Source organism: Nicotiana sylvestris, chromosome 1, assembly GCF_000393655.2.
Source record: "Nicotiana sylvestris chromosome 1, ASM39365v2, whole genome shotgun sequence".
Taxonomy (NCBI): Eukaryota; Viridiplantae; Streptophyta; class Magnoliopsida; order Solanales; family Solanaceae; genus Nicotiana; species Nicotiana sylvestris.
This window is the reverse complement of record NC_091057.1, coordinates 144,044,587-144,116,675: the sequence shown is the minus strand read 5'-3', so window position 1 is coordinate 144,116,675 and position 72,089 is coordinate 144,044,587. Positions and strand designations below refer to the sequence as shown.

General features: G+C 36.9%; 3 protein-coding genes across 5 annotated transcripts; 2 read left to right on the top strand and 1 right to left on the bottom strand.

The window, feature by feature from the left end:
* The first annotated feature begins 29,141 nt into the window (after positions 1 to 29,141).
* Positions 29,142 to 40,080, top strand: LOC104226275 (uncharacterized). Of its 2 annotated transcripts, none has more exons than XM_009778226.2 (19): positions 29,142 to 29,436; positions 29,938 to 30,047; positions 32,877 to 33,035; positions 33,373 to 33,438; positions 33,555 to 33,644; positions 33,773 to 34,075; positions 34,178 to 34,275; positions 34,729 to 34,764; positions 35,006 to 35,126; positions 35,307 to 35,543; positions 36,190 to 36,285; positions 36,400 to 36,465; positions 36,642 to 36,680; positions 36,750 to 36,884; positions 37,028 to 37,389; positions 37,628 to 37,721; positions 37,901 to 38,077; positions 38,331 to 38,447; positions 39,401 to 40,080. In XM_009778226.2, exons 2-18 carry the CDS (start codon positions 29,949 to 29,951, stop codon positions 38,427 to 38,429), a joined length of 2,277 nt encoding a protein of 758 aa, XP_009776528.1. In that variant the 5' UTR covers positions 29,142 to 29,436; positions 29,938 to 29,948; the 3' UTR covers positions 38,430 to 38,447; positions 39,401 to 40,080. The 2 variants fall into 2 exon arrangements, with proteins under 2 accessions (XP_009776528.1, XP_009776527.1); XM_009778225.2 differs by having other exon boundaries at positions 29,142 to 29,440.
* Positions 40,081 to 44,609: 4,529 nt separating this feature from the next.
* LOC104226276 (uncharacterized) lies at positions 44,610 to 44,993 on the bottom strand. The gene has a single exon (XM_009778227.2). The coding sequence runs from the start codon at positions 44,991 to 44,993 to the stop codon at positions 44,610 to 44,612; it is 384 nt and encodes a 127-aa protein (XP_009776529.1).
* A 1,383-nt stretch (positions 44,994 to 46,376) lies between these two features.
* Positions 46,377 to 57,869, top strand: LOC104226277 (phytyl ester synthase 1, chloroplastic). 2 transcript variants are annotated; one of them, XM_009778229.2, is made up of 13 exons: positions 46,377 to 46,646; positions 48,037 to 48,088; positions 48,229 to 48,284; positions 49,024 to 49,182; positions 49,277 to 49,381; positions 49,844 to 49,950; positions 50,420 to 50,541; positions 51,294 to 51,402; positions 52,411 to 52,541; positions 54,964 to 55,333; positions 56,736 to 56,849; positions 57,200 to 57,297; positions 57,423 to 57,869. In XM_009778229.2, the coding sequence occupies exons 2-13, from the start codon at positions 48,039 to 48,041 to the stop codon at positions 57,721 to 57,723; spliced, it is 1,722 nt and encodes a 573-aa protein (XP_009776531.1). In that variant the 5' UTR covers positions 46,377 to 46,646; positions 48,037 to 48,038; the 3' UTR covers positions 57,724 to 57,869. The 2 variants fall into 2 exon arrangements, with proteins under 2 accessions (XP_009776531.1, XP_009776530.1); XM_009778228.2 differs by lacking the exon at positions 46,377 to 46,646 and adding an exon at positions 46,717 to 47,710.
* The last annotated feature ends 14,220 nt before the right edge of the window (positions 57,870 to 72,089 follow it).

Below are 72,089 nucleotides of genomic sequence, written 5' to 3'. Positions count from 1 at the left end.
AGAATATTATTCTTTGAAATATTTGGCGTGAAACTACTAAATTTTTTTAATTGTGTCAACTTAATGCTCATAGGTTAGGTGAGATTGTGGGGTTCATCACGAAGGATTCCTAACGTGTAGTATTATATCCTAAAACTAATAGGATTACAAAGCTAATATCTAAAATTTCGGTTATATCCTTTTACTATAAGTTATTATGCTTAATATTATAAGATTATTTTTGTAAACCAACATTGTATTCATGCTTTTATAATAATATAGATAGATAGATAGATAGATAGATAGATAGATAGATAGATAGATAGATAGATAGATAGATAGATATAGATATAGATAATAGTAACACCCGAACTCTTTCATCATCTATCCATTATACAGATTTAACTCAATGCGTATTCGTTTTTTTTTTTTTTTTTTTTTACATTTTTCAGCAGTAATAATATTTGTTTATATATATCTTATGACTTCTTTTGTTTCAAATTATAAAAAAGTCTACAATAACGTATAATATCACTTGCCCCTTTCTCTTCTTTCTAACAATTTATTATCAATTTTGAAATTATTTTTCCTATATAAGAACATTCGCTCATTTTATTTGATATACCTCATTCCATCTGCAATACATAATCAATTTGTATGTGTCAAAGTAGGTAAGTTTATTTCTCTTTCTATTGCTCTTTGTGGCTGTTATGGTAATAAGTTGCTCCTTATCATATATAATAACTTTTGAGGGTTGTTATCATGAAATTGTACATCAAATCGATAAAATTATTTTTCACCTTGGAATTTGAAAATTGAATTGTCTAACACTATTTATGATTTACAGCTTTAGCAACAATATTGCACAAAGTTCTTGTTGTAACAAATATCAGAATGGTAATACACCAACAACATCATTTATAAAATTGTATTAGCTAGGTGAGACAAGATCATATCACATGTTTGTACCAAACAATATCAGAATTAATTTCATTGCACGTTGTACCTAAGTAACTAAATTTTTTAACTTCATATGTTCAAACGATGCCTAATTATTTTACGTTCAAGAATCAAGTCGGCCGAATTGGTTCACCGTTCATAAGTTTGAAATTGTATTTTTCCCTTCAAATTTAGTGTAACTTATCGCACATATGTTCTAATATTATTTTTATTAAGTAAAAATATCAGTATTAATTAGCATACTATACACGTGCAACGCACATATCGGAAAATTAGTATAAGAAAAAAAGGCATAAGTATCCTTTGAATTGAGGTTGGATTTTCAATTATTTTTTTTAAAACTTCGTGCTCAATCAAATACTTCAAATAAAAAAAACAGAGTAAGTATTTGGCATAAATTATTTTGTATTAGGACCAGCTTCAGTTCAGTATCTCGCGTTACAATCTAATATTTAGCAGTTTTCATAAGACAAAATCTAGAGATTATATATTTTGTATCGGGAACAACTTATGCCATCCAATCTTTAACAGTCTTCATAAAATAAATCTAGAAATTATATATTTTGTATTAGGACCAACTTCAGTTCAGTATCTCGTGTCATCATCCAATCTTTAACGATCTTCATAAAACAAAATCTAGAGATTATATATTTTGTTCTAGGACAAACTTAAGTTCAGTATCTCGTTTCACCATCTAATCTTTAACGATCTTCATAAAACAAAATCTAGAGATTATATATTTTGTTCTAGGACAAACTTAAGTTTAGTATCTCGTTTCACCATCTAATCTTTAACGGTCTTCATTAAAAAAAATCTAGAGATTATATTTGGCTAACATTTAAAATCTAAGTCAAATACAGGACTAGTTCAGATAGATGTACATAATATGATCCTATGACTTATGCAGTAAAGGCAGGACTAGCTCCCTCTGCGTTACGCTATTCTTATTGTAATTAAATTCAATCAAGCTACACTTGAAATCTTCGTTGTCGATACTTGAGAATAACTATTTGATTTTTTATTTTGTGTTATACTTAAGAATGTTAGTATTAATTAGTGTAATATATACGTGTAACGCACGTATCGAGAAAATAATACAATAATAATTGGATTTCTAGTCAAATATTTATAGATATTTAGTAAATTTTTAATACAAATACGGACTTAGAGAAAAAACTATTAAATTCACGGGAACTCATAACCTTAAAGCTGGATCTGCCGCTGATTACATGGACGTTCCAAGCAACTTTGAGTCCTTGACGAATGTACTTGGTAAAAAAAGTGGGTTAATCTCATATGGTCGCGAAATTTTATCTACTCTAATTGTAAAGTTACGTAATTACTTTTTTTTTATATTAAAATATTGCACTTAACCCACAAGAATAATAAATCACCAAAATTTTACCTACTAAAATAGTAAAGAAATGAATTCTTACTTTATCTGAGTTAGGATTAAGGACAATATTGAATAATCAATACTAATGGGTAGGATAATTAAATTTGATGATCTTCTTTCTAGGTTGTAGATGTAGAAGATATTACTTATTGGTTGAATCAATTAGAGTCGGGCCATTTGGAATTGAAGCCCAAGGCGAGTGAGTATAACCAACTATTGATTTTTGACAAATAACATAATTTTATACGAGTTATGCGTGGTTAGAGAAATAGTTTTGGTAAAACTAGCCACCCACATTTTAAGTATGAGCTTTCAATACCAACTAAGTACGAGCAATAAGTGTTGCAAATGAGATATGTCCCTTGAATATCAGTATTGACTATTGAGATTTCCCCAAGCCAAAGGGCCAAAATTGAGTTTTCAATATGAAGTACAATGTTTGAGTAGACACATACACATGTTTGTTTACCCTAAAAATTGGATAACAATTAAACTTATAATGTGATTTTAAGGATATGTGATTTCACATAATACCAATTTATAAACGTAAAGATAAGTTATGCAAATTGACAATAATATAACGCAAACCAGCGTTTAGACAAAGCCCTCGAGCTTGGGCACTTTCGAGCTAGTTATGCAAGAACAGTTTAAATGCAACGAGCTGATAAACAAGAGAATGTAAATTAAAGAGAGAATATTATATTGCTTTGAATTGTGTGAATGTAAGGTAATTACAAAATGACTAGAACCCTCTTTATATAGTAGAAGAATCTTATCTATGATACAATTCTAATTACGGAAGTAAATTCCATGATTGGCATAAATAATCGCCCTTCATTTGATCTATTCCGGAATTTTCACTGTGATCTTTGACCGATTACAAATATCTCATCTTTTTGTTATCGCGCTTTGTTCGAATTCATATTTGGTCTCGATCGTTGTTGGCCTCGACCTCGGCGAGCACCTCGATTCTCGAACCTGATAATTTATCTTCGTGCCCTGGCCTAATCCATTACGAGGCGGACCCTCGACGTGATTCCCTAATCTCGATTAACTGGCAAAATAGGGCAAGCCATTTTTTAACCGTACACAGATAGTCCCCTCGTTTCTTGAAGTGTAATGAGAAGAAACAAACTGAGCCTTTGATTTTTTACCTCGGCCAGTTATGACGTAAGCGACGAAAGCGACTGAAGCATTGCGTCAGTACAGTTCCCAAAATCATTAATGAGCGTCAGTTGATGGTCGGCCACTAGTGTCTTCAAACCGTCATAGCAAATATTATAAATAGATATTCTTCATAATTTCTCAAATTTTACTTTCAAAACTTCTCTTAATCTTCAAAGCACTCTACTTCCTTCAAGTTTTTCAATTCTGCAAGTTCTTTGAATCTCATTATCAACCTTTTCTCAAAAAAACAAATCTCATCTTCTTCTTTCTCTGAATACACATAAAAATGGCAAAAACATCAAAAATCGTTCCTCAAAAAGAGAAAGCTTCTTCATCACAGCCGACCGGCGATAAAACACCGGTGGAGCCACGCATCGATGAGTGTATTCTCGGGATGTGCGATCCTACTTCCGGCTTCAAAGTTGAAAACCCCCGTCGGTCCCTGGCCTATGTGAGTCAATGTTGAGATATATATGCTCGATAAATGAGGGCGACCTTAAGCAGGTGAAGAAAGATTGTCATTGGGAAGGTAAAGAGGTGGTGATTCTGGCCCCCGAAGAGGACATCACTATTTACGTGAAAGGGTTCTTAAGTGTTTACACTTACCCTTTTACGCTGGGTCCCGTCGATCCTGTTATCCTCGACTTTTACCGCCAATACCAGATAACCTTAGGCCAGATCCATCCTTCTTTCTAGCGCATTGTTATTTTGCTTCGTTTCTTTGTGAGCAAGGTCAAAGGGATGCCTTTTACCCTCGACCATCTCATTAGACTATACAGCCCCCATCTCTATCGAGACGGATTAATAAGGCTTCAATGTCGGGCTACTAAGGTGCTATTCTCGAGCACATACAAGGACAAGGATCGAGGATGGATGGGCCAGTTTGTCCGAGTGAGGACTTCCGACAAGATCCTCGCCGAGAAGATGTCATTCCCCGAAGAATGGAACATGAAGCCTGAGTACAAATTCACCTATAGCTTCTTTTTATTGTTTTGTTTCTTTTGCCTTTTCTTATTGACATCCTTTCTTATGATGCAGCGGTTTCTTAGGTGCCTGGTGCAATCCTGAACCTTGAAGACTGGGTTCGGAAACTGGCATCGACCTCTTCGTATGCTGAGCGCTCGTGGTGCGATTTGGCAAAGGGCCGATGGGAGGCCAAAATAATGGTAAGCCTCTTTTCTCGTGTTTTATGCTCTTCTAAAAGGTTTCTTTCTTTTTTATTTCTGCTTGATTTCCTTTCATACAAGTTTTGGAGACAATGCTGTCATGAGGTCCCCGTATGGGAAGGAGGAGGAGGTCCTGAAGCTGGCCAAGGATAAGAAGAGGAAAAGGGTCTCTCCCTCCAATACTCCAAAGCCCAAAAAGAGCAAGGCTCGCAGGTCAAAGAAAGATATCGCCTCCCTGCATATGAATGCAGTTCAGGAGCTTTGAGATGAAGAATAGGAGAATGAAGATGACGTCTTCGAGCTGGTGGCTCGAAAGAGAAGCGTCGAGGTCCCAAAGGCCACTGAGCCGGTGATGATTGAAGAGGTTCAGCCTCGGACCGAGGGGATCTCGGAAGATGGCCCGAGCAAAGTCCCCGAGTTATCAGAGGCTAAAGATGCCTCCTGTCGTGACAGTCAATCGGTGGACGTACCTGGAGGGGCCAGTTCTGAAGCCCTTCGAAACAAAGAGAACGACCCAAGTGACTCGCTTGGGGAAATAGATATTACCGATTCGTCGCCCCTCCCCACATTTTCCTAGGGGCAAATTCAGGAAGCCCAGGCCATGGGGACCCCCGATGTGGGAACGGCCCACGAAGGGGAGGACCCTTTCCGTGGTTTCTTCATGGGGATCGAAGATGCTTCCAATTTGGGTGATGCATTGAGTATCTTTGATGAGGCTCATCGACTCCTGAGTCAGGTCAGCCTTATCTCCCTTTATCAATATCACTTTTTTTTTTATTTCCTCTTGTCTGATTTTCCTTTCTTTCTTCATAGGCCCTGGCGCTTCATCAGGAAGCGTTTTCTAAATCCCGGGCAGAGCTGAACCGGTGTGAGGCCGACCTTAGAAGGATTACGGAGGAGAGGGATGCCCTTAAACTTCTTAGTGGGAAAAAAAAGAGGAGATCAAGGACCTTCGAGCTGAATTGGCAATAGCTCATAAAGGGCAAACCGACCTTATTGAGCAGGTAATGTAAATTTTTGGAAGCTCGTTATATTAATTCGGGAATGACAACTAACACTTCGGTCTTGTAGGTTCAGCAGAAGGCCGAAAAGATAGAGCAACTTCACGAGGAGGCCAAGATGAAAGAGGCGGAGACTTTAGGGTGGAAACAAAATATGGACCGCCTTGACTCTAAGAAAGATACTACTTGGGCCCAGCTGTCTTCGGCCGAATGTCAACTCCGGAGCATAAAGGAGGAAGGCTTGGCCCGAGCCAAGAAAAATTGAGGAGCTTGAGGCTCGATTGGAAGATGAGATTGCAAAGGGCATATCTGAGGCAGAAAAACAAAGACTGACGTAGAGGTGCTCGTGGCCATCTACAGAGCTGATGCTAAAGGTGCTCACGCTCGAGCAAATGAAATTTATGATGATGCTCAGGCTCGATCATTCTGTGTTGTTGAGTATGCCAAATGCCAGTCTCGGAGAGAGACTCGCGAGGAAATTCATGCTCGTGGCTTCGACCTTACTGTTGATATTGAGAACGCGAAAGTACTCGAGGCTGAGGCCAAAGCATTGCTCTTTTCCGATGATGATGATTTCGGGAGCTCGAGTGGATCCGAGAGTAGAGGGGATGAAGATGAGGCTCCCGGGAAAGATTAGGCACTTAGAATTTTCTCTTTTTCAGATTTTTCGTGTAAGACCCAAAGTGGTCTTTGTAAATATTTTTGTATATATGAAAGATCTCTTTTATTTCCGATTCGTTTTCAATTTTCGTTTTGTGAAAGTTCTGTTTTGCTTCTTGTCTTATATTTTATGCCTTGTTAGAATTTTGGCTCACTTCCTTGTCTTGCGAAAATTTCGTCGAGATCTTTATAATTGAGTGAGTATTTACTCGAACTTGGAGTAGAAAAAACTCTGAGTTTCAAATGAGTGAGGGTGGATTCTCGAACTCAAAAACATGATGGCCCTTAAGCTCTTGAATCAGGCCGATATGGCCTTAAAAGAGCAACTTTTTCCCTTTTCGGCTTACAAAAGTTTAATCATATAAAAATTGTGCCTTATCACGAGATAAATATGTACCCTTTAGGATTAAGTGTTATCGAAAACCTTTTATTTTGTTATGCCTTAGCATAATCTTGTTCAAGAGTTCGAACAATTTGGTACCCCTTGAGGTTTTTGAGTGTTGATTCTATCGAAACCCTTTGTAACTTTGCCGAGGGTAGCCTTTTTTAACCGGTTTTATGAAAATGTTTGTAGGCCTATTTTATTACGAAATTCGGATGTCTCCAAACCGTGTTAGTTTGGTCGTAGCCTTTAACTCGAGATTTGCCCTTTGGTCTTGTTTCTCAATTGTACTTCGAACTTGTTCGAGGTATCAGTTCCCGGGTGGGGTGGACGTGGCCTATAAAATCAAGGATTGCCTTTTCAAGGTCTTATGGTCTCGAAATTTTCGAACAATTCAATTTTTGGATGGCAGTCCCCGAGTACAGGGTTGATAGCTCGAGCTTTAGTTGCGATCAGCACTTGAGCCAACTTTCGCAATAGATCATGAATAAAGTAGAGATTTCATTAAGGCATGGAACATCTAGTAAAGAAAAAATACTTCTTTCCATAAATTATTCATGTGTACATGTTTTGCCATCGGGGCTCGAGTAATCTACAAGGATACGGTTCATTTGATTGTTTGGCCCTTTACAAAATTTTACTTATTGAGATGGAGTATTTTCCTTGAGACCATAACATCCGAGAGTGATTAAATCCGAGGATGATGCCCCCCAGTATTCGAGGTTGATTGTAAAGTAGCCTCGGATACTGTTGAATTGTCCCCAGGTAGCACAAATAATTGTTGCCTCGTTAAAAACCTCGCCGAAAAAATCCATTTGGGAAACAAACCGATCTAAGGGAAAAAGAGTGAAACACGTGCTTTAAAACCTGGGGTCTTTGTGTTAAAGAATTTCTCGATGTCTTCGATTGAACACCTGCAATGAGTTAGTATTAAATATAAATGAAAAAAAGGAGAGAGTCATACCTTAACAATAATATCGTTTGAGGAGTGATATGTTCCAGTTATTCGGCAATTGTTTGTCGTTTACCGTGCCAAGTTTGTAAGAACCCTTTTTCGATGACACTGAGGACCTGATATTGTACTTCCCAATTTGAGTCGATTTTCCCCTCATTTGGTTCTCAAGTGTTGGGGTAACTTTTCTCATAACTAAGTCCCTGATTTGAACGTGGCAAAGATTGGCTCTTCGGTTGTAATATCTTTCAATGTGCTGCTTCTGTGCTACCATTCTCACGATGGCGGCTTCCCGTTTTTCATCTAGCGATTCGAGGATTGTGTTCATAGCCTCGTGATTCGACTCTTCTATTGTGTATCGAAACCTGACCTCGATCGGGATCAGGGCTTCGACGCCATATACTAAGGAGAATGGCGTTGCCCCCGTACTAGATTTCGACGTTGTTCGATACGCCCAAAGGACTTCGAGCAAAATTTCTCTCCATTTTCCCTTAGCGTCGTTCAATCTTTTCTTTAAATTCTGAATAATGGTATTGTTTGTTGATTCGGCATGTCTGTTCCCACTAGGATGATACGACGTCGATAATATCCTTTTTATTTTGTGATTTTCGAGGAACTTTGTTATTTTACTACCGATGAATTGTTTTCCATTGTCGAATACTATCTCGGTAGGTATCCCGAATTGCCATATGATGTGATCCCAGATGAAGTCTATAACTTTTTTTTCTCTGACTTTCTCGAAAGCCTATGCTTCAACCCACTTAGAGAAATAGTCAGTCATAAATAAAATAAATTTAGCTTTATCTGGGGCCGATGACAGAGGGCCGACGATATCTATTCCTTATTTCATGAACGACCATGGGAATAGGACTGAATAAAGTTTCTCCCTGGGCTAGTAGATCATCAGTGCATGTCTTTGGAATTTGTCGCATTTTCGAACGAACTCCTTAGTATATTTTTCCATATTGACCCAATAGTATCCTGCTCTGATGACTTTGTGAACTAGTGATTCGGCATCAAAATGGTTCCCGCAAGTACCCTCGTAAATTTCTCGTAGTACGTAGTCAAAACATACTGCCAACGGCCCATCGAACATCCTTCTATACAATGTTTCATATTCAGTCAATATGAATCATGCAGCTTTCGTTCGTAGAGTCCTCGATTCTTTAGGATCCGATAGAAGCTTCCCGTTCTTTAGATAATCGATATATTTGTTCCTCTAATCCCAAGTTAGGCTTGTGAAGTTCATTTCGGTTTGGCCTTCTTCGACTACCGACTTTGAAAGTTGTGTGACATTCCCCGAGCTAAATTCGTTGTCTTTGACTGATGACCCCAAATTTACAAGGGCATCGGCCTCACTGTTCTACTCTCGAGGCATATGTTGTATGGTCCATTGTTTAAACCAGTGTAGGGTTACCTGCAATTTGACCAAGTACCTCTGCATTCGATCTTCTCGAACCTTGAAGGTCTTATTGACTTGGTTAACCACGAGTAGGGAATCACACTTGGCCTCGATAACCTCTGCTATCTTTTAGCCAGCTCAAGACCTGTAGTTATGGCCTTATACTCGACCTCATTGTTAGTCAACTTAGGGGTTTTGATAGATTGTCTAATCGTATTGCTTGTGGGCAGCTTCAAAATGATGCCTAGCTCGGACCCCTTCACACTTGAAGCACCATTTGTGTAAATGGTCCACATCCCCGAGGATGTACCCGATTTTAGCGATAGTTCCTTTTCAACCTCGGGTACAAGGGCTGGCATGAATTCAGCCACGAAGTTTGCCAAGATTTGAGACTTGGTGGCCGTTCGGGGTTGATACTCAATATTGTACCCGCTGATCTCGACGGCCCATTTGGCCAGTCGGCCTGAGAGTTCGGGCTTGTGCAAAATATTACGAAGGGGGTAAGTGGTTACAACATAAATTGGGTGACTTTGAAAATATGATTTTAATTTCCTAGAGGCACTTATTAGAGCAAGCGCTAATTTTTCTATGTGTGGGTACCGGGTCTCAGCTTCACCTAAAGTTCGACTAACGTAGTAAACAGGAAATTCTGTACCTTGCTCTTCCCAAACTAGGACACCACTTATCGCAACTTCCGAGACTGCTAAATATAAGTAAAATTGCTCGTCCGCTTTTGGAGTATGAAGCAATGGTGGGCTCAAAAGATGTTGCTTTAATTCTTACAATGCCTATTGGAATTCCGGAGTCCAAGTGAAATTGTTCTTCTTTTGAGTAGTGAGAAGAACCTGTGACTTCGATTCGAAGACCTCGAGATGAACCGGCCTAAAGCGACTATCTGCCCTGTTAATCTTTACACGGCCTTAACACTGTCCACGACTGTGATGTCTTTGATTGCCTTGATTTTATTGGGGTTGATCTCGATTCACCAATTTGACACCATAAAGTCGAGGAACTTGCCTGAACCGACCCCGAATGCACATTTCTCGGGGGTGAGCTTCATGTTGTATTTTCTCAATATGTTGAAGGTTTCCTACAAATGTGTCAAATGGTCCTCTGTGCGCAGGGACTTAACTAGCATGTCATCAATATAAACCTCCATTGATTTACCTATTTGCTCTTCGAACATTCGGTTTACTAGGCGTTGATAAGTAGCACCAACATGTTTTAGTCTAAACGGCAATACATTATAGCAATAAGTACCATACTTAGTAATAAACAGAGTCTTTTCCTGATCCTCCGGGTTCATCTAAATTTGATTGTACCCGGAATAGGCGTCGAGAAAGCTAAGGATCTCATGGCCGGCCATGGCATCGATCATGCAATGGATGTTCGATAGAGGAAAAGAGTCTTTGGGACATATTTTGTTTAAATCTTTATAATCTAAGCACATTCTAAGTTTGTTCCCCTTCTTGGGGACTACGACTACATTTTCTAGCCATTCAAGATATTTTACCTCCCAAATGGACCCTATTTTCAGAAGTTTGGGGACCTCGTATTTGATGAATGCATACTTAACCTCGGATTGTGGCCTTCTCTTTTTCTTTACCAGTCTAAACTTTGGGTCCAAGCTCAATTGATGAGTGGTAATCTCCGATGGCATCCTTGTCATGTCAAGGTGGGACCAAGTAAAACAATTCATATTTTTAATAAGGAATTTAATAAGTTTTTCACTGAGCTCGAGGGTTAACCCCATGCCCAAGTATACCTTTCGATCGGGTAGATGCTTGATCAGTATGACTTGTTCCAGCTCTTCAACCGTTGACTTCATGGCATCGGAATCATCGGGGATTATGAAGGTTCAAGGTATCATATAATCATCATCCTCGATAGTTTCCTGCTGCTCCAATCTGGTCGAGGTCAGCGACTGTGGTTGCTATTTGACTTCCTGCTTTTCCTTTGATTCTGGGCCCTTTGTCGATGTTAGTGCCGATACTGGTATTACCTCATCAATTGGAAACATCTCGTGGGCTACTAGTTATTCATCATACACCATTTTGACTCCTTCCGGTGTTGGGAATTTCAAGACTTGATGAAGCGTTGAAGGTACGACCCTTATATTGTGAATCCAAGGTCTTCCGAGCAGCGCGTTGTATCTCATATCACCTTCGATTACATGGAACTTTGTTTCCTGGATAGTTCTAGCTACGTTTACTGGCAAAATGATTTCCCCTTTGGTGGTTTCACTTACCATGTTGGAGTCGTTGATTAATCGAGTTGCGGGCACAATATGATCATGGAGGCCGAGTTGCTCTACGACTGTTGATCGAATAATATTCGCCGAGCTACTTGGATCAACTAACACATGTTTAACTTGAATTTTCTTCATAAGGATAGATATTACCAGTGCGTCATTGTGAGGCTGTTCGATCCCTTCTGCATCCTCATCGTTGAAAGATAAGGTATCTTCTACTAAGTAGTCCGGGTACATTTTTCCCTTGTGATTGTAACTTTGGTGCGTTTAAATATCGGGCCCTGAGGAATATCGACCCCACCAACGATCATATGAATCAACTGTTGTGGTTCCTCGTATTCGTTTTTCCTATTTGCATCCATGTCTTTGAAATGATTTTTAGCTAGGTCACTCAAGAACTCTCCAAGATGACCTTCATTGAATAAATGAGCTACCTCTTCCCTTAATTGCCTGCAGTCTTTGTTTTTGTGACCATGGGTTCCATGGTATGTGTATATTTGATTAGGGTTTCTTTGAGTCAGGTTGAGCTATAGGGGTCTGGGCCATCTGGTATCTTTGATCTGTCCAATGGCTGATACAATACCCGATGCATCAACGCTGAAGTTGTATTCTGATAACCGTGGCGCTTCCTTGGGCTCGACATGTTTATCGAAGCCACTCTTACTCATGAGAGCTCGAGATTTTTGTCCTCAATCATTTCTTCGATCATTCCAAGCGGGATTACGTTCTGATCCACTATTTCTATGATCCGCATTGTATGGTTGGTACCGATGTCTGTTTGATCGGGACTCTCTATCGATGTCCATTTGCATTCTACCTTCGAATCTATTTGGGTAAACGAAACCAGAAGGGGCTCCTAACTGATCATCCTCGACTCTGATCTTCGATTGGTACCGATTATGCACATCAGCCCAAGTTACATCTGGATATTCAATCAAATTCTATTCAAGTTGTTGTGATGTTTTCGAACTTCTTGGACAGCCCAATCAGGTGACCGGGGGTAGGTCCATGCGTTCCATCTGGAACCGAGATACGAATTCCCTTAGCATTTCATTGTCTTTTTGTCTCATTTTGAAGAGGTCTGATTTCCTAATCTCGGCCTTTAGTGCTCCGGTGTGTGCCTTTATGAACGAATTAGCAAGCATGGCGAAGGAATTGATGGAATTGGGCGGCAAATTGTGGTACCATATCATTGCCCTTTTCGATAAAATTTCTCCACATTTTTTCAACAGAACATATTCAATTTCATCATCTTCTAAGTCATTTCCTTTTATTGCGCATGTATAAGAAGTGACATGCTCATTAGGATCAATAGTTCCATTGTACTTGGGAATTTTTGGCATGCAGAATTTCTTTGGAATGAGCTTCGGAGCCGCACTTGGTGGGAAAGGATTTTGTACGAATTTCTTTAAATCCAAACCCTTTAAAATCGGTAAAAATGGCGTGGGGTAGCCACTATTTAAGGCGGTATTTATTTTTTATCTAGCAATTCTGATGTTGAGCAAAAATAGTCACTACTCTATTAAAATTAATATAAAAAGGTATTTTTACCCTTTCTTCCATTGCTTTTCTTCCCGAACCCTCGCTTCTATCTGCATCGAATACATTGGCTCTGGTTTCTTGGTATTACAACTTGCATTTTTGTTTTGGATCATAGATTTGGTGCACCAGACAAAACAAACACACACACACACACATAAGCAAAAACGAGCAATACATATCATGTTTCTTTGAAACTTAATTTTATTGTAGAATTAACATCCGATACCTACCATTTGGTGTAGAACTTGCTTTTTAACAATGCATCAAACATTGTTTATTTCTGAGTATAAACAATATTTATACTGAATTCACAAGTAGTCCTGAACTTAGAGTTCCAAGTTAAAAAAATAAGGACATGTAGTCCTGAACTTAGAGTTACAAGTTAAAAAGTTAAGGACATGTAGTCCTGAACTTAGAGTTACAAGATCAAAAACTAAGTACAGGTAGTCCTTAACTTAGACTTACAAGCTCATAAATTAAGGACAGCTAGTTATGAACTAACAAGCTCATATATTAAGGACACTTGGTCCAGAACTTAGAGTTGGAAGTTAAAAAATTAAGGACATTTGGTCCTTAACTTAGAGTTACAAGCACAGAAATTAAGAACTGGTAGTCCTGAACTTCGAGTTCCAAGTTCAAAAGTTAAGGACATATAGTCCTGAACTTAGTGTTACAAGTTCAAAAGTTAAGGACTAATAGTCCTAAACTTAGACTTACAAGCTCATAAATTAAGGACAACTAGTCTTGAACTTACAATAACAAGCTCATAAGTTAAGGACACTTGGTCCTGAACTTTATGAGTAGAAGGGTATTTTTGTCCAGGCGGGAAAAGATTATTAAAGTAGTGGCTAAAGACTAAAGATATTTTAAACAGTGGCTTAAAAGTAAATACATGTCTTATTAGTGGCTATGTTATGCCCTGCAGTATTACGTCAATGTTACGCTCCGCAATATTATATTACGACAATGTTACACACTGTAGTATTGTATGTTGAAATTATTGTAAGATAATTGACATAAGTTTATGGACAAGATTATATTGGATATTATAAGTATTATGCTATTTCAAACAAGTAATAAGTAAATTCGTGAAGGTGAGAGGGTAAGCGAATCGAAGAAAAGAGGTTTCATCGAAGTTTGTTAATTTGGAACAAAATACGGTCTAAGCTATAATACCTTATATTTATATACTAGTGCCATACAAGGTACCACATGACCATGATAATAAGGTGTATTAAAAGTGAGTATTATTTTAAGTAATTTAAGATAATTCTTAATTATGTGGGTAATTAGTTAATTATTGGATTAGTAGGGAGAGGGGGATTAACAAGTTAATTAAGGAAATGATGGATAATTATTGAGGTGGATACGCATTAACCAAGTGGCAGCAAGTAGGGACTCAAATAATGACTAGGCAAGTCATGGATTAGGTGGCACATTTAGAAGAATTTTTTGGCCAAGTCATACATAAGTGGGGCCCACACCCAAAGAATTAAGACTTCTCTAATTCACTTGGTGTCTCTACAATATAATGAAGAAAGATTTCAGTAAACTCTTAAGAGACTTTGGTCCTCTACTTTCTTTGGTTTTCAAACGTTTTCAAATGTGAAAGGTTACTTTCTTAAATAGAGTTCAATTCTTGGATCAAAAAGTAAGGAAAAAGAAAAGGAAAAATACAACAAGTAGTCTCAACGAATGAGATATCAAGTTGGAACCTTGAAATTCTAAGAGAACACAGTACAATCTTTCTCAAGAATATCATACGATTTTTTTCCTACTTCGATCCGCCGTTACATGTTTTTCGCAAAAGACGGGTGTTGGAGAGATTGTCAAGAGAATTCGATTAAGTATGTTAAGGCTATCCCTTCTTTATTTTTGGTATGATTCATATGATACAAACAAAACGATCAAATGCACAACTTCCATAAATGACTTTATTCATAGAATACTAGAGGTCTTATGTTCTTGATTCCCGATATGTCTTATTATTTTATCGTCTGTTCATGGGTCTCAAAATATACGTAAGTTGATAAAGTTTGTTTCATGATATTAATGAGATGTAAAATGGTCTTATGACGTTCCGAGAGATTTTATTGACGTACTTCTCATGCATTGCATTCATTTATATATGTACATTGAACCATGACCATATGGCATTATATACACGTATATATATATATATGGGAAAAGGTTACGGCGTTATATACACACTACCACCTGTCAGCTGGTATACGTTGATGATTTTGCCCTCAGTGGTCGAGATAATATGATGGGATGCCCTTAGAGGCTTGATGATGTTATGAACATATGTACCTATGCACGACATGACATTCATATGCATATGCATCACACTATAAGTATTTCATGATTTACAGAATTATCCGGACTTACAGGTTGAGTCATTTACTCCATGTTTCTTCCATGTCTTTTATATACTTATTTATGTACCTTACATACTCGGTACATTATTCGTACTAACGTTATTTTGTTTGGGACATTGCATTCATGACTGCAGGTATAGATAATCAGTTTGATGAGCCCTCATAGTAGACAAGGTTACCGTTTAGTGAAGTATCGGTACTCCACCTCATTCGGAGTGCAGTCGAGTCTATGAGTCATCATGTCAGAATTTTGCTATAGACTTAAGGATAGGCCGGTACCCTGTCCCATTTGACATCAAATACTCTTAGAGTCTTCGTAGATAGAGGTTCATTTTGTACAGTATATCAGAGGCATTGACGGCCCATATGTATTCATGTTTTAAGAAAGATGGTTCATTGATATATTATTTTCCCACTTATAGTTATACATTACGAATTGTGGCCATGTTGGCTCAGTTATCAATGATGGTAAGATAAGAAAGATATGTTACGTTGGTATTCCGTTGGGTAAGGCACCGGGTGCCCGTTGTAACCCTTCGATTTGGGTCGTGACAAAAGTGGTATCAGAGTAGTTCTGTCCTAGGGAGTCTACAAGTTGTGTCTAGTAGAGCCTTGTTTATGGGTGTGTCGTGCATCACACTTGTAAGCAGGAGGCTATAAGGCATTTAGGACTGTCACTCTTTCTTCTTACTCTAGATTATGTGGTAGAGCTCACTTGTAAGAATTCAAACTCTTACACTCTATTTTATTCGTAATACAACGATACCTACATCTGGAAAGACAATTGGTAAGAGATTGCATGCGGATATGGAAGAGTTGAGTTAGAGGAACTCGATTTTGCATGATGCTTATGATGAGTAAATGTAAGATCTTTAGTAGATCATGTGTGTACTAAGACGTGTAAGCTTCTTGTTAAGGCACCCTACGACATGAATATCTATACACCTATATGGTAAAAATCAACGAAAGAATCAGAAGGTACAAGTTTCAACAAGTAAAAGAAGCAAAATGAAGAAGGGTACGAGGTACCTAGTTAGTGAAGATGATCATTATCTACAATTCAGGAAAAGAGATATAACCATTTTTAGTTACTTTCGACAGTAATAGAGGTATGTACAATCGGCCACATCCATCTCAGTTATGCCCTATGGGGGCTAACAGGTGTATTTTAAGAGAAGGACGTGATATCAGGATCTGGTTAGGGTTAGAGTAACCCGAAATGATGAATGGATTGTTTCGTTAGTTGACATTTCTGAAGGATATTGCAAATGTGCTAATAGATCTCTTGTGAGACACCCAGATGGTGCACTCTAAAATAATACAGCTAGATATGAGTACTACAAAGATAGGCACTGGAATCCTGGAAAGGATAAATATTACCTTAGTGTGGCTTCCGTCCATAGTAGAAAGAGAATATGGGCAACCCGAAGAGTTAGTGGATAGATCAAGGGGAGCTAAAGGCAAAAAAATGAAGCATTATGAGTAAGATGTGACACATGGATGACAACGGTATATTAAAAAAATGACAGTATTACAGAGTCTATAGTCAAGTCAAGGAAAAGACGAGAGGTAACAGGCCCCTAGTCAAAAAAAGAGTACAGTCCGTAAAGTCATATCCTCATTTTGAGAAATAAGTTTGTGACTCTAACGTGATTATCAGAAGGAAAAGTTAGACCCCAGAGTAATAGGAATCATTATGGGCTGGTAAATAAGATAAACTAAACATGAATTAGGGACTGAGTGATTTGATAATAGTCGGCATCATGAGAAATTCAGAGATTGCGTTCCGACAATAATGGAATAGACGACAGAAGAATAGCCTTTAAAGGTCATTCAAAAATACGCTTCCCTAAAGCAAGCAATGTGAGCAAAGTTAAGCTTAAGGAACTATGTGTGCCAGTTACACTAGGTGTCACCCTCGTGAGTAAGGAATTTTGTTATCCTTGGTATAGAAGGATTACTACAAGGCGAGTAAAGGTCATCGGTGATGTGAAAAGACGCTAAAAATTAAGAGGTAAATCATCTATAGGTAGATCGTCGAAGCTCTAAATCTCATTACTCCCCTAAAGATGGGAATATAGAGTGATGTGGCACTACGTCAGAATTAAGTGGTTCTAGTAACTATAGAATGGCAAAGGAAGAATGCGATAAAAATGAGAAAGGGATGAGATTACACTTATTCAAAGCCTACAGATATGTTACGATTCCAGAACATTATGCAAACACGGCGTCAAGGAGAGGAAGTAAGGTTTCCTGCCCGAGATGTTATTGATAGATAAGGAGCCAGTGCAAGACATAAGTTAAGACAAAGGAAATAACCCAAGAAAGATTTTGCGGGTTATTGATATGAGAATGGGCCAACGAGTAGTTAGTAGTTGATTTAGGAAGAGCTTAGTTACGACTAGCTAGGAAGTTACACACAAATTAACAGATCATGCAAGATAAACATAGTAAAACTCAATATAGTGAATTCAGTCTCGCAGATATGACATCGTGACCTTGAGAAATATTCAGATAGAAGTTGGGGTAGATAAAGATATAGTATGAGTGTTACGAAAATAAAAGAGAGTACCACTAGGAAGTCAGTCAAAATAGTAGTTCAGAAGCAACCCTACAAGCACAAGGGCATGGAGATAAGTAACTACGGATAATTATAGGCGAGGACGAACATCAAAAATTCCGTCAAGCATACGATGGGGTAAGCTCGCAACTTTACAAGAGTCACAGGATCCTCCCTAAGTACTACAATGAAAGAATAGCTGAGGAAATAAGGAAGAAGGCTTCAACCTAAGCACATTGACCTAAAGAGGAAATGGTCGTGCAACAACAGTCTCACGACAAAATTGTATGCACTCCAAAAGAAAGTGGCACCTACCATGGCTAGTGAGCGGGGAGTAAAACCAAAAGTAATATTAGAGACCGTATGAGTTGCACAAAAATTCTAGCATGCACGCAACAAGGGGGCAAAAAGACTAGGAAAGGTAATAGCTTAAGTTTGAAGAAAGCTGAGAAGAAACGAAAAAGATGATTCGATCAATGATCCAGAGTTAGTTACGTGATGAATGCACTTAAGATTTCGGAGTATTCTCCATAAACCATATATGTTGACAATCATACAACCGTAGAAGACTCCGCTATAAGTTAAAAGAAAGAATTGAGCCCAGGGCATAGACAAAGGATTGGATTATTAGAAGACTGTATCGTGGATATTCCATAGCGCCCATGAAAGGCTAAAGTAATAACTAATACCATAAGCTGCAGAACGGAAGATAGTTTAAGCCTACATAAAGGTTGATCAGAGGGAAGAGAAAACTAAAGAGTTACATCAACTAAGTAAATCAGGAATCTGATTATTGGGCCTAGAAAATTATATGCCTCGTAATTGAGAACTGTCACACCTCTTTTTTCTACCCCGAAAGGGATATAAGGGAGTTTTTCCAATTAAAGTGACAATAACCAAAATGGAATTATTTATTCAAATTCAGAGTCACCACTTGGGATAATTTATGGTATCCCAAGTCACCGGTTTAAAATTCCGAATCGAGAAAGTTGACTCTTATTTATGGTCTGCGAACATAGAGATCCGTGTAAGGAATTCTGTTAACTCGGGAGAAGTGTGTTAGGCATTCCCGGGTTCCGTGGTTTTAGCACGGTCGCTCTAATCATACTTGGCTTAATTAAATTGTTTAATTACTTATTTTTAAACCTATGTGCATTTTTACCTCTTACCGCTTTTAATTACGAAATTAACCTGAAACGAATCACGCGTACGTGTACTCATTTCTTTTGGCGCGTCAAGAATCATGTCACGCGTACGTGTCCACAATTCATCACGCTTTATTATTATTAAGAAAATTTGGCCGAAGTTGCACGGACGCATACCTCGATTAATTTTTAGAAAAATCATAATTATGTTACGCGAACATATGCACAATCACGATGATTTGATTAATTAATAATGTTATAAGCATGTTGTCATGTTTATAATTATTGAAGAGGGGCTAGCTTATGAATAAATATATATCATCTGTTAACAAACAAGCAAATTAGTGAGATTCAATTACATCTGAAAGATAAAAATCAAATTGAAATAAAATAGATCTCAACTTCCATTAACAAACTTATTCACTCAAAACCATTTAATATCTCACCTTTTTTTCTTTACGTAAGCTATCAAAATTTCAAAGATACGGAATAACAATAAAATAAGACGAAGGACAATACATAATAATTAAAGCCTGGACTTCGCACACGTACACTTAAACGTCCGTTTGAAATTAAGATCAACAGAAGACTATGTAGAATCAATAAAAATCAACTCAAAATAACTAAACAAAAATCCAATAAAGCAATATAGGCTAATAATGAAAAAATCAGAGACAAAGTAAGAAGAGAACCTCAAAACATAGCCAAAGCCAAAGATTTCGATTAAACAATAAAATCTTTGCGTAAAGTTGTACGACAAATGTATTGTTTGAATGAGAGCGACATCTAAAACTTGAAAGAAACAAAGGACTTCCACCGGAGCTCGAATAGAAAACTCGATCGGCCTTGCCGATCCCATCTCGAAACTACACATACGACCTCGACACTAAACCCGGCATAAGAGTGCTACTGTTTTATGGAAAAAGGAGACTGTTTTAAAGTGTTTTTAATGGGGTTTTTCGAAGTTGGTTCAGTTGCGTTTTTGAAAATTTTCAGCTGTATTTTTGTTGGATTATAGTGAGAAATTTGAGCTGAAAGTGGCTAAGTTTTTGGAGTTTTACATGGCTGGAAATAGAGGGAAGAAGATGGTATTTGGGGTGATATTTTTTGACAATTTTTTGGACTCTAATGGCTAATTTTATGGTGGAAGAAAGATTGGTCGTTGCTGTATCTTTTTAGGATGGAGGAAAAAGAAACTAAGCTCTCCAAAAGAGAAGTTGCGGCCGCTAGAAAAACTTGGAAAAGGAAGGTTTCTAGGTCTCCTCCTCTAGGTGCTATATGGGTAAGGTGTTATATGATGTGTGTGTATTAGATGGTCTAAGGTGTGTGAATTAGGGGGCAAGAAAGGGTTAATCACGTGAGGAATCAATTGAAATTGAAAACAAATCTTATTCTTGTTACTATGCAAAATTCTTATAGTAAAATTGCTAAAATCCTTCTTGCAAGTGTGTGATTTTCCATTGGCTCTAAATTTTTCTTATTCTTTTTTGATTTTCTTTTAAAGTATAATAAATAGAATCTATTTCTATTAAATAAATAAATTAAAAAAAAAAGCAAGGTAAAATATTAATCACTTCAAATCTCTGGATTAAAAACATATATTTTTGGAAACTTTTCTTCTTCTTCTTTTCTTTTTTTTTTTAAATGAAGAAAAAATTTATTCTAAAAAAATGTGGCTCTTTTATATTATTTACAATTTTCTTAAGTATAACCTATAAAAATTTGAAACAAAAGTTAAAATATAAAGATTAAACTTAAAACTATATAAATACTAGAAAGTGGTAAGAAATTCAAGAATGGTCAAAATTTAGGTGCTCACAAGAACATTATAGGATCACTCTTAAAGGATCGCTCTTAAATATCAGAGGTACAAGAGAGATAGTACAACCGTCATATTCTGTAACGGCTCTACGATAAAGCCAGTTAAAAGAATACCAGCCCCATAAGAAGTCGGTATGAATCTCCAACCGGATTGTGTATGCACCAGAGATGCAAGTATTATGATAGAGCTTCAAGTCGTGGATGTGAATTCTACCTATGTGGAAGGAAGGTTATGAAAGAGATTGAAGATGTAATGCAAGATTTTAAGGTAAGTAAGGTGAACAACTTACGAGATACTCAAATGCGGAAGGTTGTGAATAGTCCATACTTCGCATAGAAGGCTAGAACCGCTGGGAATCAGTATCCAAGAATGATAGCAGCGTCGTCAGTGGCATATCTTCCAGCCTATAGTTTCTAGGTACTAAAAGGTCTAGTTAAGAGAGTAAAGAAGAGTTAGAGATAGTATGATGCCTCGCTTGATGTTCCAGAATAACACAAGAAAATCTATGGTACAAGCAAGATGAATGAAGGTTGCGAGTAGTATAAATGGATATATGTAGGTCGACGCTAAAGTATGGTAGAGCGACAAGGTCTTAAAAAGGCATGCGTTAGGATAAGGAAAGGCGGGTAAGAAGGTAACGAAAATGGATAAGTCCTTAGGATTAAGCCCATGAAAACAAGAAAAGCTGATTAGGCAAGTCACTTCAGATATCCACCGATAAGACGTAAGCCCTAGTGGCAATATATTACGTAAGAAGTTTCAAGTTATCAGTAGTAGATTGTAGATCAATAATGAGGTGAATCAACAATGGATGGATAAAAGTTCAACAGTATGAGATGATATTTCTTGGCCAAGTCATATATAAGTGGGGCCCACACCTAAAAACTTAAGACTTCTCTAATTCACTTGGTGTCTCTACAAGATAATGAATAAAGATTTCAGCAAACTCTTAAGAGACTTTGGTCTTCTACTTTATTTGGTTTTCTAACGTCTTCAAATGTGAAGGGCTACTTTTTTAAATGGAGTCCAATTCTTGGATCAAAAAGGAAGGAAAAAGAAAAGGAAAAATACAACTAGTAGTCTCAACGAATGAGATATCAAGTTGGAACCTTGCAATTTTAAGAGAACATGGTACAATCTTTCTCAAGAATATCATACGAATTTTTCCCTACTTTGATCTATCGCTACATGTTTTTCGTAAAAGACGTGTGTTAGAGGGATTGTCAAGAGAATCAGCTTAGGTATGTTAAGGCTATCCCTTCTTTCTTTTTGGCATGATTCATACGATACAAACGAAACGAGCAAATGCACAACTTCCATAAATGACTTTATTCATAGAATACTAGAGGTCCTATGTTCTTGATTCCCCATATGTCTTAGTATTCTATCGTTTGTTCATCGATCTCAGAAAATACGCAAGTTGATAAAGTTTGTTTCATGATATTAATCAGAGGTAAAATGGTCTTATGACGTTCCAATAGATTTTATTGACGTACTTCTCATGCATTGCATTTATTTATATATGTACATTGAACCATGACCAAATGACGTTATATACACGTATATATATATATATATATATATATATATATATATATGGGAAAAGGTTACGGCGTTATATACGCACCACCACCTGATCAGCTGGTATACGTTGATAATTTTGCCACAGTGGCCGAGATGATATGATGGGATCAGAGGCTTGATAATGTTATGAACACATGTACCTATGCACGACATGACATTCATATGCATATGCATGACACTATAAGTATTTCATAATTTATAGAGTTATCCAGACTTACAGGTTGAGTCATTTATTTCATGTTACTTCCATGTCTTTTATATACTTATTTATGTGCCTTACATACTCGGTACATTACTCGTACTGACGTCCTTTTGTTGGGGACGTTGCATTCATGCCAGCAGGTATAGACAATCAGTTTAACGAGCCCCCAAAGTAGACGAGGTTAGCATTCAGCGAAGGATCGGTAAGACTCCACCTCATTCGGAGTGCAGCTGAGTCTATGAGTTATCGTATCAGAATTTTTCTACAGACTTATGGATAGGTACCCTGCCCCATTTGATGTCAAATACTCTTAGAGGCTTTGTTGACAGAGGTTCATTTTGTACATTAAGCTAGAGGCCTTGACGGCCCATATGTATTCATGTTTTAAGAAAGATGGTTCATTGATACATTGCTTTCCCACTTATAGTTATATATTACTAATTGTGGCCATGTTGGTCTAGTTATCAATGATAATATAATAAGAAAGATATGTTACATTGGTACTCGATTGAGTAAGGCACCGCTGCCCGTCACGACCCTTCGGTTTGGGTCGTGACAGGCTAACTGTGCGCTTCTCCCTTAAAATCTGGGGTGCCCTCGATATTTGATCAACCTGTGAGTTGTATGTTTCTACCTTTTTATCGTTAGCCTCAATTTTATTTTCTCCTGATTCAATCCGTTTAGTGAGCTCCTCGAGCATCTTCATGATGAAGGGGTCAGTTCCCGATTTGTTATCGTTCGATTTTTCCGGTATAAGCTCGACCCTGTGAATAACTTCCCGTGATGCATGGAGTTCGATTCTGCTTGGTGCTTGATTCTGATTTTGAAGATGTGCTATCGCAACTTGCTAAGTCTGCAACATTTCAAATATCATTCGAAGGCTAATCTCGTCTTCTTCACCACTTTGTGCGTTCTGATCGGCTGCCCGAGCATCTCTACGGACGCTATTTTCAGGGTCATCGCCAAAATTTCCATGAATCGCAACACGAGAATTGACATCGACTGGATCTACGGCCTGTGGCCCGTTGAGGTTGATTGGAGGTACTTCGTTTCCCGGGGCAACTATGTGCTCGTTCTCGCCATGAAGACCAAGGTCGGTGTCTGTGTGAGTGGGCACTGCTTGAGAGTTTGACATGTTGATTCCTGAAATCAAAGAAACTTACGAGAACAAGTGTAAAAGCAATGTGTGTTATGAGGATTAATACTAGACAACCACTATTATCCTTAGCCCTACGGTGGGCACCAAACTGTTTACCCTAAAAATTGGATAATAATTAAACTTATAACGTGATTTTAAGAATATGTGATTTTACCTAATACCAATTGATAAACATAAATATAAGTGATGCAAATTGACAATAATATAAAGCAAACCCACGTTTGGACAGAGCCTTCGAGCTTGGGCACCCTCGAGCTAGTTATGCAAGAACAATTAAAATGCAACGAGCTGATAAACAAGAGAAAGTAAATTAAAGAGAGAATATTATATTGCTTTGATTTGTGTGAATGTAAGGTGATTACAAAATGATCAGAACCCTCTTTATATAGTCGAGGAATCCTATATATCGTACAATTCTAATTATGGAAGTAAATTCCATGTTTGGCATAAATAACTGCCTTTGATTTGATCTGTTTCGGGATTTTCGCCGTGATCTTTGACCGGTTACAGATATCTTGCCTTTCCGTTATTGTGCTTCGTTCAAAGTCATATTTGGTCTCGATCACCATTGGCCTCGACCTCGGCGAGCACCTCGATTCTCGAGCCTGATACCTTATCTTCGTGCCCTGTCCTGATCCATTACGAGGCGGACCCTCGACGTGATTCCCTAATCTCTCGGGCAACCCTATTTTAACCGTACACAATGTTAAACTATGCTCTCATTTTATTCCAGTTATGTATATATAAAAAAGAGCAATCGCATAGTATGATTTCTATCTTGCTTGTCTCATTACAACCATATATTATATCATCGTTCAATGAGTTAGTGGGCTCACATCTTACATGTCATGCATTTTAGATATAGGAGCGACAAACTAACTAAAGGCTTGAGATTAGCCATTAAGTTAGCTGCTCTAGAAAGTCCGAGTTACGTGGAGGTGTTGTCTATATTTTGTTTAAGTATTCGACATTAACAGTTATATTAGGCATTTTAGAGGTTCTTTGTGATTATATAACAGAAAAATAACACTGTATAGCCGCTCTTAAAATAATAGTCGAAAAAATATAATATTTTTTTGTCTACATTCTATATGTTATATATAAAAATTATACAATTTTATACACTTTTTTGATTATCGAATATAAATAGTTTATGACGTGAGCTAAACATGATAATGTCCCTTATATAACTGATATCATTATTTGTTGAATACGTTGGTAATGAGTTACGAATTTACGTCTATCTATACTATATTAAAAGCACGAAGGCCCTTAACGAAATGTCGTTCGCCTTTTTTACCCTTTAAAATTGGAGTTCACACTAGACAAAATAATCATTTAATTATTCTCCTAATATTTAGTTCTTGAAATTGACTAAAATATTTGTTATTAAATTATTTTCCATTGAACTAGGCAGGAAATCCTAAAATTTAGGACTTTAAAGTCAATTAAAACTTTACCTAACTTAAATATTTTCCTTATTTGAATTATATATGTCACATAATTATAATTCTTACATGTTGCTTTCATGGATATATATTATGTGAAAAAAAATAACGTATGTTTTAAATAAAATTAAAGTAAATAACTGATCCATCAATTTTATGCCTAATATTTAAAAAGGCACGTAAGAAATAGTGCATTTAAGTCATAGTTTTGATTTAAAAAAAATGAAAACATTAATGATAATTCATATTAAGGTGGCATGAATTTAGACTTTAAAAGCAATTGTGACATTCTATTTTCTTTTAACAATAAGGACGTAGAATTTGAAATATACTTACAAGTTTTGTCCATTTTTATTGTCTAAATATTAAGAAATAATCAAATGATAATCTTTTTTAAATGTGACATTATTTTAAATGGTAGAATAAGTTGATCAATATATATTTTGTACACAGAAATATGGATATAAAAAGAACATATATATGTAATTGGTCGCGAGTAAAAGTACTTTAGAAAGAAATTTTAGGTAAAATAAGATAATAATTGAGCAAAAAAAAATAATATAAAAATTGATAATAATAATCGAGTTCGGATGCCTATATGATTATTAAGTTATTAATAGAATAAGGTTACAACTTTAGCAGTACCGTAAAATGAGTAAAGATAAACAAAAATTAATTGTTGGTAAACTATCTTACATAAATTTTTTAATAAGTAACATGAAATATACATGCAATGTACGTACCCAAGTCCTCAAGTAAAGTTGAATGATTTTTTTACCTTTCAATCAAACGCTACTCCTATAATTTTTTTTGTACAATAAAGCAAGCAAGAGAAACTACTGAAGGAAGAACTATTAGACTAGATCAAACTCTTAAAGAAGAACTACTCTTAATTTTATATAATAACATAAACATATTTTTGAATATTATTTATTTTATTTATAAAATTTTATATTTTATTAACACGAGGGACACGTGCAACGCGCGTATGCTAAAACTAGTATATGTAAGTGCGTGTGAATATTAGCGTTTGAACATATCGGTTTAGTGGGTGAACCCATTAAATACTATTACAATCCTTTATTCTAAATTATGACAAAAGTAATAATCGTAAAAACTTAAAGTAAATACATATTTAAGTTTTTTTTTATCCTTACTTTTTATATATGTAAGATAAAATGGTTTCCAAGTCAAAATAAAGATTTCACTAAAATGGTTTCAGCTCGGGGTGTTAAATGGACAGGTCGGATTGATTTTGAGTAGGTTAAAATGAGTTGAATTAATAAATGGACGGGTCATTGTCCGCCCAAAAGCTATTGAGCGGGATAGGCTAGATCAAGATGGGCTAAAATTTGAGTCATATCCCAACCAGCACTAACTCTTATCAAGCATTGATTGATATGTGTTGTTTTCTTATTATTGTTTAATTATCAAGTACTTTTTTCCTTTTGTTATAGTCATATACAACTTATCAAACAAAAAAATTACTCATTGATCAATTTAGGCTAAAAAATCACTCCAATTTTAGATGAACTGAGATGAGCTAGGTTAAGATGGGCTAAACTCAATAAATAGCCGGGTCAATGACTAACTCAACCTTGAGCAAGCTGGGTGAATTAAATGGGCATGTGCTCAGATTGCCACCCCTAGTTTCAGCTTCCTCAATACATGCAAATTCTTAAAATAATGAAGAATTAACCTAAATAGTCATCTACCTAATCGCTTAAACTAAAAATAACCAGCGGATATATATAATCTACATATATCGACTAAAAAGATTAATACTTAATACGACAGGTTATTTGTGTAAAGATTCCTAAACTAATTTACATATACTACAACAACAACAAACCCAGTATATTCCTACAAGTAGGGTCTAAGTTACCTAGTGGAGGTAGAAATGTTGTTTTTTCAATAAACCCTCGGCTTAGAAAGAGTGAGAAGAAGAAGAAGAAAAAGAGAGAGAAAAAAGGGGAAGCAGAAGATGAGAGAGAAAATGGGAAAAGGGGGGGAGGGTGAGAATATGTAGTACTAAATTCTAACAACAGGAAATACGATAGCAAATGTGAACTAGATAACATAACGTAATAACGATCTACTTAAGAATATGTAGGAACATAAGTGCTACTAAAGTAACTGGTAAGAAAAGTAGAAACTTACAACCACCTACTAACCTTCTACCCTTACTTCGACCTCCACACCTTCCTATCATGGGTCATATCTTCAGCAAGCTCAAGCCGCGTCATATCCTGCCTAATCACCTCTCCCAGTACTTCCTTGGCCTACCTCGACCTCTTCTCAAATCCGCCACTGTCAACCTCTCGCATTTCCTGACAGGAGCATCAATGTTTCTCCTTTTTACGTACCCGAACCATCTCAGCCTCGACTCCCGCATCTTGTCCTCCATGGAGGTCACTCCCACTTTGTTCCGAATAGCTTCATTCCTAATCTTATCTCTCCTGGTATACCCATTCGTCCATCTCAACATCCTTATTTCTGTCACTTTTATTTTCTGCACATATGAGGTCTTGATTGGTCAATACTCCATCCCATATAGCATAGTTAGCCGGGCCACCACTTTGTAAAATTTACCTTTAAGTCTTGGCAGCGGATTCCTATTATATAAGACGCTGGATGCAAGCCTCCATTTCATCAATCTCGCTCCAATACGATGTGCAACATCCTCATCAATCTCCCGATTACCCTGGATAATAGACCTGAGATACTTGAAACTATATTTCTTGGGAATAACTTAGAGTATCAAGTTTCACATCCACATGTGTCTTGTGAGCCCCGTCAATGAATTTGTTCTCTAAGTATTCTATTTTAGTCCTGCTCAACTTGAAACCTTAAGACTCAAAGGTCTGTCTCCAAACCTCCAACCTTTCATTAACCCCGCTTCACGTCTCGTTGATCAATACTATATCATCGGCAAATAGCATGCACCATGGCACTTCCTCTTGTATGTGTCGTGTCAGCACGTCCATCGTCAAGGCAAATAAAAACAGACTAAAAGCCGATCCTTGTGCAGCCCTATCACAACTGGAAAGTGCTTTGAGCCCCCTCCCACAATCCTCACTCAAGTCTTAGCACCATCGTACATATCCTTAACCACCCTAGTGTACGCTACCGCAATGCCTCTAACCTCCAAACACCTCCACAAAACTTTCCTCGACACTTTATCATACGCTTTTTCAAGGTCGATAAACACCATATGCTAGTCCTTTTTCCTTTTCCTATACTACTCCACTAATATCCTCACCAGATGAATAGGTTCCGTAGTTGAGCGCCTCGGCATGAATTCGAACTGGTTCTCAGAAATAGACACGCTCCTTCTCATCCCGACTTCCACCACCCTCTGTCAAATCTTCATAGTGTGGCTCAACAGCTTTATAACTCTATAATTCTTGCAATTCTGGATATTACCCTTGTTCTTGTACAACTGAACCATCGTACTCCACCTCCATTCTTTCGACATCCTTTTCATCTTAAAAATGATATCAAACAACCTAGTGAGTCACTCCAAACCTGCTCGACCCACGCTCTTCTAATTCCACTGGGATTTCGTCTGGCCCCGTCGCTCTGCCCCTGCTCATCTTGCGCATAGCCCTTCCACCTCCTCCACCTTAATATGCCTACAATACCCAAAATCTTGCCGACCCTCAGAGTGCTCCAACTCACCCAGTACAATACTTGTGTCCCCTTCATTATTCAACCGTCTACTATAATTCCCTTTTTGAAATAATTTAAATATACTTAAAAAAGGAAAAAACTTCTTTTATATAATTCCCTTTTTGAAATGAAATACTAGCCTTTTAAGGTACACTATTTGTGGTGTCCCATATACGAGCGTGAAATGTAAAGTTGAAAGAATATGTTATACTCCAATGGTCTAAAAATAATAATTGGTCAACTGACCCCCCAAAATAATAAGAAAAAAAAGAAGAAAAGAAAACACAAAACATCAAGAAGAGTTCTGTAATTAGAAAAGAAGAAAAGAAAAAAAGAAAGAAAAAGGAAGCTCCAAAGGAAGATCAGTTCATCTCAAACCCCAAGCATTGAAAGCATTAAACAAACACACCTCTCTCTCTCTCTCTCGAACTCACACAGACTATACCCACACCGATATTTCCCTATAATCTTCGTCCACTCTCAACAGCGAAGAGAAAAAAAAGTGCCCTAAATAGAAATCGGAGCAACCAATTGTATCAAAAAACGTAAAAAAGGGGTTTATTTTTCACACCCAAAGCTTCAGTCTTTGTGCAGATTTTAATGAAGTAGGTTGGTTTTTTATCTCTAATACTTCACTTCTTTATTTTTTTACCAAATCCGAATAGTGACCACACCGTTGTTCTTTTTTTTTTTTTTGGGTATCTGAATTTAGATAAATATCTGATTTTTACGTGTTTGACTTGTCTATAAATGGGAAAGGTTCTTGTTGTTTGATCCGATTTTGTTCTATTTATAATTGAGTAAACAATTGCTTTCGTTATTGATCGTGATATTTCTTGAATTGGGTTCGCGGTGAATTTTTTTGGGTGTTTATGTCAATTGATAAAAGATTATCCTTTTTGGAGTTGAAAGAAATTGGAGAAATTTTGAGGTTGAGATTATAATCTGCTTAGAATAGAGTTGTTGTAAGTTGTAGGTTGGTTCTTGACGAATATTTTAGATATTTGTATGGTCTAAACTAAAGATTTCCTTTTTGGGGTTTAGAGTGATTGGAGATTTTGTCCCCCATAAACAGAATATTAATGTGTGCACATTTTTTTGGTTAGGGATTTCTGCAATGCACCGTGTAGCAAGTGCAGGCAACACATCCAATTCGGTTCGGCCTAGAAAGGAGAAGAGGTTGACATATGTTTTGAATGATGCAGATGACACTAAGGTTAGTGATTGTTTGAAAGCTGTCCTTTTTTCTGTGTAAACTACGGTGACTAACTTTTCCACTAATGTTGATTGTTTCCCTTAGTGTCCTCCGCCCCTTGTTCTCTCACTTTCGTCCTTCTCTTATGCGCATTGTGTTTTATTTATCTATTCTGGATAGCCGGGAGCTGAACTAAGCAGAGTGGAAATTGTGATTGCTTCGTTTTTGGTTCAAGCAGCACCATGTGATTGGACAGAAAAGAGAAATTATCTAGTATTGGAATGAAATTGATGTGCATAGAATGAAATGAATAAGGAGAATTCATATGCGTACCTAGACAAATTTGAGATGGAAGGTAGTTAACTTTTTTATTTTCCAAGCGTCAGTTCTAATAAAACATTCTCAAAGTGTTCCACACTCCCAAAAAGGCCGTTATTCCCTTACTTTTACTGATAATGGGGATGTACAAGTTCGTTCGCGTGCATTTTGATTAATCCACCTATTCTTGCTACTTCCCACTAGCACAATGACTTGGTAACTTTCACTAAGGCTTAGATTGATGTGAAGAATTCACCTGGCATTGCCTCGCCTGTGATTTGAAGCTTGTTCCCAAGGTTGTTACTCCATCTATTCAACTACTAAGGCGCCCTTACTCCCTGATACCATTGAACGTTCTTTGTTACCTCTCTTTTGGGTGCCTAAGATTTGTATGACTTGTCCATGTGCGGGGTCCAAAGATCATAGAGAAAGTCAGCCGCTTTTCAGGTGGTAGTTTATTTGAAGCAGCCATAAGCTGTAATTTGCTAAAAAAACGGATGTCCTTGATTTGAAAGTTCAACTGAGCAGAGATCAACCAGCCACATAAAGTGTTCACGCCATATATGCTTTTGCTGCTAGGAGTTGCTCATTTTTTTATATTTCATCTCCTTAATTTTAACATACAGCCAAAGGTACCGATAAACATATGCTAAAATGGGAAAGGATAAAACAATATGAGGTGTAGCATATGGGATTGGGCTGCATTTTAGTTGGTGTAGAGATCAGATGAGATGGTGCCTCTTTTACTATACTGATATACTCGGCTGGAGTGAATGGTGGATGGTTGTCTAGAAGCGTGGGTGAGAAAGGGCTGTAGAAGAGTATATCTCGGTTATTAAAATTACGATATAAATTCCTTCTCAGAAAAAGAAGTTAAGATATAAATTGAATGGCGAAGAAGTATGCTAGCTAGGGATGGAATCTCTCTCTCTCTCTCTCTCTCTCTCTCTCAAGGGCTGAAGGGTGTGGTTGTTTGTACATTGCTTCTACTATTAAAGACAAAAAAAGCTGAGAAGGCTTATCAGTCCAGCTCTGCCTATGTTGATAACCAAATTTTAAGTGGATGCTCAGTGTACCAGTTATACTTTGACTTGTTAAATATCTTGTACGAATGCCTTGGCATGGATTCGTAAATTATACAATGTCACTTATTTATTCGCGTTACACATCCCAAAAAAATAAAATAAAAATGGAGAGCTGTTACCGATAAAATACCATTCTGTATCAAAGTTACCATGTGTTTTGGCGATGTTAAAAATATAAAGTAGTGATTTAAAATATCAATATTAGCTACCAAAATTGTTATCCTTTTCTTTTTCTTTTCTGATGAGTTCATAGCATCAAGCGCAAATGGAGAAAAACTACAAATATGTATGTGTAGTCAAAAACTAATATCTATAAGCATGAATACCAAATATATGGAGAAAGAAATTGAAGAAATTTACGATAAAATGAATATCAATTGCTTAATGTTGCCTCTTCAAGATTACGCTTGTTAGCAAGGAAAAATATACCTTAGAGCCTTGATGAAAACAATGAAGCGCCCTCTAAGCGAGATGAATCGTTCAACATGTTTTGAGCCTCGCTTCAGGGCTTAAGCACGCCTTTGACAACACAACAGGGCTCTTAACTTGTTATCCATCCGATGCAAGCTACTTTAGCCTGTGCTTTAATTTATAAATCATCTTCCAAGGCCACTGTCCTCTTCTACCCCCTTTTAGCCATAAGTACGTTGTAGCATGAATTCTCTGTATAACATCGCATCTTTTCTAGCTTTCTAGTGCAGGACATACGTTCTCTTACAATTTAATTGTGCTTTTGTCTATAGATCAAACACAACTCAAGAGAATATGTGATTCCAACAGTATTTTCTTGTCAATTTTATTATTTCAAGTCTTTAATATTAAATACGTACTAAGTTAGAAATAGTAATTTTCCAATCAAGCTTTCTAAAATACATTGACGCCTGCTCTGAAGAAGCCTATGTATAGTCAGTAGTGTAAAACGTTTTACGTTAGGTAGCAGATTGCAAGATCACTCCCATCTACAATTCAAAGCAATGTAGCATTAGCTGACACTTTCTTCTGTATTAAGCTGAAAAGTTTCTATGCTAACTCAGATTCATTCCTGTGACTTAAGTGATTAATATTTTCCCTTTTTACATCTATATCTTTGAAAGGTTATGCTGTCTCCGTCTTCTCTGTCTATCTTTTGTTGGTTGTTATAAAATGCATTGATGTGAAGGATCCATCTCACCTCCTGTCCTGGCAACCAAAAAAGAAATGAACTCCTTGATGTAGTTTGACTTAAATTAATTTAAGTTCTATTACAAGGTGGTTATCTTGAAGATTGTTCATCTTTCTTTCACTATTTTTTGCAGGTACACTATATTAGTATATATCCATTAAATGCATCAGTTTTGCATGTATACCTTTCATTTTTTGCAGTTCAACAAATTCTGTTCAGTTACTTTGTTTTTCATCTCTGCTAAATGATTTATACCGTTGGTTCATGACATTTTTCTGTTTACAGCATTGTGCAGGTGTAAATTGTTTGGCTGTATTGAAGTCATCAGCAGCTGACGGATGTGACTACCTATTTACTGGGAGTAGAGATGGCACGTTAAAGAGATGGGCGTTGGCTGAAGATGGTGCCACTTGCTCTGCTACATTTGAGTCACATGTCGACTGGGTACTGGCCTGTCTGGCTTGCTAGTATTATTTCCCTGGGCTCCTGCTGAAGTTTAATTTCATCTAGTTTTCGATATATATACTCGAGAAGAATATGTGTTCCTCAGATGAGGATCACCAAGTATTAGTTCCAGCTTCTGCAGTGCTCCATTTTGGCGTGGAATTCAGCAGATTAGACGAGTGAATCTCGCAACCTGGTGCACATACCAGGATGTGTTGTTGACTTGTCCTTGAGATGCTTAATTTAATACTTGGTGATGCAACTATATCCTGTTATATCTTGTTTATTATGAATATCACAGACGTTGAGTTGTTCTTGGGGCTCATTAATTGTGCAGGTAAATGATGCAGTTCTTACAGGTAGTAACAGATTAGTGTCATGCTCCTCAGACACCACAGTCAAGGTTTTATTTCTCTTTTGAACTTTTTATTATATATATTTGTGTACAACTTTTACAGTTTCTATATAAAACTAATTTCGAAATTTCTTTTGCTCTGCAAAATTTATGTGGATCATTAGGTGTGGGATGGCTTATCAGAGGGCTCTTGTATTAAGACACTCCGTCAGCACTCTGATTACGTCACCAGCCTAGCTTCAGCAGAAAAAAATGTACAATTTTTCTACGAAACCTTTTAGTATTGATTAATTGTTTGATGAATCAAAGTTATGGCCGAATATTTTGGGTTTAATGTGAGTATTTTCCTGTAATTTCTGATTTGTTGTTACCATAATAACAGAGTAATGTTATTGCATCTGCTGGTCTTGGTGGTGAGGTTTTCATATGGGATCTTGAAGCTGCACTTGCTCCGACATCTAAATCAGGTGATGCAACAGAAGAAGACTGTTCAAATGGTGTCAATAGTTCAGGAAGTTCATTGCCCATGACAAGCATCCGTCCTATTAGTTCGAGCAATAACATTTCCTTGCACACCCAGTCTCAAGCATATATTCCTGTGGCTGCAAAAGGCCATAAGGAGTCAGTATATGCATTGGCAATGAATGAGAGCGGATCCCTTCTTGTTTCTGGTGGAACTGAGAAGGTATATTTCTGGTTGTTAGGTTAGTTTTTAATCTTTTGGAATGTGCAGTTAGCTTACTACCAAAGCAGCTGTGTGTATGACTGTGTTCTGATTTTCTTCTAGGTTGTGCGTGTTTGGGACCCAAGAACTGGTTCCAAGACCATGAAGCTAAAAGGTCATACAGATAATATTAGGGCACTACTGATCGATTCTACTGGCAGGTATGTTGGATAAGCGATGCTGTGAAGGCATGTGAAGGCATTTTGACTGCTTTTAGCTCAAGTTGCAATATTCTTTGTTCATCTAAATACCATTGCTTCTAGCTGCAAAAAAAGAAGCGGGAAAAGCTAATTTAATTGTCTAGGCATAATAATATGTTAAGACTCACAAAATCTTAATCGTAAAACAATATACTACTATATAAGTTATTATCAAATACATAAAATAAATGTATAAATAAACTTGTGATCTCTTAGGCGGCATTGTTCTGTCTCCCAACATGAACTTATATTATTGGTCCATGTTCCACGTAGCTTTAGAGAAGTACATTTTGTATCCATATCTAGAAGTTTTGCTCTTGGGTTAAGTTCTTACACTGGTCGAGGCATCCGTAGTGCCTTCAGAGTGCGACCCATTGAATTCTTTTGAATAATGATTTTACTCCATTTTTGTAGGTTCTGCATATCTGGGTCATCTGATTCCATGATTAGGTAAGTATTGATTGTTCCATTACCTAGTTTTCATAGACAACAGCTTCCTTTGCGTGGTAGGTGGTTTGGGATTGAATCCTTAAATTCTGGCAAGTTTATGTTAGTGTAGCAAACAGCTTGGCTATGCTATCTGCATTGTTTTGTGAAAGGAGGTCATACATATTTTCCAAATCATATTTTGTGTTCACACTACTCTGATTTTCATCTGATTAGAAACTTCACTTTGCCTTCAACTCTTCAGACTGTGGGATCTAGGTCAGCAGAGATGTGTGCATTCTTATGCTGTGCATATGGATTCTGTATGGTCACTTGCTAGCACTCCGACATTTAGTCATGTTTATAGCGGTGGAAGAGACCTCTCTGTAAGTGAACTTGATACTTATCCAATATGGCTCTAGCAAGAAAAATGGTTCTCTCTCTCTCTCTCTCTCTCTCTCTCTCTTATGTATATATGTATCTCTCTCTCTCTATCTCTAGCTCTCTCTACCCGAATTGCTTTCAGAGCCATTGTTCTCTTTGCTAAATTTTATTTGCACTTGCAGTTGTACTTGACAGATTTGGCAACAAGGGAGAGTGTATTGCTCTGCACGAAGGAACACCCTATTTCGCAGTTAGCATTGCATGATGACGGCATTTGGGTGGCCACAACTGATTCATCTGTACATAGGTGGCCTGCAGAAGTGCGTAATCCCCAGAAAGTTTTTCAAAGAGGGGGCTCATTCTTGGCTGGAAACTTGTCCTTTTCCAGGGCGAGGGCTTCTCTAGAAGGATCTACGCCTGTGAGTTTCAGCCCCTTTATATCCTTTTCTAATGTTATGGTTAAACATACTTGTAATTGCATCTGCCGGGTTCCAAAATAACTGCTAGTTCTAGATTCCTGTTGAGAAAGGATGCATTTTAAAGATGAACATGCTTATGAGAATCGCAAACTGGCTTATGTTTAACGACTGAGCACATGAAGAATATATTTGGATTTTGAGTTTTTGTTGGGTTTTCTTATTTCACATGGAGTTTACAAGGTGTACAGAAGAAATATTTCGCCTTTTTATGTTCTGTTTGCTCTGTGTTCTCCTGGGCTTAACCAAGAAAGTTTCATCAAATTCAAATGCCTATTGTCTATTGGCATGCTAACATAAGTTGCTATATGCAAGACTCTATTCGGGAACTTATTAAAGAGGAGAGTATTAGGATTTATTATTTTTTGTGAGCTCTCTATGGATCATTTGTATTTCTAAGTCAAAATCTTTTTTTCTTTTTCTTTTTCTTTTTCTTATGCGACGTAGCAATTGTAGTTGATCCTTGTTTGCTTTAAATTCCATAGTGTTTGAGGGAATAAACAAGCAATTTATTCCCAAATATTCTTTTCTTTCTTTATTTCTTCACATATTTAAATCTTGAAAAACTGACAGTTGGCCAATAATGTAGGTGCCTGTCTATAAAGAACCATCTCTTAGCATTCCTGGAACTCCAGGAATAGTGCAACACGAGATTTTGAACAACAGAAGACATGTCCTGACTAAGGTAAATTTGTCTTGCCTTTTTCCCTTGTGGCTTCTGACTTATTTTTTTTAATGGGTTAAACTATCTTTGAAAGAATATAATTATGTAACCTGATTCTGGATTGTGCTTTTAAAGGATGCTGCTGGTACAGTGAAGTTGTGGGAGATCACTAGAGGTGCTGTGATTCACAACTATGGAGAGGTTAGAATGTAATGTTTCAAGTGATGTGCTAAGTGATAATGGCATGTGTTGAGAATGCTTTTACTTAATTTCCTTTGAGTTATGATAATTGTCACCTTCTGCCTCTAAGTTTTTTTTTGTTGTGTCTTAAGTCTTAACTTCCTTTCACCGTGTTTTCTTTTCTTTTTCAAATGTAGGTTTCATTTGAGAAGAAGAAAGAAGAACTTTTTGAGATGGTAAATATCTTTGTAGAATTCTCCAACTTTCATATGCAAATTTCCTTCTGATATTGTTTGCCTCTTCAGGTGAGCATCCCTGCATGGTTCACCGTGGACACTAGGCTTGGAAGCCTGGCTGTACATCTGGATACTCCACAATGCTTTTCTGCTGAGATGTACTCTGTTGACCTCAACATTCCGGGGAAGCCTGAAGATGACAAGGTGTTTACTGATAACGCTTCATCTGAACTTTTAGATATTTCAGATCTTATTTAGCTGCCATTTTCCTTTTGAAATAGTAAGTATTACTATATATTTATGCAAGAGATGAACTAACTTTTGTGTTTGGATTTTTTAATACTTAGGTTAATTTAGCTCGAGAAACTCTTAAAGGGCTGTTGGCTCATTGGTTAACCAAACGAAAGCAGAGATTTGGATCTCAAGCTTCAGCCAATGGGGAAGCCCCACCTGGAAAGGATGTATCTACAAGGAATTCGACTGCATCAAGAGTTGAAGTAGACGGTAATGCTGACAATGATTCTGCAGTATATCCCCCCTTCGAATTTTCTGCAGCATCCCCTCCATCAATTATTACAGAGGGCTCTCAAAGTGGTCCATGGAGGAAAAAGATTACTGATTTAGATGGAATGGAGGATGAGAAGGACATGCCATGGTGGGTAATGGATTGCGTGATGAACAATCGCTTGCCTCCCAGGGAAAATACCAAGTAATATTTCAATATAACTGTTTTCTAAGTTGTTCACAGTCCTTGGCTTGCATATTGATATTATATAGTAGCATTTTTTTTACAACTAAAAGGAAGTCTTTCTGGAGGGCAGTTACATCTCCACTAACCCTCTGAGCTACAGCAATACAAGAAAAACACGTTATGATCTTTCCTTCTTGACGTGCAAAATTACTTTTTCCACTGACCAGTTTTTCCCCTTTTCTCAATGGGGTTGCAGATGTAGCTTCTACTTGCATCCATGTGAGGGTTCTACTGTCCAGATCCTTACCCAAGGAAAGCTGAGTGCACCTCGCATATTAAGAATTCACAAAGTAAGCTTTTTCCTTGAATCTTCTGGTTTGTTCAGTGTTGGCTGCTCACGTCACTTGTTATGTTCTGCATGCTACACTTGCAAATTTTTCTTTTCGTGGTTCTCTTACAAATCTATTGCAAAATAATCTACATTATGTAGAGGATGAATATGATAAAGTTGCACTGATTTGTTTTTCAGGTCATCAACTATGTCGTTGAAAAGATGGTTCTTGACAAACCCATGGATAATATAAATTCAGATGGAACTGGAGGACAGGTTACACACCCAGCTCTTGGAGGAGATGGCTTATTTCGGACTGGGTTGAAGCCTTGGCAAAAGCTTAAGCCATCTATAGAAATCTTGTGCAATAACCAGGCAAGTTCAGGTTTCTGTCTTCTAGTGTGTGGTATGCTTAACTGGTTAAGAATTAATTTCAAGCACTGTTTTGTTTTTCCATTTCATCTTTTTGTACTTTATGGAAGTTCTGAAAGTCATATTTTAGCATTAGGACTGCCAAACAATCTTTGTATATGTTGGAGGATGTGGTAGATAATTGGTCAATTGGTAATATGTAGGCTCTGCTTCACTCTGGTTTCTGGTTAAGAACTCCCTTTTGTTCTTTTACCAGGTTTTATCTCCTGATATGAGCTTAGCAACTGTCCGTGCCTATATATGGAAGAAACCTGAAGATCTTGTCCTCAACTACCGTGTGTTGACGAGCAGGTGATAGGATTATCTTTATCAGGTATATTCATCATTTTTTCTTTACCTATTTTGTTTCCTCCCCCCCCCCCCTCTCTTCCCCCACTTTTTTTTGGGCAGTTCAATTTCTTCCATCTTTTTTCTTTCGGATGGAGCTATTTTGGTGGGTTGGTTGTGATTTAGAGTTGATTAGTTGTTAAGGGATAGATGAGAAGGAGTTAGTTTGGGGTTTTGATGCAGACCAAATACCCATGCTATGTGGTGACAAATAACAATCTTTAGCGCTATTACATTAGCATGATGTAAGAGTTGTAATTGCTTTCCTGGTTGCATATCCAAACAATCTGACAGTTTCACCTCCAGCTCTGAGTTCGTGATAAAACAAACCAAAAATCTTAGTCAGGAGCACTGTTCTATATATCTCAAAGATGCAATCATATGTCCTACTTACATTTTACTTGATCTCCTGTTTGCTAGCTCACGCTTGTCTGCTTTTGCTTTGATAGCTTGCTGCATTGACTAAACTATTGAGAACTTATCTTTTCCTTGCAAATGGACATTGCTATATTCTTCCTGCTTCCCTTCAAATTGAAAATAATCAAAAACCCTGCCTTGGACTTTCAAAGGATCTGCTAACCAATTCTCTCTCTCCCTCAATCTTATGATTATTGGCTAGTTGATTACTGTTATTAGGTAATCCTTGCCTTGTATTAGAGCATGTTCCTTCTTTCCCTGCGTCCCTTTACCAAAACGTAAAACCTAGTAAACTGGAGAACTCTTTGATTTTCATTGTCCCTTGTTTTCACTATTGGTGCTGGTTGTAAAATTAAGAAAAGTTGGATTCTTCCACGGTCGTTACAACATAATATAATGTAGTTTTGAGGTATAGGTGCCATGATATTCTTTTATTTTTAGATGATATGAATAAGTGTTTTCTAAAGGCAAATAGAGAAACCACAACTATCACATGTTTTCTGTTTTTTTATTCATATACAGAGGAAGGCATGCTTGAGCAATTCATATACAAAGGTTTAGCATCAACTGGCTGCCGGCTGCTGTCATGATTTATTGCTTCCTTGTAGATCTGGGATTCAAGTGGTTGGAATAATTAGGAAAATTCACACGAGGACCACTTTGCTGTTTGCACGTCGTTAAGGTGGTAATTATTATTGAATTTTGGTGTTTGGTGCTTTTAGAAAAAATAGAAAGCTTGCATTTGCTGAAGGAAGGAATTTTGGTTTTGAGGGTACATGAGACTGAATTTCTCAAGAGAAAGAGCTCATGACAATGTCGGGAGCCTGTAGATTTATATATATGAGGCTATTGCAAATGCAAGGGTTTGGATGTTTGGATTGTCTTCCAACAACCACACCGTAGGGAAGGCGAATAATATCTCCAGAAGTAAAATTTACCTCTTCTGACCAAACTAATTTATGTATTTACTTTCTTTCCTGTTTCATTTACGTTGTAAATCTTCTTTGTTATTGGTATTCTCAGTTTTAGTGGGGAAGATTTGGTGATAGGCATTTACATAGCAGAGCAAATTGGTTTTACATTGACCTAGCCAGTTCTAACTGATGTTGCTATGGTGTTGCTCTGAATTTCGGACATGGTGAAGTTTTGTGCTTCTGTATTTAGAACTATATCTATTAATCATTCAAATTTTGAATGAAATATTCTGGAAATAATGATGGAAAATAGAAGTGCAGTCCTAAAAAAATAATGGTGTTTGCTGGGATCTGAATGCATTCAGATCAAACTTGGATTATAAGGTTCTTTGCACTCTGTATATCCTCTGAGAGGCATGGGCATGATGTAAAGAAATACGGTAGAAGTTTTCATTGCCACAATGCTAAAAGTTACAGGATCTCCAAATTTAACACTCTGTACTAAAGGTTCAATGTAGTATCTTATTAACTTCATTTTTTTCCGTTAATGATTCTACTTAAGAACTTGACTAATATTGTTTAAGAGCACAAGATTAACGATTAAGTTATGCAACTTAATGCACCATCTTTTAATGATTTTACTAGTATCTTAATTTTCAGAGATTTTCAAGACGTTATTTGGACTATAATAATTTGATGAAACACAAACTGATGAAATATTTGAAAACGTTCCATACTATCTCAATTGCCACAGTAGTTAGACTATTATTACTTCGTAATGTGGACAATTTAATGAAGAGCTTCCGTGAGCAAAACCATGGGATCGTTTGGTATGTGAGATAAGGTGGTGTAGAAATTGGGATTAAATTTATCTCATACTTAATTGTAGGGATTAGTTAATCCCGGGATAATTTTATACCACAATCTTGGATTATTTAATACCATCTCATAGCAGGATAAGATTCCAAAATTACCATGTTATCCTGTTAAGACCTTTCACTTTTCACTGTTTTTGAACTGATGAAATGTGTTTGGATTTTCATTCTAGTAGTCCTATTAATTCGAATTGAACTCCATTAACAATAACAGTACAACGAATGAACAGAGAATATGATATGGATTATAAACTTTATGTGATCAATTTTGGAACCGGCCTAGAACATTTTCTAAAAAACAAGCAGTGAACAATAATAAAGTAGTGATCCAATCTTTTGATTCTAGAATATTACAAGACAAGGATTATAACATTACAAAACTTCTATTCTATAGAGTTATATTATAGATCTCTTTTGGTTTTTGTGATATCCCCATCTTTATTCTTAAAAAAACTAAATATATCTAAGTCTCTAAAATAACTAAGGTTAAAAATTGAAACAAATGATTTGTTCAAGTTTATTTAGTTTCAAATCAAATACAAGTTTTGGGATTATACACGGTATATCCTATTTTTAATTCAATGAACCAAACAAAGCATTGGTACTTAATCCAGAGATTATTAATCCCAGGATTACAATCCATGAATTATAATCTCGAGATAACTCTGTAACCAAACGACCCCTATGGAGTTGAATATGGTTTTGTGAAGTTGTTGGCTTATCGATAATTCCTTTTGTTGTTGAGAGACTTTAATTTTTTTTTCTTCCATCAAACAAAAAACATTTGGGGGAATTACATATAAATACAACTCACACACATACATTGTAACTAAGTCGCTTATATTTAACTTCACAAAGCTGTAGCCAAAAAATAATAGGCTAAGATTCAACATTCAACTCCAAATAGGTTTTCGAAATTATTATTCAATTTTTTCAAAAAAATTCTCAAGCTTTTAATATAATTTTCGAATCTGTAATTTGGAGTGGATGTTGTTTAGACTTGTTAGAAATAATATAAGGAGGTTGTATACAAAATTTGAAGTCATTTAGTAAAGATTTAAACTGGTCCATCATTGTTAAACAAGCTTAAATAAGTTTATTTAAATTTCGAATCTGCTTTTGTGAGAAATTTGGAATGAGGGTCCTTTAGACTTGTTAGAAATAGCATAAGGAGGTTGTATACTAAATTTGAAGTCATTTAATGAAGATTTGGAATGATTTTGAACAAAAATTGCAACTGAAATGTTACATATCGCGTTTTCGTACGTTAAAATTTCGTTTTCAGTTAACCGACGTGAATTCGGGGATGATATTATCTTGATGTTAACATATTTATGCTATTTGTAACAAGCGATAAATAAGTGTCATGAAGGATAAAGGGTATACGAATTAAAGAAAACGAGTTTCGTTGAAAGTGGCCAATTTGGAGTAAAATATGGGTCGAGCGATAATACCCGATAATTACGAACTAGTACCATGCAAGGTACCATATGACCACGGTAGTATAATATATAAAGTATATATATGAAGTATATTAAAACTAAATAGATTTTTAAAGTAATTTGGGGTAATTTTTAAATTATACGGATAATTGGTTAATTACCGAATAACGAAACATTACCCAATTAACTAATAAGTGGGTAAAGATTACTAATCTTCGCCCACTCTCCACGTGGCACAAAGCCACCAATTTAAAAGGGTGACTCATAACTCTTGTAAATAGGTGTCTTACACCTAAGGAATAAGAAAAGTTTATTTTATCGAGATAACTCCTCGAAGGAATCTGACAATCCACAAATGTGATATTATCACAAATTGATATCAAATCCATTCCAAGGCTAGAAACAGAAGCAAATCAAACCAAGAACGTAGGAACAAAATAAATTCCATTTGCATTCTGTCTTTGAACCAAAAACGTGAAAAGCAGAATAATTTCGTTCAACAATTCAAAATTTTCAATTGAAATTTCAAAGAAGCCACCAAATTTCGTTTCAAAATTTCAAGGGATTCAGGCAGAATTTCATTCTAACATATTTCACGGAAGCAGAAGCTTTATTCCGTTCAAATAATTCCAGGAATATATATGTTAAGGCCCTCCATTCTTTCTTTTGGCATGGTCCAAATTATATTGAAGAAACGAACAAATACACAGTTTCCATAAATTACTCTATTCATAGAATTATTAGGGGTGTCTATATTCTTGATTCCCCATGATAATTTTCTGTTCATGAGTCTCAGAATAATACGCAGTTGGAAAAATTTATCCGGAAGAAATATTGAGATTATTACGTATTTTTCATGCATTTCACTCATGTGCATTGACCCATGACCAGATGACGTTATATACGCATATATATGTAAATATATGTATATGGGATATGTGAAAAGTTTACGGCGTTATATACGCACCACCACCTGATCAGCTGGTATATGTTGATGATATTGTCCACAGTGACCGAGATGATATGATGGGATGCCATCAGTGGCTTGATGATATGATGTACACCCATACCTATGCATGACACGATATTTATACGCACGTGCATGACATTATAAACGTTTCAGAATTTACAGAGTTATTCAGATTTAAAGATAGTGTTTCTGCATTCCATGTTTCATCTATGTCTTTTACATACTAATTTTCATGCCTTATATACTCAGTACATTTTTCGTACTGATGCCCTATTTCACGGGGGTCCCCCTTCTTAGGATCCTTGATCAGCGAGAGTTGGCGTGCTTCACTTGATCTGGAGCTGCTTTTGAATTTGGTACGATACGTTTTTGTGTGTGTGTATATATATCCCGTCTTTATACAATTATGTTTCCATTAGAGATCTGTAGACAGTATGTCTAGTTGGGTTGTATGTGGCTTTGTCGGCTTTCAATTTTGGATGTATAGTTCTCTATAGCAGCCTTGCCGGCTTTCCCACTGTATTCTGCCTGTATACGTACATATGCCTTGTTGACAGGTTTTCTTCACATATGTTATTGTCGTAATTCAGCAGATGTTATTCATATTTATATCTTAGACGTATACTTAGGGGTGGACGACAGGTAGGATTCAGGCACCCGTCGCGGCCCATCGGTTTAGGTCGTGACATGAAAATCGTGGAAGAAGTTCCTATACAGACGTTTTGTATAAAGATATATAAAAGAGTATAATAGTATATAAGAGGTATTTATATACACATATACACTATTATATAATATTATACATCATTATACAAAAACTTACTAGTCTTCTTCTTTGCGTTTTTTCTGAAATTTATCTCAAATATTGCTCAAATCTAATCCAAATCACTTCAAATTTTAATTTTGAACTCCTCTTGATATTTTCAATTAATCGGACCAACATCCGATCCAAACAACTAACAAACTTAAAAAATGCTATTTTCGAAATCGAAGTTTTGAATGTTATTCGATAGTCTATTCTTTAATTTTCTCTTCTTCAATTTTCTTACGTCCACCCGCAAACACTGCAAGTAGGTTTGCAAATCTGTAACCCAAACGATAATAGGCCAAGGTTTTAAAGAAATTAATTTTTGGCACACAATCAACTACTATTTGTAGCAGAAAATGCAAAGCAGAAGCTTCAGACAACTAAATCGGATAGCTATCAATAATTTCTTTTCAAATCATGACACATTGGGCTAAGCCGGTTAAAGATTTGAAATATGGGCCAATTTGCGTTATGTGGTCTAAGTGTAATTGTTCCAAAACATTTCAATTATCCAGCAGTTCAGAAATGACATGAACTTTTAAAATGCAAAGATGGAGAAACCGAATCCGGCAACATCAGTTGAAACAACACAAAATAGTAGGACATTAAGAAGAGGTAATAAAGAGTATTTTCATGTACTTGCACATTTTGGCACCTATTTACACGATCAGAGTCTCCAGTTCTGCCCTGTAAAATTCTTTTCCTTTGATCTGTTGTTTCTGTCACTGATCTTTCAAAACTTTGGCGAGAGCATCAAAAACACCCTGTAAAGTAACATCCTCGACAATGAGGACCTTATCCCTGGATTTCGACCCAGAACCTATAGAAACTTGTCTTCTTTTGACCCCAACAACGGAGCTTATATAATCGATTAGGGCAGCATTAGCTTCACCATCTTTAGCAGGTGCGTCAATTTGGACACCAACTGCATCGTCATCCAAGTCAGTGACGGTCGCGATTTTCGACCCTGGCTTGGCGTGGATCGTGATGGCGACGGACGACGGAGGAATGGCGCGGAAGCACGCCGGAATTTTGGGAGTTGATACAGCCGGCTGAGTTAACTCGGCTGAGTTGCTTTTACCTTTGCTTTTCTTCGAGGGAGGCATCTCTAATCTAAAGAATGGATACCTGTCAGAGACTTTAATTATCAGAACCGGGGAATATTAATATTTAACCCGACATATCTAAGAAGTATATTCATTCTTTTTTAAGAAAAAAAAAAACAATCATTAAAAACTAAAAGGCTAGACCTAATTATCAGGTTGGACAATAATGGGCCTCATTCATGACCCAATTCGATCCCAGCAGACCCAAGCCCATGCAGTATAAGAGAAGAGGAAAAGGTGGGCGAAGTGCAGCAATACCCACCCTTAAGCCCGCTGTTTAAAATATATCTATAATTTACAATGAATTTAAAGATTAACTAATTCACCCAAACTTCAGGACTAGGTATTCTGAATTTCAAATTAGCAGCTCAAAAATTTAGAATATTAAGTGTCGTGAATTTCTGAACTACTAATTTAAAATTTAGGACATAAGATTCGAACTTCTGGATACAATTTTCGAACTTTAGGACACGTCCTGAAAGTTTGAACTTTGAGATTTAAATTCTAGGATGCTTTGTCTTGAAGTTTGAGCAAAATTGACTAATCTTTGAATATATTGTAACATGTGGATATATTTTAAACAAAATACTTAAAAGTGGCTACCTGGTGTCATTTTCACATAAAAGGTAAGGAAAATGGAATTTTGAGTTATTTATGTTTTTTTTTGGGTGGTGGGGTAATTTGGCTTTACCGGGGGGGGGGGTGTTTCTCATTTCTGTAATGTAATTAAAGTCGTTGTTTACTCTACCCACAGAATTGCTCTATATGAGTTCTGATTTTGTGTTTTCACAGAACTCTACTGAATGGGATAATTGTTTAAAGAAACACAAAACTCCAAATAAGTTATACACATAATTGATATGACCTTCAGGGAGGGATTGTTTGGTTTTGAAATAAGTTATGCATGGATGAAAAAAAAAAAAAGAAGCTTAGAAACATATTATGTACGAATTATAATAGGATATTAATAATAAAGTATTTTATTTTACGTTCTATAAAAATTTTGTGGAAATAAAAGCAATTTTATGCAGTATTAGTCAACATCACTAACCAAATGTCACTTCAGATAGGGATGTCCTTAACTTTGTCAAACAAGAACACTAATGTAATGATTATTTTTATTTATTATTGCTCAATAATGACAGCAAATCTAAAGAAGATAAATGTTAATTTATTCATTATTGCTCAACAATGACAACGAATCCAGAAAAGATCAATGTCCACCTAAATTGCATATTAACTACTGTATTTGATTTTGAAATGAGACGTCACATAGAAAAAAGTCTTTACGAAAAAAATATCTACTCAAAGTCTCAAATGGATGAATTTCACATATCAAAGTATTTGAAGAGAAAGGTGCAAATTTTCCTATTGACTACGATTAAGAATTTATTATGGAAAAAAAAAAATTAGTTAAAAATATTTCAAAGGAAAAGGAAAGAGAAGAAAACAAAAAGAAGGAAACGTTTTAGGTACTTTGCAAATTATAGAATCTGCCACCAAATTCTCCACCAACAGTCACCATCAAACAATTCAAGCTACTTACGAGATTCTCCATTCTCTGAAAAAGTTCTAGCATTTTTTTACCTTTAAAATTTTCCATTAATGGAGTGTAACTCCCATAAAAAGCCACATATGGGTTCTTCTGATTTGGTAAGTAAACATCCAATCCCGCCTTCATTTACAATTTTTAATTGTTTATGAATTATGAACAGTGCATGTGCTTTTGTTATCTCGAGAAATTTCCAAGAAGTTTGTAAAATATTGTAATTGGATGGTATGTTTCACTAGTTCAAGTAAGGCCACATGTAAAAAGTGTAGTTTTGTCAGACCCCACTTGCCTTATTTTACTATATCTCCCTGCACCTTCCACTTTCACCTCACTGAGAGGGTAATTTGTCTGTTCTGGATTAGCTATGAAGTACTAGTGGTGAATTCATTGTTGTTTTTTGTGTGTTTATTTATTGTAATAGACTTTTTTTTAGACAAGAATCTAACAAAACTTTGTGTCTTTAAGCTTTCTTTAATTGGTTGGTTCAGATTTCATGTGATTAGAGAAGTCTTGAGTTTTCAAAGTTTCTTTGTTTTTGCAAATTAGGCATTCATCTTTCACTTTCACCTGCTATTCTTCTTGTCATTCCTTTTGATGGTAGTGGTGGACAAAACGGGTTAAATTTCGCTTTCTAGTGTTGTTTTCATAAACATATAGAGAGTGAGAGAGAGGGCCTATATTTTGGAGCCTATTCAGTACTTGTTCAAAAGTTTGAACTTTGCAGTTTTGTGGCCATTGGTTGCAGAAACCATGGCTTCTCTTCTGCGAAATTTCTGGGCAACCCCTCGTTTTGCTCTTAACCAAGACTATAAGCCTCAGTGTATAGCTCAAATCAGGTGCTTAGCTAGCAGGGACTCCACATTATTGTCTTCAGATACTGTTAAAGTTAATGGTGTATCTTCTATTGAGGAAAAGGAGAAAGTTATCCCAGTAGATGATGTGGAAAATAGTCATCTGACTTCAAGTATTAAGGAGAAGAGCAAAGAGGATATTCAAGACAAATTGGAACCCCTTTGGGATGACGGATATGGAACTCAAACTGTGAAGGATTTTCTTGAGATAGCATCGGACATTATTAAGCCCGATGGAGGTCCTCCGCGGTGGTTTACTCCCATATCAGCTGGCCCTCCTTTGAAAGACTCCCCTCTCCTTCTTTATCTGCCTGGTAATCTTCAAAATGAAAAGAAAAATAATGATTGAACAAAGCTTTTGTTATAATTTAGTGGTACAGATAGGGGAATTAACACCAGTATTTGTAGTCCTAAATTTTGAGGAAAAGCCTTTGAATCGGTTAGATATATGTAGCAGTTCATTTCAGCAAGTCATGCGTGCGATTTCTAGGACACAGTTTTTGTTGTTGAATTTCTGTAGGGTTTCCTTTGCATTTTTAGATGTAGCAATACATTTCACCAAGCCATGCATGCTGTTCCTAAGATACAGTTTTTATTGTTGAATTTGAATGACTAACTAGAATGCTATTCGAATGTATAGGAATGGATGGCACTGGTTTGGGTCTTGTTTTACATGAGAAGGCTCTTGGGAAGTAAGTACCGCACACTCTTCTATAACATGTAATAATATTCATCTGGTTCTGGTATTGTTCTTTCCCTATTGATGCCGAGGCAGCAATCAGTCAGCTTCATGATTCCACAATTATATGATACTGTAACTTGCTTGTTGCAGAGTTTTTCAGGTTTGGTGCTTGCATATTCCTGTGTATGATCGAACACCATTTGAAGGTATAGTATTTCTTCTCTTAATTACTGCTTTGTGCATATGTTGGTTGGTTCAATTGAGAAACCATCTATTCTGGATTTATGTTGTACTTGCAACAAGTATCACTTTTTTAGAAGCTTTACTGTACAAAATCACCAACCGAAAGAGGTCACTATTAAAAAATATCATAGGTTCCTGCATTTGCAAGGACTGATAGAAAGAATTTGGGTGACTACTTGAAGAAGAAACATTGGAGGCTGCTGGAAGGAATCAATATAGAAGGCAGTAGTTTGACATTATGTATGTCTCTCCAATTATCTCACATGTGTCTCTCTTTTAAATGATCGAATTGAGAACCAAACTACTTAATCACATGCTTAGGGAATATAAAATTGGCGAAATTGGAGTTTTATGTTTTCTTGCTTTCTACTTCTTTCTCTTTTTCATATAGTTGTCCTTGTATGGTTAACCGCCAGCCAAAAGCTTTAAGAACTGGAATAAAAGGTAAAGGTGTACTTTTTACCATTTTGGAGATTGGGGTTGGAAATTATGAATGATGCTTCTTTTGTGGGTTCAGTTATTGAGAGTTTGGCTTTTACCGTTTGCAAGTTTGGAGTTCAGCTATGACCTCAGAATATTTTCTTTGACATATGTTGATTTTATCTGAATGTGTTTTGGTTTTGGTTCATCTGTAAGTGAGATTTATCACAGCTGGAAAAGAATATAGTTTATGATAATATTCTATTTGCTTAAATCGTATAGAACTGGTGGAATATGTCGAGGAAACTGTGAAGATGAGGCATGCTTCATCTCCAAACAAGCCTATTTATTTAGTTGGAGATTCATTTGGAGGGTGCTTGGCTCTTGCTGTTGCTGCTCGTAACCCTAAGATTGACCTTGTTCTTATATTAGCTAATCCAGGTAAGCTATCAGAAAGAGAGCAACTTCTTACTGTAACTCCTTATGGCATGCTATAGTAATCCATTATCTAATTTTCAGTTTCTGTATCTTTCAGCAACTTCATTTGGCAGGACGCCTCTCCAACCTTTGCTTCCTCTTCTAGAGTCTTTGCCTGATGAATTTCATGTGACAGTCCCTTATCTTTTGAGCTTTATTATGGGTATAATTCAATCTCTTCCCCAGAATATAACCATCTCTAACTTCCAAGTTTAGTTTTGGTGCATTTATTAAAATGTTTCTTTGATTTCTGACCTTTACAAGATCTGTGTTGCCTTTAACCGTTGCGTGTTAATTGATGTCGTCATTTTCCTCTTTAGCTGAATAATATTTCGAGTGTTCATAGTGTTGATATTTCTTCTACTAGAAACTTGTACCACACATAAATCTTGATTATACCTTGCAGTAATCTCGGAACTTTATGAGACATCAATCCAAAATTGAGTTGCTTATGCATTCTTAGTTCTTGTTGATTTTTTCCTGTTCGAAAATTGTGTTGAAGAGGATATATTTCTTATAACCCTTTATTTCGTCCTTTTTCCCCTTTACATTGATGAACAATGTGCAGTTGCAACTGGCAAGTTCTTCATATTGTCGACAAAATAATGTGCCATTTCTGCATCAGGTGATCCAATGAAGATGGCGATGGTTAACATTGATTCCATGCTTCCTCCTAGACAAATTATTCAACATCTCTCTGACAACCTCACTGCTTTCCTGGTCCACCTTTCTGTAAGTTCTGCTTGAACTACTTTGATTCTTCCTGGATTTAGGTTTCTCTATTGCTACAGGAAGACTTTTGTATAGACTGGTTTTAGCAAGTGCTAGTTTCAGTTTCTTCACTTGTTGTCTAGGATAATAACTATGATATTAACCAAAATGATAGTTCTGTCAGAGCTTGGATCAAATTAAAACAGAACTCCTTGTATGAGTGACAGAACTTTTCATGTTTAAATACTCTAGAAACTATACTAAGAGAGTAGAAAAGAGAAGAAAAGAGTAGGCCAAAATTAGAAGTAGCAGAAGAGGACAATGTGCATACTAGAAGAAGAAGAACGGCCATTGTTTAAAGAAGAGAACTAAGAAGATAGATTCTTATGCTTGGTCAGTCAAATGATTTGAAGTTCCATGTCATTTTTTCCGATAGGAAATTGTAAAGGGATTCACGTTACAGTAATTGTATCCCGCTCCCTTTCTTCAGGGTGTGGCTGATATTATACCAAAGGAAACTCTTCTCTGGAAGTTGAAGCTTCTTAGATCTGCTTCATCTTATTCAAATTCCCGTCTCCATGCTGTTAACGCTGAAGTACTTATGCTTGCTAGGTCTGATCTCTGTTCTCTACTTCTCTTTATGTTGTTGTGACTGAAGTTTTTTGTGCGGGTATGTAGGTTCAAGCTTTTTGCTCAATTCTGAATATTGGTACACTAGGCCTTGTAGTTATGCCTCATAGGCCTTTTCTAGACCAATTATCTAAAGAATTAGTTTATGTTTCTTCACCTTTTCTTTTTTTTGGTTTTTCTTTTTATTTTTTCGTTTTCTCTCTTTTTGGTGGATCATCTCGTACAGTACGAAGCTTATAAGTAGTCTTTGGACCAAAACATTTAATTCAAATATCTTGCACTACAGCGAAGGTGAAGTTCATGGGTAGAGTCTGTTTTGGAGTAGTTACCATTTGCTTTACGAAATTGCAATAATCAATTTCATTGTTTTTGTCCGGGATAACTCATGCAGAACTAAAGGTGAGAAATACTCTATACTTAGGTTTTCATCAGTTGTTATACTTTAGGGGTCATAATAGTTAATAAGCGTCAATTTTTTTTCCATAATAATCCTTCGGTTCCATTAAATTCTTTAATCTTTCTTAATTGATGTTCTGAAAAGTGAAAAAAATCTCATGGAACCTAAATTGATGTATATCCTTACGAGCATACTTCTGCCTTATGAGGAAAAGATTGCTAATATCCTCTGTAGGATTTTCTCTCTGTATTCCATGCATGCATGAGCTTGAATTTATTCTTCCTAGTGGATAAACATTTTTAAATAAGAAGTGATGGAACTGAATTGTAATGTATAGTGGCAAGGACAACATGCTTCCAAGTGCAAATGAAGCTCAGAGGCTAGCAAGTTCATTAAGAAACTGCAAAGTACGGTACTTCAAAGACAATGGACATGCTATTTTATTGGTAAGTGAGGAGTTCTTCCCTTTTTGGGATCTTATCATGCTTCTTCCTTTTAAAGAAATAAAACTAACTGCTTTCTTTCAGGAGTTACTGTCCTTACTATATTTGTGGTAACTTTAAATAAATCAGACGGTAGCTGTAGGGAGCCTCAATAACTTATCATTGTTTTTAATAAGTTTCATAATTTGATTTAGTCCCCAATTGTTTTTCTTGTTTCTCTAGGTGCCCTAGAAATAGATATTAAGATAACACTTCACTCTTACTTTAATTTACTGATCCAAAATAAGCTGTCACTTGCCGCTTGCACTTCTTAGTTTTCGAAGTTAGAACAATTGAATAATTTAAAAGTTTTCTATAAGTACAAGTCCGTCTGGACCTTTAGATTTTTTTTCACAAGTGGTGTTCAGTGTTAAGATAATAATAGCATTTGAGCATGCTTAAGATTTTATCAAGTTCAAACATGAAGTTTGCAGTAAAAGTAGCATTAGAAAAATAAAATTGCCACATTTTACACAGCTTAGATAATAATAGCATTTGAGCATGCTTAAGATTATTATTATTTTTATTATTATTGTTTTATTGTGTTTTGCCTTTTATAACTTGACATACTTTTTCCATACCCTCGTTAAAAGTTTAAAGCTATAATGGTATCCGATATTCATGCCTGGAGAGGGTTAATAAGTCAGTGCGTATTCCTTCTCCATTTCAATTTAGTGTACATCCCCCTCAATGCCTGAGTGTAGTCAATGGAAAATCCTATCTTTTGCTAAATGCAGATGTAATTCTATGTTCTCTTTCCCTTTCTGTTTTAGTTTTTTGAAATTGTCTGAAATCTGCAGTTGAAAATCTAATAAAAAGACAGAAAATTAGAGGTTGTTTTTGGATTCTTATGGTTTTTGGTGAGTCTGGTGACTGGTAGTTGTATTCCTGTAACATGACCTTATGCTATGTGGATGGATTCCGTCGTGGGAACTTTGAAGCAGTTGGTTGACTGCAGTTTTGATTGTGCAGGAAGATGGTATTAATCTGCTATCCATCATCAAAGGTACTAGTAAATATCGTCATTCAAAAAGGCATGATTATGTCATGGATTTTCTGCCTCCTAGTATGTCAGAGTTCAAGAAAGCAGTCCAGGACTTTAGGTAATTTGACTATTTGAGTGTAAGGTGCATCAGGCAAATACTTGGTTGTAGCATATCATCGAGCATAAGCTTATCCCTTTTTTCCCTTTTCTATTTTTCCCAGTAGTTCTTCCTTGTTTCTCGTTGTTCTTTCTCCCACTTGTTTGCATGATCTTTTCTTTCCCTGTGCAGTCTGTAGTAGAATACATATGTTTGTGTAGTCGAGCATATGTGATACAAATTAGGGCTGATTTGAACTACAGCTTAACATTAATTTAAATTATATGACTAATTGTGAACCACACCTACTTTGACAAAATATTCAACTAACCTCTATTTGTTACCCTTTATCGATAAAGACGTGGAGAAGCAAATATATATTTAAGAATCTGTGATGAATTCCTATGCTGACTTGCATTTAGAACAATAAATAGTCACTGCCTAACAAAGTTCCACAATGCAAGAGTCTTGAATTGGTTGACTGCGATTTGTGTAAGGTCATTAAACTTCAAGGGGAAAAGGAGATGGGAAATCCCTCCTGCAATATAAGGAAGGTTGAGTCAATTTGAATCTAGAGATTGGCCAAAGTCTTCACTGATAGACCATCATTGAATGTCCACGCGGTAGACAAAATTACTTGAATAAGTGATTAGAGGAAGGGGTGATTGAACTAGTTGAAACAACCAGGGGAATGACGCTAATTTGTCATCCTTCTCTTTTGAACTTTTTTTCTCTTCTAAAAAGGACAAATACATATACATACCATTAAACTTAGCCCAATTTTTCATTTTGGCACTTTAACTATGCCTTGCTCCATTTTGGCCCTCCAACCTCATTTCTTTTGTTCCACTTTGACACAAAAATTTTTCTCCCAAGTAAAAATGCAGCTTTAACTTTTTTTTTTGTAATTTCAAATTATTATTTTTTTCATTTTTTCTGCCCACATCCCGGGGAAAAAAATATTTTTTTAATATATTTTCAATAATAACTACGGGTTCAACTGAAACGCAGAGTAAAAATTTGTATGTAAAAATTCATTAAAATTGTAAAAAAAATAGATATAAACCCATAGCATTTAAAAATATAATGGGTTCTTTTGTTCCACTTTGACACAAAAACTTTTATCCCAGGTAAAAATGCAGCGCGGACAAATATGCAGCTGCTACCCCCACCCCATTGCCCCACCCACCCCCCGCAATTTTTTTTTGTCATTTCAAATTATTATTTTTTTCGTTTTTTCTGCTCCCCTCCCGTGGAAAAAATATTTTTTATATATATTTTCAGTAATAACTTCGATTTCAACTAAACCCATAACTTTCGACGGGAGTAAAAATTTATATGTAAAAATTCATTAAAATTGTAAAAAAAATAGATATAAACCCATAACTTTAAAAATATAATGGGTTCAATGTTAAAAACATTAAAATTGAATCCATAGGATTTAAATTCTAGATCCGCCTCTACGATGGGAGTATGAAATTTGGCTTAAAAAATGGCTCTCACGCGTCTACAAGGGTGAGGCAAATCACACATGGAATCTAGTCAGCTTTTGTGTCAAAGTGGAACAAAAAAAATGGGGTTGGAGGGTCAAAATGGAACAAGGCTGAGTTAAAGGCCAAAATGAAAAATTGGGCCAAGTTTATTGGGTTGTCTATGTATTTGGCCTTCTAAAAACTTCTCTTTTGAACTTGTTTCTTGGAATTAAGGTTACATTGCGCAAAAAGCTCCATTGACATACTAAAACGGCATGTTAAAAACCAAACAGATAAAGGGTGTGTTTGGTATGAAGGAAAATGTTTCCTGGAAAATGAGTGGTTTTATCACTTATTTTCCCTTGTTTGGTTGGTGAGTGGAAAATTTTTTCCCGAAAATATAATCTAGTGTTTGGTTAGAGAGTATAAAATATTTTTAGGAAAATAATTTTTTATGCTACTCTCCTCAACCCACCTTCCGCAAAATCCCCATGTTTCATGTACTCCTTCCCCTCCCCCCTCCCCGGACTCTATTTTCTTTAAGAATTTAATTATTCTTTTCAAAATTCACACAAACACAAAGGAACTAATGTGCTACTTTACGTTTTCACACAAGAACAACATTAACATTTGAGCTTGATAACTAAAAAAAAAAAATACTTTATTTTGTTGAAAAAGAAAGTATCTTTTCTGCAACACAAAAGGAAATTACTCATTTTATTGAATAAAAAAAAATACTTTTTTTACATCATGAAAAGAAAGTACTTATTTTGTTGAAATGAAAGAAAATACTTTTTTCTACATGATATTGCAGATGGTATCTCAATTTTTCTACATGAAAAGAAAGTCTTTCTTTTTTCCTTTAATACGCCAATCAAACTAACAAATTTTCAGCTACCTTTTTGATTTATAATGCATGTGTGTTAATATCTTGCACCTTGCAGCTAATATTATGCAAAATGATATTGCAGATGGTATATCAATTTTACTGGTTCAGTTATGTTATCCACAATGGAAAATGGGAAAATTGTAAGAGGTCTAGCAGGGGTCCCATGTGAAGGCCCTGTATTGTTGGTTGGTTATCACATGCTTATGGGTTTAGAAGTAATCCCTCTTGTTGAAGAATATTTGAGGCAGAAGAAAATTTTACTTCGTGGTATAGCACATCCAACATTGTTCACTCAGCTGATTGAGAGTGAAACTAACGAAAGTTCAATCTTTGATATGCTGAGACTATATGGAGCTACGCCTGTCACTGCCAGCAACTTTTTTAAGTTGCTTGCAACAAAGTCACATGTTCTGCTGTATCCTGGTGGTGCCCGTGAGGCCTTACATCGTAAGGTGCGTCATAATCTTCCCTTGGTTAATTCCATCTTCTATTTTAATGGGAAGCCTTGTACTATTGCTGTTCATGCCTTCTCCTACAAGTCTGTTAAAATTGTTATCCACTTTAAAGTCATTATTTGACTCCAGTTCCTTACCTTTACGCTAGGATGTGAATTACTGGTACTTAATACTGGAATTCTCTGCTTGTAGATACATTTTCTTCTGTAACTAGAGGAATTTAATGAATAGTGGAGTCATGGGGAGTATACCACTCATATATGCCTAAAACCATAAAGATGGAATTTCCTTGCAACTAAGGACAGCTAAAAATAACTCACTTCAGAAAAGGAAAAGTACCGTTAGCTAAAAGTAAGGCCAGTGCTGAACAGAAAGGCTCACAGAGGAGATTCTTAACAGTTTTGTAATTATTCACCTTAGCCAGTGGTCTCCATTTGATGGCAAGCTAACCACTATGATATACACTTGTCTAGTTAGTGTGTCTCTTTATAGAACATTTCATAGTTGTTAAATGGTGAAATTGATGATGGAAAACTACATTTCTGCATGTGTATAAATGTCTCTATATGTGTTATTTAATTAACATGCATAATGTGTTGGTTCATGATTCTTATAAGTTATAACTTGGCTGAACTTCCCATCAAGTTAGTTAAGAATATAACTGGACATATTGGAAAAGTTTTAGAGATTTAGGTTGTCTGTTACTTCTCGTTAGTTCCATACACTGGAATGTCAAGGGCGTAAAAGAGGATGCTAATTTAACTGGAAAATAAAAAATTATTTATGATGTCAGTGACGTTAATGAGCAATTAAAGCTCATTTTGCTTGTGAATTTGATGGACATCTAGTAACACAAAAATAATAAAGCAGTGCTTTCTTGCTGGAAAATAAGAGAAGAGACTTAATGTATCAAATAATTGACGATACGATGAATACATGACACACTTTAAGTCAACCTCAATACGCATAATATTTGTCCATTGTGTGATATGTCTTACTTGAGAATTGAATCTTGAAATATTCTCACTCTTATCATTTTAACTATTAACAGTTTACTTCTAACATAACAGCAAGCACCTCATATTCTTGAACTTCGACAGAGCTTATGTAGTCATAGTCTCTTTTAGGGATATGTTACAACTGGTATTCCCAATAACAAAGTGAGAATATCACCTTTTCTTTTGGAAATGTTTGCTTCAAAGTGGATTTAGTATAATTTTCTGTGCTTTTCTGTAACTGCTATTCACAAAGGTAAGTTGAAGAGAAAGACTGGTGACTGGCTGTCTTCTAGTGTACCTCATCGAAATGACGAGAAAATAACGATGACCTCATTGTCATCAAGTTAGGGTTTTTCCTTGTGATGTTATTTCCTATGTTGATGGTTTTGTATTTGTGATAGGGAGAAGAGTACAAGGTGATTTGGCCTGACCAACCAGAATTCATCAGAATGGCTGCAAGATTTGGTGCGACAATTGTGCCATTTGGCGTTGTTGGGGAAGATGATATAGCACAGGTTTGTTTATGCTGTCCTACATATATTTTCCTTTGCAACATTAGAAGAAATAATGACGCTTTTTGGTTCCTTGATATTATTTCCCTTAAAAGCTTTGGTCACGTATCTGTTAGCTAGTCTCATTTCAATTTGGAAGATGCAGCGAGTTATTTTCTCTTGGGTATATTGCATTTTCGAATAACTTAATCTTGAAAGAGAAATTTAACTCATAGAAGTAGAAGAAGTAGAACAAGGAAGAACTATTCACTTATCCCTTTGATCTGTATATACTTGTTCATACTAGGAATTGGAACCAGTTATATACCATTTCTCAGCATATTCTTGCCTGATCTTAGCTGTTCTGATTGCAGTTAGTTCTCGACTATGACGACCTAAAAAAGATTCCTATATTGAGTGATCAGATAAGGCGTGACAACGAACTGGCAGCGAGGATGGGTGTAACAGTCAGGTTCATTCATGGTTCCCTATTGTTTTTGTCTCGTTTCCTAGTATTTGCTCCTACCTCTCTTGCTTCTTTCATTCTGAACCATTTATTGTTATATCCACCTAACTGTTCTATAAATCTTTCTGTAGGAGGGACATGACTGGGGAGGTTGCCAACCAAACGTTGTATCTCCCGGGCATTTTACCTAAGGTACCCGGTCGTTTTTACTACTTGTTTGGAAAACCTATTCATACAAAGGGAAGGCAGGACTTGTTGAAAGACAGAGAGAAAGCAAGAGAATTGTACTTGCATATAAAATATGAAGTTCAAAATAGCGTGAATTATTTGCTTAAGAAAAGAGAGGAGGATCCTTACCGAAGCGTCATTGATCGGACCACATATAGAGCATTTTCTGCTACTTTTGATGATGTCCCAACATTTGATTATTAGGTGATGAGTTAGAAGTTAGATTTATTTTTATAGTAGATGATGTATACGTATTCATGGTTCAATTTTATGTTGTATATTAAACTCATCTCCCAATATGAGCAAGCTTTCCACCAATGACTAAGGAGAATATCAAATCTTTATCATAACTTGCATATAGAACTTGATCAAGCAAAAACAAATTTTAATTTTTTTCTGCAGATATTGTTCTAATTGTCAAAGATTATGTACATATTGCACCTATGATCTTAAGGATCTTTTGATTAAGTACCACTTGATCCTAGTTTAGTTCAATTTCCAAGCTACGCCACTGACTATGAAAACTCAACTGCAGTTACTATTCCCTGTTAACATCACAACATGTGCATCAACTGCAGTTGATCCACTACAAGAAATTTGACTTTCTGCAGCCATTTTTAGCGAAGGGACATAAATCTGATCGTTATAGATGTACTTAAAATGACCATATCTTTTTGGGGTCGTTTTCAACATTGGCAAGAGGATAATATACCGTCCTTAAGAAGCATAATAATATTCGGATTTCGGACTATTTGTTGGTTATCACAGGTTGTTTGGACTTTGGAGCTGAAGTGGGTGGATGTAACTGAAGAATTGAGTGCAGAAATTTTTTTTGGTTCATTATCTCATCCAGATAAGTTTGCACCAGATTCTCTTCTAAATACATATTCTGCCATGAAAATAGCACGAGCTAGCCAGTTTTCGAACTGATAATCAAAAAACAACCAGCGTTTGCAAAGTTATTGAAAGATAGCCACTGTTTTGCTGAAACACGGAAATTTCTAGTATAATATGCTGGATTATGGAGCTCCTTCGTTTAAACTTCTAGCATATTATGTTGGAACTCCAACACATTATGAAATTCCAGCACATTATGCAAGAATTTCATATGTAAAAAATTCGAACTCTAACATATTATGCTGGAATTTTTTCCGGGTTTTCAAGGGTGTTTTTGTTCAGATTTTATCTTTACATGAAAAAATTGCTAAATTTCGATTGCTTTTCAAACTGCGGCTATTTTTCAATTGCCAGTTGTAAATCTGACTATTTTTGATTCTTTCCCTATTCTGCCTTCCAATATAACAAAAACGGAACACGGAGTTAAAGAAAGAAAGAATTAAAGACTTTTGGAACATGTCATTAAGATTTTGAGGCAATAAAAGCATGTCATTAAGGATAAATAGAAAATTAAAATTTAAATTATTTCCAAATATAAAAAAGGCGTCAATTATTTTTGGAACATACTAATAAGGAAACAGTATCGGGTTAAATGTTAGAATTTTCAAAGAGCCACTACTTTCCCCAAAAGTCATACTCCTATTTGGTTTCCTGTAGACTGTAGTGCAAGTAAAAAGTTGAACGGGATCTGTTCCGTTCATACTGATTTCAGAGCACCAATTTGGTTTCCTGATAACCGATGGACAACTCACATGTTCCTTTTGTAGTGTGCCACAGAAAATGTTATAAAAAGGAAATGAAATAAATTCCATGGAATGGAGGTTTACTGAAGTTCACTTCAAGTAAAAGTAAGAGATTCTATTCCAATGGCAAATATCCTTATCTAGTAGCTTGTTCTAATTCTTGGAGGCTTAAATTGGAATAATCTTATTCTTTGCTTCAAAGAGTGAAATATTCACATTTATCTCTTATCTTATACCTTGAACTATTCTCACAAAAAAAATCTCTTGTTACCTGTTTCCTTCTTGGCCTTATTAGCCCTCTCATGAAAATCCACCAATAGGAAATGAAAACCTCACAGCCAGGCAAAGTAGGAGAATTTGGTTCTTTCACAGTATAGACAAATCTAAGAGAATCCAAAGATATAACAGTAGAAACAGAATAAAGAAGAGAATGTATACACGTACAACATGACTCAACTTCTCTATATAAGGAGCAACTTTAACTTGGTTAAAATCAAAGAGGAAGAAAAAAAACTAAGCAATAAGCTATAGTCTAAATAATAGTTTATGGCTGGTTATGGCAAGGGTATATACCAAGATGATTGGGGGAAGCCAATTACTACTGTAAGTGACTACCCTGATCATGTCCATCGCCCTGTTATCATTGGTGGCGTCGAGGGTTATGTGGTGAGAGCTCAAAGAATTGTTGAAGTTCGCCACAGTTATGATTCGAGAGGTCTTGTAGACGAGTACAATGTGCACGACGAATGGGACAATCATAGTCCTAGAAAGGTCCATGACTTCTTTGATAAAGTTCATAGTGAAGCTAGTCGATCAACTCATCCCACTCTTTTGAGCTCCCCAAAGTGGAGCACTAAGCCTAGTTGGAGTGAAGATCATGACTCTCCAAAGTATAATGAGCATCACGATTTTAGTGGAAGCCCTCTACGCAATAAGTTTGACGAATTGCTCCTTCAAGATAATCGAGGATCAAGTCCATTTTCGTACAGGAAAGATGGTTATGAAAAGCCTAGCTTCACTCAGTCCGCGGATTCTCCCAAGGCTGGCCATTTCAAGGACTATGGAGTCAACAACAAATGGGATTCACCACCTAGATCAAGAGGAATAAGCCCATATAGCAACACCAATGATGATTATGGCAAGCCAAAATTCAATGGAGGTTACAAAACAACTAGTCCTCCACTTAGCCAGGCCACAAATGATATTGGCACTGCTATGAAGATCCTTGAGGAAGGTAATAACACTTTGGCTTCTCCTACTTATGCACCGCAATCACATTTTCCAGCATCTTACTCAACTCCACATAGAAAAGAGAGTTATCCTGAGAGAACTCAAGGTGGAAAGCCTCTGGCTTCACCTCTTTCTACACAACCATCCTATTATCCAGCATCTAATCCGACAACTGAAAGGAAAGAAAGTTACCCTGAACCAACAAAAGGAGTGAAGCCTCTGTTTTCCCCTGGCTATGCACAACCACATTTGCCAACTTCAAACCCTCAGCCTCAAAGGAAAGAAAGTTACCCTGAAACAGCGCATGGCGCAAAGCCTCTGTTTTCCCCTGGTTATACACAACAACCACATTTACCTACTTCAAACCCTCAGCCTCAAAGGAAAGAAAGTTACCCTGAAACAGCGCATGGCGCAAAGCCTCTGTTTTCCCCTGGTTATACACAACAACCACATTTACCAACTTCAAACCCACAGCCTCAAAGGAAAGAAAGTTACCCTGAAACAGTGCATGGCGCAAAGCCTCTGTTTTCCCCTGGTTTTACACAACCACCACATTTACCAACTTCAACCCTGCAGCCTCAAAGGAAAGAAAGTTACCCGGAAACAGCGCATGGAGCAAAGCCTCTGTTTTCCCCTGGTTATGCACAACAACCACATTTACCAACTTCAAACCCGCAGTCTCAAAGGAAAGAAAGTTACCCTGAATCAACGCATGGTGCAAAGCCACTGTTTTCCCCTGGTTATACACAACAATCACACTTACCAACTTCAAGTCCAATGCATCAAAGAAAAGAAAGTTACCCTGAGACAGCACACGATGCAAACCCTCATTTTTCCACTGGTTCTGCACAGCAACCACATTATCCAACTTCAAATCCAACACCTCAAAATAAAGAAAGTTACCCGAATAAACCACAAGGTGGAAAGCCTCTGTTTTCCCCTGCTGGTGAGCAACAACCACACGCTCCAACATCACATTCAACACCTGAAATGAAACAAAGCTACCCTGATCATGAAACACGAGGTTGGAAACCATCATTTACCCCTTTTTCTCCACAAAAGGAACACTACAGTCCCCAAATGGAAGACCGTTACCCCGACAAAATCCAGGGCGGTAAGTCTTTTCCATCTCCATATGAGGAACCGCGCTATGGTTCAATTGTTTCATCAAAAGAAACCATTAATAGCAGCGAAGCCAAGAAAAGGTATGCCAACTTAAAACCAGTGTCACCAGCACATATGAAATACAATGGAACACTTGATAGCAGAGAGGCTGTGAAAAAGTACAACGGTGCATTTGTTCCTTAGAGAAATGCAGGGATATTACTTGACTTTTTGAAGATGGTTTCTGCTGCAACGATCGAGCACATCATATCTTTTGTTTTCTACTTCGCGATTGTGGTGATGTTTTCTTGAGTGTTTGTGTTTGAATAAAAGCACTGAAATATGCTTGTTATGGTAAGTAGTAATTGCTAGTCTAGTAGCAGTACAATTTGCTTTTGTGCTTGTGATTGCATATGAAATGAGAAAACAGTTGTGTTTATTATGTAAACTTGTTCCGGGTTTGGCACATGAGTTGTTTGTTTCCAGCCCAGCTTAGCGAACTGGATAAGTTGGATAAATTTTTCACTCACCTTCATCTAATTTCGAAAAGTACCATACTTTGATCAAATTTATTACTTTAAATCATCCTCTTGATCAAGTTAATATTGATTTCAGCTTTACTCTAATCTAATTTCCAGTCGGTGTTTTAAAAAGCGTGGGCGTAAGGAAAGGCGTTTTACATATGCCTCGGCGAGCGTAAGCCCGAGGCACGGGGCATAAGCCCATAGGTATTTAATTTTTAATATTTTATAAAATAATATAATTACAACAAATATTTATAAATAGGTAAAATTTCATAAAAATTGAAGATAACTATAAATATGTGAAATATATATATATATATATATATATATAGATGTGCTTCATCCCCACAAAAAACTAGTCAAAACAATCTATTATACGCTACTTAGAAGCACATTAACTTGAGTCGAAAAGAATAAAGTTTTCTACATAGAGGATAAAAGGGATGACTAACCTGTAATTTGAACTTTGAACTTGCTGCTAGGAAGGAGAATGTAGTTCTCTTTGTATTTGTAAAAAGAAAATCGAATATTCGTTGCTTTCGAGAGATATTAGCATACTAGTGGACAAGATAAAAGAATTGGAAAATACTATGAAATCAATAAAAAAATGTCTTGACTTTTAATTTGATACATTTCAGTTCCTTTTTAAAACTTTTGAGTAATTACCAAGCTGACTTTTGAGAATTTTGGTATTATATGAAGGACCTATTCAATAAATTTTGTTTTAATTTGAAATAGTCTCTGAGGCTTACACATCACTAAAAAAACGCGCCTCAAACGCCCAAGAGTACACCCCGAACGCCCGGGCGTATGCCTCTTGAGACTTTCGCCCCACACCATCGCCTCGGGGCGTTTTTGGTGCGCCTCGCCCCAAGGCTCGCCCCGAAAACGCCTTTTAAAATACTATTTCCAGAATAGTTTGGCCAAAACTTATTTACTTAGAAATAAAAACCAAGCGGAAAGATCAACAAAGCAACGGCAAAAATGAAAAGTAAAACCAAAATAAAATTCCAATAATGAGGCAATTCATGAGCTAATACGAAAAACCAACTATAAGAAGTCCATCACAAACAACAAAAGGTATGAACTGGAGTGAACAAAGTCCAAAACACGAAATTTGGAACGTCAATCCTGATTAAAAGAAGATTAAGAGTAAGTAAAGCAAGAGATGAGGACTTTTCATATAAGATCCTAAAAGCTTCCAGAAACATCCACAAATGGATATAAGAATTATCAAAGTTGGAAGAAAGAATATGAGAATTATTTAAGTTGGAACTTACTTTAACTTGAAACTGTAAAGTCTATTCCTATATGAATTTGACTATAAATTCTATTTAGATATAAGTTAAGTAGCTAGCAAATTTAAAATTCTAAAAAACTATAATTTTGAATTTGTTTTCCAACATATCTTCGTTCTGTCAGACGGATTGACATGCTTTGGTATTATCTTCATTTTACCTTTCTTGTTCAATTGTTCCCGAGTAATGATGGATCAACGTCACTTGATCCTATTACGATGCTCTAACTTCTAATAAACAAAAATTGCCATTAATTAAGAAAATATTTCCAATTAAGACTGACACTTGGGAAGAACTTAAGATACTTAGGTACGCAGATTTAGGCAAAGCACATCAAGTTCCAAAATATGATAAACCTTATTAATTTATCAGCAAAAGAAAACAAAATGGGACTTGGTTTATCAAATAGCAACTTTATGTAAACAGACTACTTCCTTTTTCTGCTCATCTATGTATAGGTCCAAATTTGGACGACCACGGCCACCGACGAATACGACAAGGGACAAGATCTTTACGACACAACGCTCTTTGGTCGTTGAAGAAGGCAACGACTGACAACGGTTAAAAAACGCAGGACATTTGTAGTAGTGTAGGCGCAACATGAGGCAGTAGGAATATTCCTTCGAATATTCTTTATGTATACCTTTTAGGGTTCAAGAGGGGATTGTCATTATAAATAGAGGAAAAGTGAATACAAAAAAGGAAGACAACTTTACTTATCACAGTTGTGAGAACCATATATCATTTTTACCTTTGGCTAAGAGCATCCATTGCAAAATCTTTCTACATTCAAAGTTATCATACTTACGCTTAATCGTTCGGTTTTGAGATATTAAGAAACATTATTCATCTTGTTCATCCCTTGCATCTTTCAATCTAGAGTTTATTATAATTAGCTCAGATTTACCTCTTCATCTTCTTTAATTGATTTAATAAAAAATGTTTCAATATCTTTTGGGTCAAACAATTTGGCGCCGTCTGTGGGGATTTCTTTAGCTAAGATTTTAGTTTCATCTAGACCCCTCAAAAGGGATAATCACCTCTTCCTAGCTTTGTACAAATTAATCGAGCGACCATACAGTGAAGAAGCGCCCCCCTACGCCATTCCAAAGACCTTCAAAATGCCGCTCTATTAAAAGATATATGACGGTACTATCCAGAAGATCATATCATCCACTACGTTACAGCCGTAAAAGGTAATGATCTTTCAAAGAGCAGGTACCATCGGTGCTATTGAAAAAGTTCGGCGAAACCCTAACAGGGGGAACATTGACATGGTACTCTCAACTACCGGCACACTCGATAGCAACGTTCGAGGAAATGGCAGACAAATTTGTCACCGCCCATGCAGAAGCCAAAAAGGCAGAAGCTAGGGTAAATGATATATTTGCCGTAAGACAGATGCACGACGAGGGACTCAGGGACTTCTTAGCTCGGTTCAACAGAGTGAGAATGAGCTTGCCGAATGTGTCAGAAGGATTGGCAGTAGCAGCATTCCAGAACAGATTAAACAAAAACGGGTAGAGAGCAACCAGAAAATTGCTAAGCAGGCTCATGAAATACCCTCTAACTACTTGGGAAGATATCCATAACGCCTACTGCGCCGAGGTACGAGCCGACGAGGACGACCTCAACGGTCCGACCCAACGGTTGACATCACTTCAAACTGAAGCACGGAAAGATCGTTGCAACGATGGTCGAAGAGATCAGTTGGGGCCTCACCTCGGCCAGGAAAGGCATCAGCCTTATGTCAGGACGTTCGCTCCGCCTCCACCGCGGCACACAGATGCTCCTTCTCGGCATACAACACCATATCGACACGAGAAAGGTATGCCTCCATTCCTATCCACTCACAATTTTTGTGTTTCTCCTTCAGAAATAGTGTACACACTAGAGAAACTCGGTCCAAAGGTGCAATGGCCGCAAAAGATGAGGTCAGGCCTTAACACTCGAAAGTCGAGCGCTTTCTGCGAATTTCACCAAGAAAGGGGTCACAAAACTGAAGATTGCATAGGACTGCGACAAGAGGTAGTACGAATACTAAGCCAAGGACTCCTGAAAGAGTTACTGAGCAATCGAGGACGGGCTAACTTCGCCCGTGGACACGAACAGCCCCAGGGACCTCCAAAACCGCCTTCTCCCGCTCGCACTATACAGATGATCATCGGTGGGGGCGATGGCGCAGCAATCAATCATGTCAAGTTCACCACCACATATAAACTCAAACGATCAATCACCCATGAACGGTATGATGACCTCGAAGACAGTATCATCTTCGATAAGTCAGATGCCGACGGTTTGTCTTTCTCTCACTATGATGCTCTTATTATCACTTTATGTTTTGCAGATACTGATGTAAAAAGAATAATGGTAGATGATGGGAGAGGCGCGTGTATTATCCATCCTCGAGTCCTCGTGCATATGAGACTCGAAGATAAAATAATACCGCGCTGCATAATGCTAACATGTTTTAATAATGCCGTTCAACGGACTTCTGGAGAGATAGTGCTACCCATCCTAGCTGGAGGAGTCACCCTGGAAACGACATTTCACGTCATGAACTAGGAAACACCCTACAACGCCATCATAGGGCGCCCGTGGATACACGCCATGCGAGCGATCCCTTCTAGTCTTTATCAAGTGATCAAGTTTCCTACCCTATAGGGAGTATTCAGCATTCGAGGCGAGAAACACACCGCACAAGAATGCTATCGCATTGCCCAAGACTGCGCACACACCCAACAACTCAAAGGAGCAAATGTGAAAGCATAGCAATCAACGATGTCAGGAGCCAAACTTGACATACGAACGACATCGTGGAAGCATCCGAGTCGATGATAGAAAATCTTGATCCCTTCCTACTAGACGACAATGATAGCACAAAAAAGGCTTATATCGGGCACAACCTCTCAGAACCAAGTAAGTTTCATAAGTTCTTGACTGACCATGCCGACCTATTTGCTTTCTCCCATGCAAATATGCCAGGTATCCCAAAAGATATCGCCACACACAGGCTAAATGTCGACCCCCTATACCCGCCAGTACGACAAATAAGAAGAAAGTTCAACACCACGATCAACAAAGCCGTCAGCGAAGAAGTCGATAAGCTGCTCGCAAATGGCTCCATCCGAGAGTCAAAATACCCTTAGTGGGTCACCAATGTGGTCATGGTGAAAAGGAAAAACGAAAAGTGGCGGATGTGTGTAGATTTCACGGACCTAAACAAGGCATGTCCAAAGGATTCTTTTCCATTGCCACACATTGACTAGCTCATTGACGCAACAACATGACACGAGTTGCTAAGCTTCTTGGATGCCTACTCGGGTTACAACCAAATCCTCATGGAAGAAGAAGACCAGGAGAAAACCACTTTCATCACTCACCAAGGAACGTACTGCTATAAGGTTATGCCGTTCGGACTAAAGAATGTAGGGGCGACGTATCAGAGATTGCTCACCAAAATGTTCAAAAACCAACTCGGTAAAACAATGGAAGTCTACATCGACGACATGCTGGTTAAGTCAAAAAAGAAAGAACATCATATCGTTCATCTGAAGGAAGCCTTTGACATATTAAGACGGTACGTCATGAAATTGAACCTCGAATAATGTGCCTTCGACGTAAGCTCGGGAAAGTTCCTTGGTTTCCTGGTATCACAAAGAGGTATTGAGGTCAACCCAGAATAGATTAAGGCCATCGAAGGAATACCCGAAACACTGACCAGCAAAAAGCAGGTACAAAAATTGATGGGACGGATAGCCGCCTTGTCGAGGTTCATCTTACGGTCTTCGAATAGATGCCATAAATTTTTTAATGTATTAAGGAAAGACAATGGACTTCAGTGGAATTCAGAATGTGTTGACGCCCTAAGGAAACTAAAAGCATACTTGTCTTCACCACCTTTACTCACCAAGGCAGATCTAGGCGAGTGCCTCCTAGTCTACCTAGCCATATTCGAAGTTGCGGTAAGTGTAGTTCTAGTCCAAGAGAACAAAGGTACGCAATCTCCAATTTACTATATCAACAAAACCTTAATTGATGTCGAAACAAGTTACCTCCACCTTGTAAAACTAGACCTAGCATTAGTCGTAGCTTCACGAAAGCTTAGACTGTATTTTCAGTGACACCCCATAAAGGTGGTGACAAACTTTCCTCTCAGGACTATCCTGCACAAACCCGAACTATTGGGCAGGTTGGCCAAATGGGCCCTAGAATTGAGCGGGCATGATATAACATATCAACCGCAAACCACAATAAAGTCGCAAGTGCTCGCCGATTTCAGCGCAGAGATACCGCCTGAAGTCGAGCAAGAAACACTTCGCACTTCTTCTGAACGACCCGACCTCTGGGTCCTCTACACCGATGGCGTGTCCAACACGTCGAGATCATGACTGGGACTCGTACTCGAAGTCCCGACGGGTGAAGTAATTCACCAATCTATACGATTCCCTGAAATGACTAACAATGAGGTCGAACATAAGGCCGTAATTGCAGGACTAAAATTAGCCCTCAAGTATGGTGCTCGGCGAGTCATCCTCCGCTGCGACTCTCAACTTGTCATAAATTAAGTTACTGGGACTTTTCAGATTAAGGAGCAGAGGTTGCAGAAATACCAGACCAAAATCCACAAACTATTGCCAGAATTCGATGAATGCCAACTCGACCAAATACCCCGAGCACAAAACATCGAAGCAGACAGTCTCGCCAAGCTGGCAACAACAACTAAAAACACCACCAAGGAGAATTTGGTTACCCTCCTCCACTCATCAATAGACCAAGTCGAGGTACATTCTATAAATTTAACTTGGGACTGGCATAATCACATCATATCTGCAGAAGGGACACTCCCACAAGATAAAAAAGAAGCCAAAAAGCTACGAATACAAGCGGCCAGATACGGTCTCATAAACCACGACCTTTACAAAAGGACATTCAGCGGCCCACTAGCCAAATGCCTTGGACCAAATCAGACAAGGCATGTGCTCGAAGAGATACACAAAGGCTACTGCGTTGCCCATACAGGCAACCAGACCCTCGTTAGGTGTCTTATTCGTGCAGGATACTCCTGGCCCACTATGAAAATATAGGCCACGAAGTACGTCAAGAAATGTGAGCAATGCCAAAAATATGACCCCATGATAAACCAGGCGGGGGAACTCCTGCATTCCGTCGTTTCTCCATGGCCGTTTATAAAATGGGGGATGGATATTGTCGGGCCCCTCCCAGCAGGGCGAGGTAAGATACGGTTCCTTTTGGTTTTAACTGACTACTTTTCCAAAGGGGTGGAAGCAGGTGTGTTCACTTAAATACTCAAACAAGAAGTCATCGCGTTCATCTGAAAAAATATCATATGCCGCTTTGGCATCCCCAAAGAAATCAGTTGCGATAACGGATCCCAGTTTATCGGAAAAAAGATGACTGAGTTCTTCGAAAAATGGCATATCAAGTGGATACTCTCCATACCATATCATCCTGCCGGCAACGGTCAAGCAAAGTCCTCCAATAAAACATTATTGAACATATTAAAGAAAAAGCTTGAGGATGCCAAAAGTCTATGGTCAGAACTGTTATCAGAGGTGCTATGGGCCTACCGCACAACGTTGAAAATCAGTATGGGTGAGACATCCTATTCACTGGTCTACGACACTGATGCAGTCATACCCATTGAGGTCGGGGAACCTAGCTTGAGATACTCCAATGAGAGTGGATCAAGCAACGACAAATGCAGATTACAAGACCTGGACGAGGTCGAAGAACGAAGGGATATGGCACACATATGAATGGTGGCCCAAAAATAACAAGCAGAAAGGTACTATAACAAGAAGGCCAAAGTACGACCACTCAGAGTCGGGGACTACATGCTAAAAGCCAAAACGCAAGCAGCGAAAGACCCGAATGAAGGGAAATTGGGAACAAACTGGGACGGGCCATATAAAATCACAACAGCAGCAAGCAAATGAGTATTCCAATAAGAAACAATGGAAGGAAACTACTACAAAATAACTGGAATGTCGCTCACCTCAAGTACTTCCACTTCTGAAAAGAGACGCTGCCCAAGTCGTAATCTTTTTCCCTCACCCGGGTTTTGTCCCAATCGGGTTTTCTCGGGGAGGTTTTTAATGAGGTGATGAGGGGGACGTCTCGAGGTTCGAATTATTATTCATTGCCCCGCCTACCGATTACATCTCCAGGCCGAGCAATGAAGGGACTAGATATAAAGAATCTCCATTATATGTACGAAATCAACATGTACCGCCATTGTATGAACGAAGTATATCTGACATATGAATAAATCACTCCATTATGTATACGAAATCAACACGCGTCTCCAATATATGAATGAAACTTGCATCTACGATACTCCAACAAACAAAATAGAATGCCACCCTCACGACGGGATACTATTGTGAGAATGTGATTTTTTTCCTATGTGAAATACTCCTACAAATTAAAGAAATAGATTTTTCCCAAATTGTTTGCAATTTTATAGTATTTTTGTAGAATTTTTGTTAATTGTTTGCATTTTTGTGCACGTCTAATTCTGTTAAATCATGAAAAAATGCCAGAAATATCATGCATTGCATTTAGATTTCGTGTTTATATTTTAGGATTAATTAGTTAACTAATTGCTTTATTAAAATAAAAATCACAAAAAATATCTTTCATTTTACATTTTTAGCCTTTAATGCTAATTTAGTAATTTTTTTTCTTTAATTTAGGATCAACTAATTTTTGTAAATATCATAATTAGATAATTAGCTTAATTTTTCAAATTAGATTAATTTAAGATTTAATTTAGGATCTTAATTAATTAATAAAAGAAAAAGAAAACAAAAGAAGAAAGGAAATTTGGAAAAAAGATTTGTTTTGGACTCAATTTGGGTCAAATATGTTAAGCCCAATCAATTTTGACTCAGATACGACCCAGCCCAATCCCTTTTACCCGGTTTAGCCACGTTAATACTAAACGACGTCGTTCTCCTGGGTTTCAATCCCAGTCGTTGATCGTTCCAGATCTAACAGCTGGGAACTGGTCGTCAACTTACTATAAGACTGTCCGAAGCACCCCCCAATTGGAACCCCCCTTCACTCGGGCTCTAACCAAACCCTAGAGAAGCCAGCCGCCCTAAAATTCCCCCCATCGTCTCCGCTTTATTCCACCGCCGGAAATTGCCCCACATCGGCGGCGACGCTCCAAACTGCCCCAAATTAGTGCCATGCAAACCCCTTCATCTCCTCTTTCTAAATCCACCATTAGTTTCCCCAAAACCCCCACCTATTTTCTTTAAATCCAGATCTGAGACTTTGAAGAAAACCCTAAATCCACCCGAATTCCGATTCCTTGACTCCTAGGGCTCGATTTGACTCGAGACTTGTGTTAAGCAATCGTTCTTGTTAAGAACAATTGACTAACGCTAGTCTTGTCTTGTTTCGAGGGTCTTCGGCTTCCGACCAAGGTCACTGATGCCCAACAAAGTTCGTCACTCTCATCATTCGTTGACTTGCTTTAGGTGTCATGTTCATTCCAGTTAAAAACCAGTAACCTCCTCTTTACTTTCTTTGTTTGGTCTTGTTTCTGGTTTTTCTTTTATTTTATTTAAATTAATTTTATTATCTACCTGTTTAGTTTAATTTGGATTCTTAACTGTTTAGGCTAGATTTCGCATGATTTTCTTTTCTTATTCTGGTTCTTCTTTTTTGTTCTGTTCTTTTTTTCCATTCTGGTGTTTAATTGCATGTTTTAGGTTATTTAGGATATTTTGTGTTATTGTTATCAGTTTGATTTAAATGCTCATTATCAGTTCATCCTTCATTGTTTGTCTCTTAGACTTAATTTGATTTATATAAAATTTTGTTGTGGTTTGGGTAGAGTGTCATTAGCCGTTTGAATTAGACTTCTGGTGTTTCAAATCAAAGATTCACCATGAAATTAGTTCATTCGAGTTTTTTTTAAAAATGTCCAGATGTTCAAAATTCAGTCACATTGTATAGTTTTGTTGTTTAATTTGCATTAACTTGTCCGTTTGTGTTTGCCCTAATTTGTAAGTCATTAGAAACTTGTAGGTTTAATTGAACAATAAAGAAAACTTAAGGGGTTTGTTCGAGGGTGGGTAAGTATGAAATAGGATAAAACCATGTGAGAAGGTTCTAGAATAGGGGCAGCTGGCTCTATTTGGCCAGCACAAAAATGCTGAAACCAATAAGAGGCTGCCAGCTGTCCCATTTCTGTTAGAAAGATACTTTTAGGGGCTGTGTGAGGGAATAATTCTCTATTTTCTATTTTTCAGCACATGTCATTTGATTGGCCTATAAATAGAACCCTTCCTCTCACACGCTGATAGATTTCAGAACCAAAAAACTCTCTTAAAAAGTTCAGCACTGTTTCATTAGAGCTGATCCTCTTTTCCTCTGTTTTGAGCCAAAATTTTAAGAACTTCTTTGGGATTTCTGGTTTCCACAAGTTGAAAAATGGTTTAAGTCTGAGGTTGTGTAGGCTGTTTCTTGCTGTTTGTTCTCTGCTGATCTCCTGCTGAAAATCCATCCTTTGGTTGTTGGCTTACTTGCATATGTGTATTACTTTTGGAGCTATTTTCAAGCATTAAGGTACACACCATGGCCTTGTGCTAAAACCTCTGTAAATCTAATTCAACAAGAATGCTAGAAATGCTGTTTGAATGATAGGTTGTTATGATGCCATTCATCTTCATAAGTGCAATACCATTTGAGTTTTCCTAACCATGTATATCTCTGTTTATTTAGTGTTTTCTTATGCT

Excerpts from the sequence above, each read along its gene's own strand:
- LOC104226275 (XM_009778226.2), top strand. The coding sequence starts at position 29,949 with ATGCACCGTGTAGCAAGTGCAGGCAACACATCCAATTCGGTTCGGCCT. Across the intron at positions 33,036-33,372 it reads TTGAGTCACATGTCGACTGG|GTAAATGATGCAGTTCTTAC; the intron begins GTACTGGCCTGT and ends TTAATTGTGCAG. Across the intron at positions 34,276-34,728 it reads CTGATCGATTCTACTGGCAG|GTTCTGCATATCTGGGTCAT; the intron begins GTATGTTGGATA and ends CCATTTTTGTAG.
- LOC104226276 (XM_009778227.2), bottom strand. The coding sequence starts at position 44,993 with ATGCCTCCCTCGAAGAAAAGCAAAGGTAAAAGCAACTCAGCCGAGTTA.
- LOC104226277 (XM_009778228.2), top strand. The coding sequence starts at position 47,296 with ATGGCTTCTCTTCTGCGAAATTTCTGGGCAACCCCTCGTTTTGCTCTT. Across the intron at positions 49,382-49,843 it reads TCTTTTGAGCTTTATTATGG|GTGATCCAATGAAGATGGCG; the intron begins GTATAATTCAAT and ends TTTCTGCATCAG. Across the intron at positions 56,850-57,199 it reads GGGAAGATGATATAGCACAG|TTAGTTCTCGACTATGACGA; the intron begins GTTTGTTTATGC and ends TTCTGATTGCAG.